At 34.3% G+C, this 72,089-nt stretch overlaps 3 protein-coding genes across 3 annotated transcripts; 1 reads left to right on the top strand and 2 right to left on the bottom strand.

Annotated features, from left to right (window-relative positions):
- Window positions 1-49,420: 49,420 nt before the first annotated feature.
- LOC141692684 (laccase-7) lies at window positions 49,421-52,875 on the bottom strand. Its single transcript, XM_074497598.1, has 6 exons — window positions 52,664-52,875; window positions 52,145-52,296; window positions 51,792-52,036; window positions 51,575-51,703; window positions 50,038-50,988; window positions 49,421-49,733 (listed from the first exon to the last, which is right to left on the bottom strand). The coding sequence occupies exons 1-6, from the start codon at window positions 52,751-52,753 to the stop codon at window positions 49,603-49,605; spliced, it is 1,698 nt and encodes a 565-aa protein (XP_074353699.1). The 5' UTR covers window positions 52,754-52,875; the 3' UTR covers window positions 49,421-49,602.
- A 7,436-nt stretch (window positions 52,876-60,311) lies between these two features.
- LOC141691518 (uncharacterized) lies at window positions 60,312-61,380 on the bottom strand. Its single transcript, XM_074496252.1, has 4 exons — window positions 61,139-61,380; window positions 60,942-61,049; window positions 60,639-60,831; window positions 60,312-60,533 (listed from the first exon to the last, which is right to left on the bottom strand). The coding sequence occupies exons 1-4, from the start codon at window positions 61,378-61,380 to the stop codon at window positions 60,312-60,314; spliced, it is 765 nt and encodes a 254-aa protein (XP_074352353.1).
- Window positions 61,381-66,433: 5,053 nt separating this feature from the next.
- On the top strand, window positions 66,434-68,424 carry LOC141692698 (uncharacterized). The gene is made up of 2 exons (XM_074497612.1): window positions 66,434-67,031; window positions 67,947-68,424. Exons 1-2 carry the CDS (start codon window positions 66,589-66,591, stop codon window positions 68,221-68,223), a joined length of 720 nt encoding a protein of 239 aa, XP_074353713.1. The 5' UTR covers window positions 66,434-66,588; the 3' UTR covers window positions 68,224-68,424.
- Window positions 68,425-72,089: the final 3,665 nt, after the last annotated feature.

Genomic DNA, 72,089 nt, shown 5'->3' with positions numbered 1-72,089 from the left:
ATTCATATGGAGTGAAAGTGTGTGTACATTCAGTAAAATATCAGATAAAGATTAAAGTCTGATAAACTTCAGTACATCTTAGAAGTAAGGCATTACTAAGAAAAATGCTTAAAATCTGTCATCAGTCATGATGTCTACTATAGAACAAATTTATGCAAGAGTCCACCTCAACTGTTTTTGCTCATTTTATGCATCTTTTGAAATTCCTTTTTACAGTGGCTTCTCAGTGTAAGTGAGTCACGAATGTTTATCAGAATTTATGCTGTTATTAGAGTATTTCTCCAGTAATCATAGAGTGTGAAAAGTCACCAAGAATTTTTTTGCTTTTCTAATGCATATTACTTAATACCAGCAATGCACTTGGGTCTTCCCTTCCACATTTTTACTCTAGATCTCAAAGGAGTATCTGACTTTTATTCTTTTCTTTTTCTTTTCTTTTGATAAGTGAGGCTTATTAGCACTTAGTTCATTTTTAAGATTTACTGACATCAGAATTTGACAGATAAGAAACAAGAATCTAGTTTGTGACTTAGTAATAAGATACACAAATTAAACTTGACTAAGGTCAATATCAGAATCTGCTTGTGTTAATGAGTTTCCACATAAACAACTAATTCAAACATGGGATTTCTAGTATGATAAAGACTACTAGGTCAACATCTAGCACATTTATCCTCATTGGATTGAATAGTCACAGAACATTCAAAACACTTATCAGAGTATATAAATCCATATCAGATAACAATCAGTATTTAATGAATTTTTAAATTAAGCACATATGACATATAGATAATACAATCTGTAAACACTGATCATAAAGTCTGATGCATGAGAATAAAAACTAAGCAGATTTAGAGAAAGAACCTGAAACCATTCCAAATTCATTTACCAATCTTATAAAAGTAGCTTCACATAATGGTTTTGTGAAGATATCTGCTAGCTGTTGATCTGTTGGAACAAATTGCAATTCCACTGTACCTTCTGTTAGTGTAGGTGCCCTAAAGGCAATACATTATTCTTTTATAATCTTTATGTCAGTTGATCATTCAATAAATGTATTTATTATGACCTTAATTACTGCGATATTTTGTTAGCATAATAATTGTCCTTAGAATCATGATACAAATTGTATAGTTTAAGTACATGACTTGAACTTGAGATTATATAATATATCATATTCTTAAAGGTCCCTAGTCGAGTATTATTATATAGGACAATAATAATACATAGATAGACTAGTATGTTGTTTGACAAGATAACCACATCTCATTGGTTATAAGTATGGGGATACTAAAGTCAATACATAGGTACATGTGAGAGTACATGGTACTGGACAGACCCACAGTGAGATTCTTCATGTTTAATAAAGTCATAAGAAAGACTCACAGTGATAATGGTGTAACGATCCTTTGACTTGAAATCATTATATTTCTATACGAGGATTAATATACTTTGACTACATTAAAAGTTACTTTTGATCGGGTGATGATAAAAGTGGACATCGGGTATATCATGAGTCGTATGAGAAATATGAATGATAGATAAAGGATTTAACCCTCCTATAATTAGGAGAGATATTGTTGGCCTCTTGATTGAGTGAGATTATAAAAGCATGGCCATGCTCAAATAATGATTTGTCTCGATAATCTACTCATGGATCAAGTAAACCCGGATTAAATATTGAAGAGGATGACTAAATACATGTCTCGAGTTTAATCTATAATATGTATGGTTAAAGGGATTATATTACACGAAAAATATTAATCACGAAAGGTTTTATCTAATCACGATTTAATTATTATTTAATTGGGTAACAATGATGTATTACTAGATACCGCTCATTGTTTATAATTTTATTAGAGAATAAAATTATTGTCAATTAAATAATAGCCTATAGGGTCGCACAAATAGAGCACTTAATGGAATAGTTAATTTAAATTATAGATTTAAATTAATTGATGATTATTTGAATTTTATTATAATTAAGTAAGACTTAATTGAGATAATATAAATTCGAATTAAAAGGAATATTTTTGCCCATAATAATTAAGTATGACTTAGTTATTAATTAAATAATAGAAATTCGTTTTTATTATTTAATCCAATATCTACTAGGGTTGGGCTTTGCTATTATGGGCCTTTTTAATCAGCCATTATAAATAGATAATGATAGGTTAAAGAGGCTTGTACGTTTTTAAGAAAAAAACCCTAGCAGCAAAGAGAGGCAGAGGCAATTCAGATCGTCAAGAAGGAGGCTAGTACATCCATTCCGTAGTCAAGTTCGTGAGACGTTCTTGAAGGTGCTCGTGTGGATACCATAAAGGTGTTTCTCCGAGAGGTAGACACAAAGCGTGATAGCTAGGATCTCCGTTGAGTTCGTGAAAGTTAAGCTCTTGAAAGGTATGATTCGTTATCTCCATAATCTGCCCATAATTATACATGGATCCTGTTTTGGGTTTCGATTTTTTTTATTTACGTTTATCCGCTGCGTTTTATGCCTTCGGAACCCAAACACCTTCATCCACATGTTCCCTTATGAAATGGTACCTAATGCTGATGTGCTTTGTCATTGAGTGCTGAACTGGATTACCTGTCATAGCAATAGCACTTTGATTATCACAGTAAATAGGGATTTTAGAAAATTCTAACCCATAATCCAGTAACTGATTCTTCATTCAAAGAATCTATCCACAACAACTTCCTGCAGCAATATATTCTGCTTCTGCAGTTGATATGGAAATTGACTTTTGTTTCTTGCTAAACCAAGAAATCAATCTGCCTCCAAGAAATTGGCAGCTTCCACTAGTGCTTTTCCTATCTATTTTGCATCCTGCAAAATCTGTATATGAGTAACCAATTAGCTTAAAATATGATTCGCTAGGATACCACAATCCTAGATCGGCTGTACCCTTAAGGTACTTGAAAATTCTTTTCACAGTTAATAAGTGAGGTTCTCTTGGATCAGCCTGAAATCTTGCAAAAAGATAGGTAGCATACATGATATCAGGTCTACTTGCAGTTAGATAGAGTAAAGAGCCAATCATACCTCTGTAGTTAGTAATATCTACTGATTTACCAGTATCCTTATCTAACTTGGTTGCAGTGGCCATGGGAGTGGATGCAGTTGAATAATCTTGCATTCCAATTTTTTTCAGTAAATTTTTGGTGTACTTGGATTGACAGATAAAAGTGCCTTCTTCAGTTTGCTTGACTTGAAGGCCCAGAAAATAGCTGAGTTCTCCCATCATACTCATTTGATATCTTGACTGCATTAGCTTTGCAAACTTCTCACACAGTTTGGAATTAGTAGATCCAAATATGATATCATCAACATATATTTGTACCAAAAGTAAGTCCTTTCCATGGTTGAGGTAGAATAAAGTCTTGTCAATTGTGCCTCTGTGAAATCCACTTTCCAGAAGGAATTGAGCTAAAGTCTCATACCATGCTCTTGGAGCTTGCTTAAGGCCATAAAGTGCTTTGTCAAGCCTGTAGACATGATTGGGAAATTTAGGATCTACAAAGCCTGGAGGTTGTTCAACATATACCTCTTCTTCCAATTCTCCATTGAGAAAAGCACTTTTCACATCCATTTGAAAGACTTTAAACTTCTTGTGAGCAACATAAGCCAAAAAAATCCTTATGGCTTCTAATCTAGCAACTGATGCAAATGTTTCATCATAATCAATACCCTCCTGTTGAGAGTAGCCTTTAGCAACCAGTATTGCTTTATTCCTTGTAATTATGCCATCACTGTCAGTTTTTTTTCTGAAGACCCATTTTGTACCAACAACTGATCTGTTCTTTGGTCTTAGCACTAGGGTCCAGACTTTATTTCTTTCAAATTCATTTAACTCTTCCTGCATTGCTTGCACCCAATCAGCATCTTGAAGAGCTTCTTCCACTTTTTTGGATCAGTCTGAGATAGAAAGGAATGATAGAGACATTCATTTGAAGTTGCAGTTCTAGTTCTGACACCTGCTTCAGGATCTCCAATGATTAAATCAGATGTGTGTGCTTTAGTCCACTTCCTTGCAGATGGAAGTTGATCTCTAGAACTGGATCCTCCCCCATGATCCATGTTGTCTCCATCAGCATTTTCTGATGCTCCCCCTGTAGTTATGCTCTCTGAGACTTCAGAATTTGAGTTTGATTTTTCAGGAGTTGAAGAATCAGAGCTTCCAAAATTATCAGAATTTGGCTCATCAGAACTAGATGAATCAGAACTTGAAGAGCCAGTGACAGGTTCTGATGTTTCTCGAGAGTCTTGAGATGTGATAGAATATTCAGCTTGCTCCCCCTGGACAGGTACGTTTTCCTTTGGAGTTGTTACCACAGATTCAATGACATCAGAACTTAATTTATCAGAACTTACAGGTTCAGGATTTAAGTCATCAGAATTTCCAGAATCAGAATTTAAATCTTCATTCTCAAATCTCAGCTGATCATGATCATCGAAATCTTGAAGTCCAGTAATCTTCTTATCATCAAAAGAGATATTGATAGATTTCATGACAACTCTTATTCTTAAATTGTAGACTCTGAAGGCTTTTGTGGAAAGTGGATATCCAATAAAAATTCTTTCATCAGCTTTTAGATCAAATTTTGACAGCTGTTTAGGATGAGTCTTAAGAACAAAACACTTGCAACCAAATACATGAAAGTATTTCAAATTTGGCTTCTTTTTCTTCACCATCTCATATGGTGTTTTTCCATGCTGGTTTATAAGTGTAGCATTCTGTGTAAAACATGCAGTCTGCACAGCTTCAGCCCAAAAATAGGTTGGTAGCTTTGCTTCATCAAGCATTATTCGTGCAGCTTCAATGAGAGTCCTGTTCTTTCTTTCTACAACTCTATTTTGCTTTGGAGTTCCAGGTGCAGAAAATTCCTGTTTGATTCTATGATCTTTGCAGAACTCTTCCATGATTGAATTCTTGAACTCAGTTCCATTATCACTCCTTATTATTTTAACAGAATCTTTGATCAATTTATCCAACTGTTTGACATGATCAGTTAGAGTAGATGTTATTTCAGTCTTCTTATGCAAGAAATACACCCAAGTGTATCTTGTGAACTCATCCATTATAACCATAGCATATTTCTTCTTTGAAATAGACATGACATTGACTGGACCAAATAGATCAACATGCAGTAGGTGATAAGGCTCAAGAATTGATGACTCAGTTTTGCTCTTGAAAGAAGATTTTCTTTATTTTGCCTTCTGACATGAATCACAAAGGCCATCAGGAGCAAATACTATTTTTGGCATTCCTCTCACAATATCTTTCTTTACAAGTTCATTTATATTATTAAAATTTAAATGAGAGAGTTTCTTGTGCCAGTTCCAGCTTTCTTCAATTGATGATCCACTCAAAAGACAGATTGCGGAACCATCAGTACTTGTTGAAAGTCTGGCTTCATAAATGTTATCATGCATGTAACCTTTCAGAACCACTTTGCCTGTAGAATTACTTATAACTTCACAGTGTTCTTCAAAGAAATCCACATGATAACCTCTGTCATAGATTTGACTTATACTCAACAGATTGTGTTTAAGTCCTGAGACAAGAGCTACTGTTTCAGTGATGACATTCCCAAGATTGATCTTGCCATATCCCAGAGTTTTTCCAATGTTGCCATCTCCATAAGAAACTCCTGGGCCAGCTTTCTCCACAAAATCTGATAGTAGGGCTTTATTTCCAGTCATATGTCCTGAACATCCACTATCCATAACTAGGATGTTCTTCATGTTGCCCAGCAATCACAAAGACCACTAATGGTTAGTTTTAAGGACCCATACTTGCTTGGATCCTTTGGCCTTTTTAAGTTTGTTAACATTTGCAGCGGATTTAACATCAGATTTTATGCTATCATTTTTCTTATCAGTATTAACAGTATCAGACTTTGCATCATACTTTACACTAGAAGGAATTAAAGCAACTTTCTTCAAAGAAGGTTTTATCTGATAATAATCATAGTACAAAATATGATATTCCTTACAAGTATAAATGGAATGCCATATACTACCACAATGGAAACAAGGATTTTGTGGCTTAAACCTAACAGACTGACTCGTAACTCCTGACTTAGAAGGTAAGGAGTTTATATTCTTATTCTTCCTGCAAAAAGAAGCCAGATGGTTAGAGTTTCCATAATTATAGCATTTCTTTCTAGGAACAGGCATATAATTGTTGCTTTAATTCACACCTTCCTTTCCATTCCTATTTTTCCTAGCTACCTCTACCTTGTTTACACTGGTAATCTCTTTCAGCTTATGTTTAAGCTGCTTCTTAGTCATTAAGCCTATGTTAACTTCAGTTGGTTTATCATGTTCTAATTTGTCAGAAGTTGACTCTGCTATCACTTCTGTCTCAATATCTTTCATCTTTTCAGAATCAGATTTTACAATTTTAGCTAAAAATTTAACAGGATTTACCTTTGGCTTAGTAGTCTGTTTAACAATAATTGGCTTAACTTGTTCAGTTCCTTTTTCACTTTTCTCATCTCCATAACCTGAGCCCTCTTTTCAGTTTCCACTACTTAGTATATCCTGAGTTGCTCTTCCAGAATTAGTCCAAGTCCTGATAATCTCTCTCTCCTTTTCTAACTCAGTTTTTAGAGATTTATTCATTTTTAGCACTTCATCTCTAACATAAAAGGCATCATCTCTTTCTTTCTGAGTTTGTTAGAACATGACTAACACTTTTTCTAAATAACCATTCCTCTTTTTAAAAGCAAGATTTTCAGAAGTTAATCTCTCATATGTTGAAGTTTGATCTCTGTAACTAATAAACATGGTTTTAAGATATAATCTCAACTCAGTAATATCATCAGTATGAAAGGCATAAGTTGTTTGAGGTACCTTTAACTCAGCAGCATCAGAACTGCTATCAGTATTTGCCATCAAGGCATAGTTCTCCTCATCTTCAGAATCTGAGGTGTCTGACCATTTTTTCTTCTTTGTGACAAGAGCCTTGCCTTTGTCACTCTTTCCTTTCTCGCAGTCAGGAGATATGTGGCCTTTCTCACCACAGTTGTAGCATTTAACATTTGAATAATCTCCTCTGTCAGACTTTCCTCCTTTGTTTTCAGATTTTCTGAAGCCCTTCTTATCAGAACTTCTTCCTTTCCTGGAAAACTTCTTTCCCTTTCTGAATTTCCTGTAGGCTATCTTTGTGATACCCTTCACCATAAGAGCACACAGCTTCATCATCTCTTCATCAGCATCTACTTCAGGTAGACTTTCAGTTTCTGAATCATCATCATCAGAACTTGATGATTCGGAATCAGACTTTATGATGAGAGCTTTTCCTTTTCCTTTCTTTGAGACAACCACTTTGGGGGATTCCTCCTCAGCATTAAGAGCAACTGTCCTTTAATTTCTCCCATGTCTCTTGCTTCTTTGATCCATCTCAAGGTTCATAAGTCTTGAGCATTCCATAAATTTCATCGAGAGTAGTTTCATCAAGAGCATAGTTGTCTCTTATAAAAGTAGCTTTCAAATCCCAACTTTCAGGAAGAGCTAAAAGGAATTTCAGATTTGAATCTTTAATGTCATATTCCTTGTCCACCAGTGACAGATCATTCAAGAGTTTGACAAACCTGTCATATAAGTCAGTTAATGACTCATCACTTTTTGATTCAAAGTGCTCATACTCTTGAGTGAGTATAGTCCTCTTGTTTTTCTTGATTGCATCAGTTCCCTGACACCTAATTTCCAAAGCATCCCATATCTCCTTTGCAGTATTGCATTGAATTACCCTATTTGACATGACATTATCAATGGCACTATGCAGCAAATGCCTAACCTTTGCATCCTTGGAAATAGATGAGATATCTTCAGCTGTGTATTCACTTTTCTCCTTTGGTATGGTCTTTGTTGGATAATCTGCAACTACAACAGAGAGCTTGGTTGGCTTATGCGGTCCTTCATAAATTCTGTCAAGGTATTCTGGATCTGTAGATTCCAGAAACATAGCCATCTTCACTTTCCATATGGGATACTCAGAAGGTCTCAGTATGGGAACCCTGATAGTCTCATATCGACTGTGGGTTTAAGTTTTTAGAGTTTCTTCAGTTTTGGCAGGCTTCGTTGGATTTTCTGCTTCTTCAGACATGATTGTTTTGGATCTTTACTGTATGTGTGTTAACAGATAGGCTCTGATTCCACTTGTTAGGTCACACAACACTGTAGAAGGGGGTTGAATATAGTGTAGAATACAATCAAATCGATTTAGAATACAAGTAACAGAAAACAGATGTATTCGATATAATAAACTCTGTTACAATGGAACTGTTCTCTCTCAGTGATGAACAAATATCACGAGAGCTGCTAGGTTACAATGTATGATCTTCTCGATGATCGTAACACTTACAGTATAGAGTAAACCTATGTATGTGTTTATATAGACACACAGTTACAAGATAACATCTAATTGATATGGAATATAATTCTGTCTCCTAAAATATATCAATCAGATATCTTATATAATTCTTCTAGTCTTCTAACTCTTTCCATGCATATCTTCTTTTTGTATCGATCTTCTTTCCTGTAAATCAGCTTCCTTCCTTAACTGTTAGTCCTCCAGTACTTAAGTTCTGATATCCATCTTCTGATATTTGTTAGTCCCTTAACAATATGACAAGAATTACAGAAGGGGGTTGAATGGAATTCTTGAAACTTTTTCTTAAAATAAAAGTGTTTTAACTCGAATATATATATATAAGTGTGAGTTGATTAGCACAATGCGGAATAGTTACTTAAATGAATCAAATCACAAGTAATTAAAAACAAGAATCTTCAAAAAACTTTGTGGTGGATTTGAATGATTCCACCAGAGATATATATTATATATCGAGAGAACCCTGTGTGGAAAATGCTTACAGCTGCTTAAAACAATTGAACAACTAAGAGTACAGAGAAATGCTAAGAGTTCTGCTTACAAATGTTTCTCTGCTTGTTTCTTAGATCCATTAGTTTCTTAGTTGCTACTTCTTGGTTTATATATCACCAAGATTATAAAGTAATGAGGCATGATAATAAAACAAAAACTATCTAGTCTGTTACAATGCTACTTCATTACTCTATTCCAGCATCTTTGAATATCTTCATAATAGCATGGAAATGGCAATGCTTCTTTGTTCTCGAAAACCTAGTTGAATAGGCTACCACATTCCATTTGCATCCACTCGATGCATGTGACTGTGTTGTCACTGTCAATAGATATTTGAATTCTTTATCCGTCGGGTTCATGATCATCCGTTGAGTTATTGATCATCCGTCGGGTTGTCTAGTTGATCATCCGTCGACTTCATTGTAGTTTATCCGTCGGGTAGCAATCTGGCACTTGACTTCATTTCATTTATGCAGAATTACAAGACATCATCTATATACAATTAATCAACCTATTCTGCATATCTAGTTAAAGTCAACATGACTTAGGTACTACTACAGATTCTAAACAATGTGTATGCAGAAATGTGCTATAGACTTATTGTTACATAAGCTACTCACTCGATGGATAATAAATCATCATCTGTCGGGACTATATTGAGTCATCCGTCGGGACTATAATCCTTATCCGTCGAGTGCTACAAAATTCACTAAGTAAAATCTACCATGGTGTTTTGTTAATGAAATCATCAAGTTCACAACATATACACAACAATCTCCCCCAATTTATGTCTACTGGAATTGTAGCCATAAATTAAGAGAAACTTGATGATAACAAAACACCCTAAAAGTACAACTTTGAAAGAAAGTAGATAATACTGTAAAGTGCTTCAATTAACAAAATGTACAAAGTTTAGCTCACAGTCATTTTCAAGGTGCTCCTCTAGCCTGAGCAGATTTATCTAGTTCCTTTAAGGTCTGGATCTCTTTCCAAGCTTTCTGTTGTTTTCTTCAATCTGATTTTGGAGCCATCTGTGGAATTTCAGTTCATCAGATTCTGAGAGATTTAGCTTTTCTTGCATTTCCAAGAGAGTCTCATTGCTAGAGATGCTCAATTGGTCTTCTAATCTGAAAAATCTTCTCACTTCTTTGTCATCCATGAACTCCATCAGCCAGTAGGGCCTTAGATGCACTCTTCTCCCTGTGTAACGGATAATTAGAGTCTTTGGGAGTGCATCTTTAGCTCTAACACTCCTTAGTTCTTCAATCTTCTTTACAACCAATCTTCTTGCAGTAACATTGAACCCAAAGTTCTTCTTGAAAGATGAATAAACCTTAATCAGTACATGTTGGCTTTCTTGAAGGATCCTGCGAAGTGGCCACTGAATCTCCTTTCCTCCCTTGTACTTGAACACTAACCTTTCAGGTAGGTTTCTGTATGCATCAATTCCTCTCACTTCATCTAGTTCATCCAGATAGAGGTTTAAATCAGAAAATTCCTTGATGTCATATAAGTACAGGTAATCTCCTTTATTTGCTTTAGATTGAGCTTTGACTAGAGATTTGCATTTGAGAGGTGACAACTTCACTTTCTTGACTGCTCTTGACTTTTTTCTTTTTGGCTTGCTAAGGATTGGCAAATTGAAGTCAGGAATTGGTATGTTCTCTCATTCTATTGGCTCATCCTTAGGCATAATAGGTTCACCATGAATGTTCCTGTAGGGATCCACCACCTTGATATCTTCAAATATCACAGAGGGCTTTGATGCTTGAGTTGTAGTTGGAGTGGATTTCTTAGAAAACTGATTCTCCAATTCCTTATCAACAATGTCCAGTTTCCTTTTGGTTCTTTTAGCCAATTCCTTGATTCTTGGAGCTTTCTTCTGTTGTTCAACTTGCTTCTTTGGATCTTGAGATTCAATGATTTCAGATGGCTGAGCAGAAATTTGTTGTGATGAATTTACAGCATGTAACTTGGCCAAGATAGAATTTGCTCTTTCTTTTGTTTAGCCTTTTTAGAATCTAGAGTAGCTTGCTTCTTTTCCTGCTTTAATCTAGCATTTTCTTCTCTCTTTGCTTGAGCAAATTGAGGATGTCCAGCCACCACACAAATTTCTTTCCCATTCCTGAAAACTTTCATAATTCTCTTTTTCAAAGCTGAATCAGCTGGATCTTTGTAGAAAGCATTTGACCTTGACAGAAGCTTCTTTTCATCACGCTTAGGTGTCTCATACACAGTATCCAAAGGGTTCTTCAATGATGATTTTGGATAGTTCACCCTTGGTTTCAGAATTATTTTAGCCTTTGGAGATTTGATGCAGGATGACTGTCCCCTTTCCAGATAGTTCATGCTCATCTCATTCACAAAAATTTGCTTGACTTGAGAGTGATGGATGGCTGACTTTACTGGCTCCTTGACTAGTTCAAACTTCTTTTTTATATCCTCATCAATCTTCTCCCAGTTGATTGGACTCAACTTCTTCTTTTCAGCTGCTCTAAAGTTGGCTGCTGCTGCATTTATCAGATCTATACTGTTTGTAACTGATGGCTTTGAGATAGTAATTGAAGGCACAATTACTTTACTGATTTGAATTTGAAGCCTCTCCCCCTCACTTGGTCCTTTCTCCCCCTTTTTGTTATCATCAAGTTGAGTAAAGGAGGAGGTTTGAGCAGCCACCGGTTTTTGAAGTAAATCTGTCTGTTGGGCTTGATGAAGATGAATGGCTGTTAAAGATGCTTCCATGGCTGACTTTCTTGTATCCAAGGCATCTATCTTGGTTGCAAGATCAGAATTTTTCCTTAATTGCCTCTTGATGTGAAGCATTGTAGTTTCTGGAAGCTTAGAATCCATCTTTTCTGAAATGGCCTTCTTCATCTCCTCAATATCACCCTTGATGGTGTTTACATCCCTAGCATGTTGGAAGCCTTAAATTTGTTGAAGTTGCAGTGAGGCTAGATGTGCCTGAAGGAGCTTCTTGGTGCTGGCATTTGTAGTGGTTTGAAGAGCAGTATTTGTCTGATTGATTAGTTAGATCAGGGTTGTCTTGAAGTAGTGCTCATCACAGTGCTTTGAAAATGCCCATGATGGCATACCTGATCTTGAACTGGAACCTACTTCTCCCCCTATGTCCATTGCTTCATCTTTACTATTTCCACTTCTATTACCAAAGAAATCAGCTGAACCACCAGTCTCATAATCCACATCACCAGCTGTAGAGGGTAAAGCTGTGATGGCATCCTTAGCTCTTAGCATAGACTGTGTAGTATGCACCAGATTGAGCATCCTTTCTGCATTTTCATTGCCCTGTTCAGCTAGAAGTTGATAAGCTGGAACAGGGTGAGTAAATGCCTTAGCATCAAGGGAGGTGGAATCTATGACAGCTTGAGGTTGCTGAGATAGTCCCTCCCTGCATGTATCCTGGATATTCATTGACTCACTAGCAATGACATCCATCCTTATAGCTCCAGTACCTGTATTTATGTCATTTTCTCTCTTTTGTTGCATCAGGATCTCACCCTGGCTCCCCACCCTCACACCCTCACCTTCACCATCTAAGGTGGGACTCCTCTCACTCTCTTTTCCCAATCCTGAAGAAATGGATTGCATAATTTCACTCATTTCCTCTCCTTTTTCCTGGGAGCAACCCAGAATCTCACTCATAACACTCTTCTCTCTCAATCCTAATAGTGACTGTACAACCACTAATTCTTCTGCACTAGAAATAAATGAAGTTTGAAGTGGTGCGGTGACACTTGACGGATGAGTGATATCCATCGGGTGAGTGGTTTTGCTATTCGACGGATAACTGCTGTTAAGCTTATCCGTTAGGATACAATCACTACTCGACGGATGAGCAATATCCGTCGAGAGAGTAGAAATGAATGAACTAGGAATACAAACTATTGTGGACTCTGTGCTGATTGAAGATATTTTGGGCACAGATAATTCAACCGTTCCTGAAAGAATTGGCAAGTGAGCCAACAAATCATCTAAAAGATGATGCTCACTTGCACTAGATTTTGGCTTCCCCAACAAAGTTAAAGAAGGGGAATCAGGAATTGATGTGTTTATCATATCCACATCCAGAGAGTTTGTAGGTGAGTTTGGTGTTTGCGGTGCTTCTATTACTAGAGATTTTGGCTGTGACTCCACATTTATTGGAGCCACATCAAACTGAATTTGTGAAGGTGCAGTGACTGTGTCTTTAGCACCAGTTTACACAGTGTGTGTACCCTGTGCATCCCCAAGGGTTCTAGATTTCTTCTTTCTGGCATAAGTTTGGGGTGAGCTTGTGTCCCTAACCCTCTTGGCATGTGCTCTTGGTTGAGAGCTATGTTCAATAGATACATCCTTTTGGAAGGATGTAGCTAGAAATGAGCTTTTATCCTTTTTAAGCACTGCAGTTTGTTGGGAAACTGCAGTGTGGCTAGGCTGGGAACCACTTAACTCTCCATCCTTATCCTTAGGGTTTCTTTTATGTTCAACCCTTCCCTCACCTGTCTTACCCACCTGCACACTCCCCTATTTGGTTTTGGTGGATTTTGCAATTGTCATCTTTTGAGAGATACCAGAGGGGGCTTTCTTTGATTTAGATTTAGAAATTTTTGCTGGTTTGGTAGCTTGGGTAGGCAACTGTTGGGTCATTGACACAGTTGCCATAGCTACACTGGAACTCAAAGAAAGTTGTGAGGTTGGAATAGCAGGGATAAATGAACTTACCTCACTTACCTGAGGTGCTTCCATTGCAGGAAAATAGAACAGTGGCACCTCCTTATGATGATTGGCCCTGTTCAAATCTACAATGATTCTTCTCTCTTTAATGGTGAGTGTGATTGTTTTATCTGTTGAGTGGTATGTAGCAGTTGTCCACATCTCTTCAACAACTTCACAAAAGATTGTGGGTGATTCCAGCATGGCATAGCTAAGCTTGCAATTCTTCACAAAGTCCATCATCTTGTGATAGTCACCAGATTGCTGAATACCCTTGTTTACTAGTGCAGTGAAATTGTTCTTCTCATAAATAAACCCAGTTTGAGACATAATCCTGACAACGGGCGCCATTGTTAGAGAATAAGAGCTTGAAGAGAGAGGGTAAGTGCTTTGAAAGAGAAAGAAATTGAAGCAGTTGATTTGAGAAAGATAAAAGAAAAGCAATGGAAATGAAATAAGCTTTTATACTATCTCAAAAATAACTGTTAAAAATAATAAAGTAAAATAAAGTAACCAATGAAAATTGCCTAAAATAGCCGTTTAAAAAATAAATTGTAAAAATTCCACCCATTATCCGTCGTGTTATGCTTACAAACTGTAAGTATACTCGATGGATAATGTTCAGGGAATTAACGGCTAAGATTAAGACAATTCGACGGATGAGGATAAACTGTTATCCGCCGAGTCATAAAATATTCCAGAAAAATAATTGATTTTTATTGGCAAATTGTATACCGACGGATGATCAAACTCGATGGATAAAGATCATCCGTCGAGATGTAAATTTTGACTTAGCCAAAATTTCATCCAAGACTGAAAAATCAATTAAATTTCTGGCTGCATTACAACTTGCAAATTATCTCATAAAGATTTAATAATAATTAAGCATACCTAACTAACTTACCAACCTTGAAAAGGTGGATTCATCCAGTGGCTTCGTAAAAATATCTGCAAGCTGCTTCTCACTTGGAACAAAATGTAGTTCCACAGTACCATTCATTACATGTTCCCTTATGAAGTGGTACTTGATATCTATGTGCTTTGTCCTTGAATGTTGTACTGGATTTTTAGTGATGGCAATGGCACTTGTGTTATCACAGAAAATAGGAATCCTTTCAACTTGCAAACCATAGTCTAGCAATTGATTTTTCATCCATAAAATCTGTGCACAGCAACTGCCAGCAGCAATATATTCAGCTTCAGCTGTAGAAGTAGAAACTGAATTTTGCTTTTTACTGAACCAGGACACAAGCTTGTTTCCTAAAAATTGACAGGTTCCTGTTGTACTTTTTCTATCAATTCTATAACCTGCATAATCTGCATCTGAATAACCAGTTAGATCAAAACTAGAATCTCTAGGGTACCAAATGCCAAGTTTTGGTGTTCTCTTGAGATATCTGAAAATTCTCTTAATAGCTATTAAGCGAGATTCTCTAGGATTAGCCTGAAATCTGGCACATAAACATGTAGGAAACATTATATCTGACCTACTAGCTATTAAGTACAGAAGTGAGCCAACCATGTCCCTATAACTTGAAATATGCACAGACTTTTCAGTAGTGTTTAATTCAAGTTTAGTTGCAGTGGCCATGGGATTTTTTGCAGATGTGCAATTCATTAGATCAAACTTCTTTAAAAGATCAAAAATATATTTAATTTGACTAATGAATATACCATCACTAACTTGCTTAACTTGCAAACCAAGAAAGTAAGTTAGTTTTCCCATCATACTCATTTCATACTTACTTTGCATCAATTTGGCAAACTTTTTGCAAAGTTTCTCATCTGTAGAGCCAAAAATAATATCATCTACATAAATTTAAACAAGTATACTAGAGCCATTAACATTTCTAAATAATAAAATTTTATCTACAGTACCTCTTGTGAAATGATTTTCCAATAAAAACTTTGATAAAGTGTCATACCAGGCTCTAGGTGCTTGCTTCAGTCCATAAAGTGCTTTCAAAAGATAATAGACATGTTCTGGAAATTTGGATCTTCAAAAGCAGGAGGTTGACTGACATAGACTTTCTCCTCCATATCTCCATTCAGAAAGGCACTTTTGACATCCATTTGATAGACCTTGAAATTAGCATGGGCTGCATAGGCTAAGAAGATTCTGATGGCTTCAAGTCTTGCAACAGAAACAAATGTTTCATCAAAATCTATTCCTTCTTGTTGACAATAGCCTTTAGCAACCAATCTAGCTTTGTTCCTGACCACTATGCCATTTTTATCCATCTTATTTCTGAATACACATTTGGTGTCTATTAGATTCTTTCCTTTAGGCTTGGGCACCAGCTTTCATACATTATTCCTTTCAAATTGGTTTAGCTCCTCCTGCATAGCTAAAATCCAATCAGGATCCAACAAAACTTCTTCTACCTTCTTTGGTTCTTCCTTGGAAAGAAAGCTGCTGTATAGACATTCTTCTTGAGTTGCTCTCCTGGTTTGAACTCTAGAAGAAACATCTCCAATTATTAGCTCAAAGGGGTGATCTTTTGTCCATTTTCTTTGTTGAGGTAGATTAGCTCTAGATGAAGAGGCCTCATTGTTGTCTTGATGTTTGATTGAGTTTTGATTGTTAAAATCTCCCCCGAGTTTGTGGATCTTTGATTTGAGAATGGGGAACTTTCTATAGGTGATCTATCCTGACTTCCTGCTCCTTTTGATAACCCGACAGATGGTGAATTTTGAGTACCGAAAGATGAAGTAGGTTGCCTTCCGACGGATAGGGCAGATTGTCTCCCGACGGATGAAGCATTATGCAATTCTACAGATGTTGAATTTTGTGCTTCATGGGTAGTAGATTTTTCTGCATTATCCTTTGATACTGTTTCTTGATCACTTTCATCATCACTGTCATCACTAACCATCTCCACATTGTCGAATTTGAGGCTCTCATGGTAATCTCCATCTTGAAGTCCTTTAATCTTTTTATCATCAAACACAACATGTATTGATTCCACAACAATGTTGGTTCTTAGATTGTAGACTCTATATGCTTTACCAACAACATATCCAACAAAAATTCCTTCATCTGCTTTAGCATCAAACTTCCCATTGTGATCAGTTTGATTTCTCAGAATATAGCATTTGCAGCCAAAGACATGAAGAAAATTTAGAGTTGGCTTCTTGTTCTTGAACAATTGATAGGGAGTCATGCATCTTGCTTGATTAACCAGGGAAATATTCTGAGTGTAGCATGCAGTATTTACAGCTTCAGCCCAGAAATATATTGGCAGTTTAGATTCTTCAAGCATTGTCCATGCAACTTCAATAAGTGATATATTCTTCCTTTCCACTACTCCATTCTGTTATGGAGTTCTTGCTGCTGAAAACTCATGAAGAATCCCATTTTCCTCACAAAATGCTCTCATGACAGAATTTTTGAACTCAGCTCTATTGTCACTCCTGATTCTTCTAACCTTGAAATCAGGATGATTATTGACTTGCCTTATGTGATTGATGATGATTTCACTAGCCTCATCTTTAGACTTTAGGAAATATGTCCAAGAGAACTTTGAGAAATCATCTACAATTACTAGGAAAAATCGTTTCCTTGAGATGGACAACACATTGACTAGTCCAAACAAATCCATGTGTAGCAGTTGCAAAGGTTCTTCAATTGTTGAATCAATTTTCTTCTGGAATGATGCTTTAATTTGCTTCCCTTTTTGGCAGGAATCACACAATCCATCCTTAGAAAACTCCACTAGAGGAATGCCTCTAACCAGTTCTTTCTTTACTAGCTCATTCATGGTCTTGAAGTTTAAATGGGATAGCTTCTTGTGCCATAACCAACTTTTACCCTGACTTGCTTTGCTGAGAAGACAAGTAACAGATTCTGTATTAGATGAGTTGAAGTCAGCTAGGTACACATTTCCTTTTCTCACACCAGTGAGAACCATTTTGTTGCTTCTTTTGTTAGTCACAACACAGGCTTCTTAGTTGAAGGTTACTGAATTGCCTTTATCACAAAGTTGGCTAATACTCAAAAAATTGTGTTTTAGACCATCCACTAAGGCAACCTCCTCAATGATGACATTGTCCTTTGAAATCAAGCCATATCCCATAGTATAACCCTTGCTGTCATCTCCAAAAGTAATAATTGGGCCAGCTCTCTTCTTGAACTCTGTGAGCAGGGTAGAATTACCAGTCATGTGTCTTGAACAACCACTATCCAAGTACCAAAGATTCTTTATGTTTTCCTGCACACATCAAAATCAAATCAAGTTGATTTTGGTACCAAGTTTCCTTGGGTCCTGCCTTGTTAGCTTTTTGTTCCTGTTTCTTAGGCTTTATCTCATTTGACTTGGGGATATCAGATTCATCCTTAGTCATTTGAGTTGGGCCTTTGAAACCATTCATTGCAACAGAATTATCATGCATATTATAATCAACAGGGAATGGCATGCTATTAGTGAACATGTTACTCCAGTAAGGCATGCTAAATGGCATTTGTGGCATACTAAATCCAGCATAATAGGGATTAGGTGCAAATGGCATATTAGCAAACTGTGCATTCATATTCTGTCTAGACATAGCATTCATAGGCATGGGAGGCATGGCATTCATGTTGGGAAAGTGAGGTGGCACAGACATGGAAGTAGTCATGGCAGATTTGCAATTAACAGACAAATGATTTACACTACCACACTTGACACAGATTTTTCTAGGAGCATATTTATCAGGTGTGTAGTTATTGTGTTTGTTAATCCCTACTTTACCATTTCTATTATTTTTCATTTTAGCCTCTGTTTTCACCTCAATCTTTTCAAGTCTGTCACTTAACTGTTTGACAGTCATGTGACCAACATTAGCCTTTTTCCCTTTCTTAACTTGACTCGATTATCCTGAAACAAAGTTCTTGGAAACAGATCCATACTTTTCATTCAACTTAACAAGTTTGGCTTTACTGATAGGCTTGCTAACAACCGACGGATGAGGATTTTCATCAGTCGACGGATAACCCTTTTGGTTATCCGACGGATGACCCTCATCATCCGTCGAGTCTACATCTATTAGCACACCATCCACCAAATTTGGTTCTAGTTTCTCCTAGTTCTTTTTCCAGGATGCATCACAGAAGGACTCGATTCCTTGAACTTTGGTGATTTGAGCATGGACATCTCTAGATGTTTTCCATGCCTTAATCACCTCCTGTTCACGCTCGAGCTGCTTCTTCAAAATTTCTTCTTTCTTCAAGGACTCAGTTAATTCCTTCTTGGCAATCTTACACTCAATTCTTAATTTAGCACATTATTTCTCTCACTCAAAAATAAATTGTTTTCTTTGATTTTAGCATTTTCTTTAGTAAGAGACTTAAGTGTAACACGCAAATGATATAACTCTATAGACATGTCATTTATAGCATCATTACACTCAACTTTAGATAAATGTGCAAGGTTTGTAGTAATTACCTGATTACTTGAAGAACTTGTTTCTGTTTGATCAGGCTTGGCCATTAGGGCTAGATTGACATAGCTGACATCTTCATCCAGACCATCTGCTGCCCAGTCATTTTCTTGTGTAATGAAAGCCCTTTCCTTTTATTTGAGCAGCTCAAAGTATTTTTGCTCATAATCCATAGGCTCAAACTTTTTCTTGCTTGAATCTGACTTTCTACACTCACTGGCAAGGTGCCCTGCCAAGCCACATTTGAAACATTTGAATTTTGATTTATCCACCATGTTTCTATTTGGCTTGGTTGCTCCAAAGTTCTTTTTAACTTGAGCTTGGAAAATCTTCTGGAAAGAAATGCTAAATGTTCGTCAATGTCTTCCATGTCATCTTCGCTCAAAGAATCTTCACTTTCTACTGCAAGCCCCTTGCCCTTGTTTTCACAGACCCTTGAAGTTGATTCAACAACTTCCATCTTCATCTCCTTCTCCTTCTCTAACTTAGCAACTAGTGCAATGGACCCTCCTTTCTTCTTTCCTCTCTCCATCCTCTCATCTTACTCTATTTCAAGCTCATATGTTTTCAGGATGCCATACAGTCTCTCCAAAGTAAACTCCTTATAATCTTGTGAGTTTCTCAATGAGACTGTCATTGGTTTCCATTCCTTTGGAAGAGATCTAAGGAATTTCAGATTGGAGTCTTTTGTCTGATAGACCCTTCCATGCAACTTTAGAGCATTTAGCAGTTTTTGAAATCTACTAAAAATGTCAGTGAGTGACTCACTTTCTTCATTATAAAAATGCTCATATTGCTGAATCAGTAGCAGCATCTTTATTTCTCTAACTTGCTCAGTGCCATCACAGATGATATGTATTGTATCCCAAACATCCTTGGCAGTTTTGCAGTTGATAATATTGTCAAACATATCACCATCAACTCCATTTAACAGGATATTCATGGCCTTTTTATCCTTCCTGACTTGTTCAATGTCAGGATCAGACCATTCATGCCTTGGCTTGGGGACAGAGGGCTCATTTTCAGTTGCAGCTCTTATTGGTACATTATGGTCTCTTTCTATGCAGTCCACATATGCCTTATCTTGAGAAAGTAAATGAAGATGCATCTTTACCTTCCAATGATGATAATTATCTTTATCCAGAAAAGGAATCTTGACTCCAACATCCTTCTTGTTCATCTTGCTGTATTGTTTTGATCTTTAAACTCTTTGTTCTTCAAGAGCTTGCTCTGATACCAATTGTTAGTCCCTTAACAATGTAACAAAAATTACAGAAGGGGGGTTGAATGGAATTCTTGAAACTTTTTCTTGAATAAAAATTATTCTTACTCAATTATATTTATCAGTGTGAATTGATTAGCAGAATGCGAAATAGTTACTTGAAATGAATCAAAACACATGTAATTAAAAACAAGAGTCTTTAAAAAGTTTCTGGTGGATTTGAATGATTCCACCAGATATATATATATATATATATATATATATATATATATATATCGAGAGAACTCTGTGTGCAAAAAGCTCACAGCTGCTTACAAAATGATAACAACTAAGAATGAGAGAAATACTAAGAATGTAGCTTATAAATGTTTCTTTCTTTGTTTCTTAGTTCCTTAGTTACAATTCTATTTACTGCTTCTTGGTTTATATATCACCAATATTATAAAGTAATAAGACATGATAATAAAATAAAAACTATCAAGTTTAATACAATGCTACTTCATTACTCTATTCCAGCATCTTTGATTATCTTCATAATAGCATAGAAATGGCAATGCTTCTTTGTTCTCGAAAACCCAGTTGAATAGGCTACCACATTCCATTTGCATACACTTGATGCATGTGACTGTGTTGTCACTGTCAACAGATATTTTAATTCTTTATCCATCGGGTTCATTATAACACCCCCAGATCCGAGGTCAGGGATCCGGGTCGTCACGGTCTTTCTTTCCACAATTATCACTTAACTTAATTAATAATAAACAACCTCAAGCTGTGACCCCACACTAACACACACCACCACACGTCATAGTCTCAGAGATGAAATTGAAATAAGTACAAGTCCTTGAATCCATAATTAAAAGTTATTACAACCCAAAATGATTACTTGATAAATTTACAGCTAATTGCCATTATCTGCCACAAGTTATAATTATACAATATTTGGTTCCCAAAAGTAGAATGTCTGATCTAAAGGTAGATCTACCTCTGCAGCTATAGCAGCTACGATCTCAACGGGAAGGCGCGGGGCGCTTCCCACGCGCTTGCGCTGGGTCTGCTGGAGCCTGGCCATCTTTTCTAACTGTTGTTGTGTGATGAAGAAATGAAGCAAGAGTGAGCATTACAGCTCGCAAGAAAATATATAGTGATAACAATAATACAAGTATCTAAAAGGATACTTACTAGAATCCTTTATCATGTGTAAGGTAATTACTTACTGGATATAAGTTTAAAAGAAGATGAAGTTACCAATTACTTCACTATACTTATACCATTTTTAGAAATCTACTTGAACTACTACTGTTCAAAGTATAATAAGATTCAAGAGGTCATCCCATAGATGAGACCATAAATTAAAACTTGAATATATTCAACCTTTGAAATATTTTTAAATGAAATGAAGTTACGAGATACTTCATTCAATGGAAACACCAATAAAACTGTTTGACCCTGTCAATGCTTCGGCAACCACCCATTCATAGCCTTTCGATCGAAATGCTACGGGTAGTATTGCAGAATTATCCAACTGGATGATGAATTCATTACGGGAGTTTGCCGCGCCAGGAAGACCACTTACGATGATCAGTCGTAGTAGTACAACCCCACCATTTTCTACATGTAGAGGAGAACCTGTCGGATTTACTTGTCAACCGAACACTGGACTCCTAAGGAATGGACCGTCTTAGCGGAACTTCCAGGCCATTTAGGCCAATATAATAAGGTTGGGCCGGCACTACTCGACCACTTACGCCACTCCTAGTTTAGATGAAATCCATGACTCTGAAACGTAAAGCTCGTCCCCACTTTCCCCAAGTAGAAACTTGTTGATACGGCTCCACTAAGAAGTCGTATCTAGTTGGAAAGGAAAACTCACCGATATTTCCCAGGCGATGCCTGTTAATGGATTAACTTGTTCCAAGAATTTTACTTCCCGAGTGTTGGGTAAGTAATCAAAATTCTTTTATCAAGACAGCAACCTTGTTGCGAATATAAAACACACCACAGAGCCGGATCCCTCAGGTTTTGAGCGAGTATTTAAATCCCCTTCGAAAGGAGGACCTTAAATATAAAAATGAGTTTTGGGATCCGCTCTAAGTTTTAAAAATCATTTTGAAAACTCGCAAAACATTTTTAAGAATGTTCGGAGTGATGCTGATTTAATAAAATAAATCAGTCCCAATATATAAAAATATCTGAATATTATTATTTAAATAATATTCCAATAAAGAATAATCTTTATAAAAATAATTGAAGTAGATGTTGTAAAACTTATACTTGAAATGACTCTTAAATAACCAAAGATATACTTATACGAAAGTAATATCTTTATTTGAATAATCAAAAGTAAGTTTGATTATCGACACATTATTCTGTAATAAAATAAAGAATATTATTAAATAATAAGCGGAGTCATAATACCTCGAATGAATATTATAAATAATATTCATTAAATAAAATAACGGAGTCATACATCCTCAAATGAATATTTAAATAATATTCATCAAATAATATAAACTGAGTCATAAGCCCTCGAATGAATATTCAAATAATATTCAATAAATAATATAAAGTTATCGAATAAACCTTATTCGATTAATAGTTTTGAAAACTATTCATATATATATAAATATATATATATATAAAATCTACTCGGGATCCTCGACTCCCGGTTTTAGAAAATGTTTTCACCTTTGGGTCCCTATACTAAGGGTATATGCAAATTACCGCTATTCTCTAGCATAGGTATTATCAACTGAATCAACAGATATATGTCAAGATTACGAAACAGACATGCATATATATACCATATCAGCATGCTTCAATATATCGCAAAATTTGCTAATTAACCAACATGCATCTATCACAAGATAATGCATATACATATATACATCACAACAACAGTATAACGGGTAGAAAACTTGCCTGAGCGACTGAGGGTGATTAATGGCTTGGGACGAGTCTAGTAACCTATAAACAACATGTGAGTTGGAATTAAACCAAAGTCACTTGTAAATCTATACTTTAACCAAATTAGACTCTAACGCTCGCTTTGCGCTTACTGATTCTCTTAAGTCACTCGAGTACCCTCGGCTCCACCATTTTTAATAATTTAACCATTACGAGTTTTAAGGCGATTCCTTCGCGAGTGTCTTACCAACTGCCTAACACACTTAACATAATTGTTTCATACATTAATTAATAACCTATGTTTCAAAGTAAGGCGAGGGGTAATGGTTCGTTCGCGAAACGTCGTTACTTAAAACGGCCGTTTCTCCTAAACCGTACATCGGAATCAAACGAACCACATATCAAAACGAAGCTCGTAACACGAACTATCTAAACATGGTAATGGTAAAAACCTAGAAGGGAGTTCTCGGGTCCTAATGTTATGTACAAAAGCAGTCTAAAGTAAATCAGACATTACGACGGCTATGTTTACGCGATTTCCCAATTTTATACCATTCCAATTCAATCATCAAACAACCCCAATCCATTCATACAATCAAAGTCCATCCATATCACATTACAACAGCCCCAATCAACTCATTATTAACACTTATACTTGTTCCTAAAACTTGAATTTAAACTATACTAAATCCTTTAACCAAACCATAAGATTTCAACATCTCATTCGCCACCATTCCAACCCAACTCTAAACCAACCATCATTTAGCTACTATATTATCATAACAACCAAAATCATCCTAATATACCAAGTAAAGCTAGGGTTTGGAGATGATATACCTTCCTTGAAGTGGTGTGAGTAGCTAGGAAGCCTTAAGAAGCCTTGAGGAGTCTTAGGGATGCTTGGATCTTAAAGGAAAAACAAGAAAAATCAAGTTAAAAACCTTGAAATCACTATTCATTATCTTCTTCATTAATTTCTTGGAGAAGATTGAGAATGAATTAGAGGCTTAAACTCATAAGATAGCCATAACTATGCATAAGGAATACTAGAGAATTATCTTACCAATTTAGGAAGCTTGGATCTTGGATTTTGAAATTCTTCTCTTTGAAAACTAGGAAAAGCCGAGAGCAAACCCTTGGTGAAGAGAAATAGAATTTTCTTTTGTTTTGATGAAATGATTTGTTTGGCTTGGTGGATGTAGTTTTATTTTTGTTTTAGTTAATTACCTTATTAACCTTAAACTTTGTGTGGTTTTAATTTAACCACATCTCCTTCCCTTATGTCATGCTTATGTCATGCTCATGATGTCATCCTCCCCTCTTTGTCCTCTTCTCATTGGTTGGGTGACATCATCCTCTCTAATCCCTTTGATTAACTTCCTAATTGTTTGCCTAATGACCGCTGATCTGTTATACGGTTCGCTTAACTTTCGTTTTCGTTTATCGTTTGAGGGATCATACCCGGGATCTTATTACTTAGGTTCCCTTAACCTTTCTCAATATATTATATTCCTTTTATGATCCTCTCTTATAATCCTTTAATTTAAATCTTTTTTATCCTGTTACCTTATACTCAATTCTTTCCGTATCTAGTGGATTTCCGGGAAAAATCAAAGTGTTCGGAATTGGATTCTGACGATCTTTACATACACTTATATACCATATAGAGTACTAATAAAATCTCAGAATATCCATAACAGAACCCCTACATAGTGTGGCATGAAAAGTTTTCTCATTCAGCAAAAACACTATTCACAAGGGTTATAAAAAGTTCAAAATTTTGGGGGTTATTACAGTCTCCCCTCCTTAAAAGGATTCCGTCCCAGAATCAAATAGAAAACAAATGGGGGTACTTTTCTAGCATTGCGCTCTCTAGTTCCCAAGTTGATTCTTCCATATTATGATTCTGCCATAGCACTCTGACTAGCTTGATCACTTTGTTCCGAAGCACCTGCTCCTTCTTATCTATAATCCTTACTGGCTTCTCCACGTACGTCAGATCTGGTTGCATATCCACCTGCTCGTACTCCACTATGTGCCTGGCATCCTGATGATACTTCCTTAGCATTGACACATGGAACACATTATAAACTTGTTGCAAGTTAGGGGGTAAGGCTAGCTCGTAAGCTAACTTTCCAATCCGTCTTAATATCTCAAAAGGTCCAATGTATCTTGGGCTTAGTTTTCCTTTCTTTCCAAATCTCATTAACCCTTTCCAAGGGGATACCTTCAGCAGTACTAAGTCCCCTACTTCATATTCCTTGTCCTTTCGGGCTAGGTATGCATATTTCTTCTGTCTGTCTTGGGCTGCTACAAGCCTCCCTCTGATAAGATCCACTATGTCTTTGGTCCTTTGGACCACTTCGGGTCCGAGCATCTTCTGCTCCCCTACTTCATCCCAGTATAAGGGAGATCGACACCTTCTTCCGTACAGGGCCTCATAAGGCGGCATTCCGATGCTAGTATGAAAGCTATTGTTATAAGAAAACTCGATCAACGGCAAGTGATCATCCCAACTTCCTTTAAAGTCTATTGCACAGACTCTCAACATATCCTCTAGTGTCTGGATGGTCCTTTCACTCTGCCCATCCATCTGGGATGGTACGCGGTACTCATATTTAACTTGGTCCCCGCACATTCTTGAAAGCTCCTCCAAAACCTGGAGTTGAATCTGGGGTCTCGGTCTGAGACAATGGACGCTGGGACTCCATGTCGCGTCACTATTTCCTTAAGGTAAATGTCCACCAGTCTATCGACTGTGTATCTCTCATTGATAGGGATGAAATGAGCTGACTTTGTCAGTCGGTCTATAATTACCCATATGGCGTCATGGTTGGCTTTCGTCCTTGGCAAGCCTACAACAAAATCCATCGCTATCTGTTCCCATTTCCATTCGGGAATCTCCAGGGGTCGTAAAAGTCCACCGGGTCTCTGGTGCTCTGCCTTTACTCTTTGGCAAGTCAAACATTTGCTCACCCATTCTGCTACATCCCTTTTCATGTTGGGCCACCAGTAATACTCCTTCAAATCCCTATACATCTTGGTGCTTCCCGGGTGAATGGAATACCTTGAACTATGGCTTTCATCCAAAATCTCATCTTTAAGCTCTTGAACGTTTGGAACCCAAATCCGGTAAGAGTACCTCATTATCCCTTTATCATCTTTCTCCGTATGGATCTCTTCTCCAGTCATTGACTCTCTGCCCTCATTCATTATTTTCTCTTGGCACAATCTGATCTTTTCCAATAATTCTAGCTGCATTGAGATCTCAAAAAGCTTTTCAGTTTCGGTTCCGGTTACCTTTACTTCTATTTCCATTCTCTCAAAATCCCTTATCAATTCTTCCGAAGTCGTTATCATTATGAGTCTTTCCTTTCTACTAAGGGCGTCAGCCACCACATTGGCTTTCCCCGAATGATAGAGAATCTCACAATCATAGTCCTTGATTAGTTCTAACCATCTCCTCTGGCGCATGTTGAGCTCTTTCTGCGTAAATATGTACTTGAGGCTCTTATGGTCTGTGAAAATCTCGCACTTCTCTCCATACAAGTAGTGCCTCCAAATTTTTAAGGCAAATACTATTGCCGCGAGCTCAAGGTCATGAGTAGGATATCTAATCTCGTATTCCTTCAGTTGTCTCGACGCATATGCAATCACTTTACCGTGCTGCATAAGCACACACCCTAATCCTTTGTGCGACGCGTCACTATATATCACAAAATCTCCTTTTCCGTCCGGCAATGCCAACACCGGGGCCGTTACCAACCTTTTCTTTAATTCCTGAAAACTGTTCTCGCATTTCTCCGTCCATTCAAACTTCTCTGTCTTATGGGTAAGTCGTGTCAAAGGGGCTGCGATCTTCACAAAGTCCTGCACAAATCTACGATAGTAGCCGGCCAATCCTATGAAACTCCTTACCTCTGTGGGTGTGGTTGGCCTTTCCCAATTTGAGACCGCCTCTATCTTGGAGGGGTCGACCAATACTCCTTCTTTATTGATCACATGTCCTAAAAACTATACTTCATTCCGCCAGAATTCACACTTCGAGAATTTGGCATACAATTGTTCCTCTCTGAGTATTCCTAGAGCTATCCTCAAATGCTCTGCATCTTCTGCCTCAGTCCTTGAGTAGATCAAAATATCATCGATAAAAACTATCACACACTTGTCCAAGTACTTCTTAAATACTCTATTCATTAAATCCATGAAAGCCGCTGTGGCGTTGGTTAATCCAAAGGACATTACCAAGAACTCATAATGCCCATACCTGGTACGGAACGCTGTCTTGGAAATATCTTCGGGTTTAATCTTTAGTTGGTGATATCCAGTTCTCAGGTCAATTTTGGAAAAATAAACAGCATCCTTTAGCTGGTCGAACAGATCGTCTATTCTAGGTAATGGGTACCTGTTCTTTATGGTTAGCTTGTTAAACTCTCGATAGTCGATGCACAGCCTCATGCTCCCATCTTTCTTCTTAACAAATAAAACTGGTGCTCCCCACGGAGACACATTGGGTCTTATCATACCCTTATCCAAGAGTTCCTGCAATTGGATAGCTAATTCCTTCATTTCTAACTGGGCTAACCGGTATGGTGCTTTTGAAACTGGCGTCGTCCCTGGGGCCAATTCAATAGCAAATTCAATCACTCTATCGGGTGGTAATCCCGGAAGGTCTTGTGGGAATACGTCTTCAAATTCGTTGACTACCGGAATATCTTGTAAGTTGGGCACCTCTTTCTGCGTGTCCACCACATAGGCTAGGTAAGCCTCGTTTCCTTTTCGTAGCATCCTTCTGGCCTGGGCCATAGTCAAAAATTTCTGCGTCTGCCTTTTTCCTCTAAATATAACTTCTTTCTTCCCTGGGATATTTAACTTAACTTTCTTCCCTTTACAGTCTATCTGAGCATCATTGCTAGATAGCCAGTCCATTTCCAAAATTACATCAAACTCCCCTAATTTAAAAGGAATCAGATCAACACTAAAAGATTGCTCCCCTATGCCTATCTCACAGGTGGGGTGAATCTGGTTAACAGGAATAATCTCATGATTGGCTATTTCTACTTGTAAGGGCTCTATCAAGGGTTCAGCCTTAAGTCTTAACTTACGCGCAAGGTCCTTTGATATAAAAGATTTAGTTGCTCCCGAATCAAATAAAACGTTTGCACTGACTGAATTTAGAGAAAGGGTACCTGCTATCACATCTAAATCTTTCATAGCATCCTGGACTGTCATGTTGAAAGTCCTTGCAGTAGGTGGCTTATTGGAGGCAGCCCTGCTGGCTCCTGAAGCTGCTAGTTTGTTCATTGGACATTCCCTCTTTCAATGACCCAGGCGTCCACACTGATGACAAGTGGTGGTTGGAATGACGACAGGGGATGACGAAGGGCATTTGTGACAATAGTGGCCCACTTGCCCACACTTAAAGCAGGTTACTGGCTTTCCTTTACATTCCCCAGAATGCATTCTTCCACAAGTGTTACAGGCTGGAAATGGGGGTCGAGACTGGTTGGAATAGGACATTCTTGACTTCTGGCCGCTCTGGCTCACATTCATGCTCATTGGCCGCTTAAACCCAGTGTTCTTTCCCGGTAGGGACACTGCTCCTCGATTAAATCTAGTTGGGAAGCTCCTTCCTGCTGAACCCCCACCCATGCTCATACTTTTCCTCTTTATTCCCTTCTTCTCTCTTTCCTTCTGCATCTATTCACTTCCGGCTTCTACAATCGTTGCCTTTTGCACCAGAGTGGCATAATCCGTAAGCTCAGGGATTGCCAACCTATTCTGAATCCACGGTTTCAGTCCCTGCTGAAACCTCCTAGCTTTCTTTTCCTCGGTGCTCACAAACTCCGGCACAAACCTTGATAACTCAGTAAATTTCACTTCGTACTCTGCTACAGACAAGTTATTCTGCTTTAGCTCCAAGAACTTGAGCTCCATCTGGTTTTCCATAAACCTCAGGAAATACTTTCCCAGAAATAACTGACTGAATCTCTCCTAGGTTATAATAGCATATGTCTCCATGTTTTTCTTGGCCTCCCACCAGTAGTTAGCCTCTCCTTTCAGATGGTAGGTAGCAAATACAGTCTTTTGTGCCTCATCGGTACTCAAAATCTCAAAGGATTTCTCCATTTCCTTTAACCATTCCCTTGCCTCAACTGGGTTGGCTGATCCGTGGAACTCAGGGGGCTTAAGGGACTTAAAAGCCCTGAAATAGTTTGCCACAACATTGTTATTTCCTTGAGGGGGTGGGTTGGGTTGACGTTCCAAGTTCTGCCTTAGTAGTTGCATGAACTGGCCCATGGGATCCATGCCGGGGTTTGGTACTGGTTGCTCAACCTCAGTTTCTCCTTCTTCAGCCTCTATCTCAAATCCCTCAACATCATATGTTTCCTCTTCCTCTTCATACAGGGAGTCATCCTGTTCCACATAATCCTCATCTTCCTCTTCACTGTGTTCCTGGTTCCTATCGTCCTGGTTATGGCTTCCCTGGTCCTCAGATCCAGGGTTCGCCCTAGTTCCAATCTTTCTTGGCGGCATGATACTGATAATAAAAAAATTATTGGGAAATTCAACGTTAGGTCATAATCATACTCAACATTGTGCCTTGCACAACTCTTATAATTGGGAGAACGTATCTCGCAATTCTATTACATTATGACAGTTCTAATAAGAAGTGCAGTACTAATAATGATAAAAACAGTGATCTCGTCACTAAGGAACTGAACTGAAAGGAAACAAATATATACATAATGCGAGAAATACATAGTTTGATCTGGTCAAAAGTACAACAGTGCTACAGCCATCTGTCCCAAAAGTGATACACAAGAGTCTATCTGTCTAGTCAGAAAAAGGGATGTTATATACAAGTCAACTATCCCGGAAAATTGGCTCTTACTAAGGCCTCGACTAACTAGACAACTAGACTATTCCATCGTCAATCCTGAATCACACACCGGAGCGTGTCAGCTCCCATACCCTTTCCATTGCACGACGAAAGATAAAGTCGGCCTGCCGCCTGGAGATCCTACCATGCATGTCCCCCTGGAGCGATCTGAGCCTCGCTCGGGACATGAGCTCTATCCCTGTAAGCTCCCTCCTCAAGGATCGGGGTATAGCAGCCCTAATCTCATAAGCTCGGGTACGCCTACCCGCCCTCTCCGCATCCAACTCCCTCCTGGCCTCATCCAGCCGGGCCTCAGCAACAGCCAATCGGGTCCTCAGTACATCCTGAATATAGCCGTGGGCTAACAAAGACTGCCTATGGGCAGGGTCGAGAGGTGGTGAATCCGGAGCCGCTGGGGGTGCCTCATCGGTCTGCCTAGGCTCGGGAGTATGGGTCTCTGAGCTGTCATCATAGGTGCTCCAGGATGGTAGTGGAGGGGTAGGAGCTCTGATCACCGGAAGTGTGGGTAAAGGGGTACCAGTGTACACTACCATAGCTCCGACATGCTCCTCAGCCACTGGGACCTCATCCGGGTCCTCCTCATCTGAAATAGCAATGACCTCTGTCTCTGACTCCTCTGAGGGGTCCTCCTCATCCTCCTCCATCTCAGGCTCCTCCTGATCCTCGTCATCTAGCAGTGCCTCATCATGCTCACGCTCGAACATCTCAGGGTCCTCTATCTTATGCGCCTACACATTAAACGAGCTAAGTTACTATCATGATACTTATAAGGGTTCCCGTAAGGGTTTTAACTGTCAGCGCTACTTTAAGTAGTCCGACCATGAACTTGGCAAGAGTTCTTATTATCTTTGTGAGTTTGTTATTATATCGTCGCATCATTTCTGAGGTTTATAACGCTTGGCTCTGATACCATTTCTGTAACACCCCCAGATCCGGGGTCAGGGATCCGGGTCGTCACGGTCTTTCTTTCCACAATTATCACTTAACTTAATTAATAATAAACAACCTCAAGCTGTGACCCCACACTAACACACACCACCACACGTCATAGTCTCAGAGATGAAATTGAAATAAGTACAAGTCCTTGAATCCACAATTAAAAGTTATTACAACCCAAAATGATTACTTGATAAATTTACAGTTAATTGCCATTATCTGCCACAAGTTATAATTATACAATATTTGGTTCCCAAAAGTAGAATGTCTGATCTAAGGGTAGATCTACCTCTGCAGCTATAGCAGCTACGATCTCAACGGGAAGGCGCGGGGCGCTTCCCACGCGCTTGCGCTGGGTCTGCTGGAGCCTGGCCATCTTTCCTAACTGTTGTTGTGTGATGAAGAAATGAAGCAAGAGTGAGCATTACAGCTCGCAAGATAATATATAGTGATAACAATAATACAAGTATCTAAAAGGATACTTACTAGAATCCTTTATCATGTGTAAGGTAATTACTTACTGGATATAAGTTTAAAAGAAGATGAAGTTACCAATTACTTCACTATACTTATACCATTTTTAGAAATCTACTTGAACTACTACTGTTCAAAGTATAATAAGATTCAAGAGGTCATCCCATAGATGAGATCATAAATTAAAACTTGAATATATTCAATCTTTGAAATATTTTTAAAAGAAATAAAGTTACGAGATACTTCATTCAATGGAAACACCAATAAAACTGTTTGACCCTGTCAATGCTTCGGCAACCACCCATTCGTAGCCTTTCGATCGAAATGTTACGGGTAGTGTTGCAGAATTATCCAACTGGATGATGAACTCATTACGGGAGTTTGCCGCGCCAGGAAGACCACTTACGATGATCAGTCGTAGTAGTACAACCCCACCATTTTCTACATGTAGAGGAGAACCTGTCGGATTTACTTGTCAACCGAACACTGGACTCCTAAGGAATGGACCGCCTTAGCGGAACTTCCAGGCCATTTGGGCCAATATAATAAGGTTGGGCCGGCGCTACTCGACCACTTACGCCACTCCTAGTTCAGATGAAATCCATAACTCTGAAACGTAAAGCTCGTCCCCACTTTCCCCAAGTAGAAACTTGTTGATACGGCTCCACTAAGAAGTCGTATCTAGTTGGAAAGGAAAACTCACCGATATTTCCCAGGCGATGCCTGTTAATGGATTAACTTGTTCCAAGAATTTTACTTCCCGAGTGTTGGGTAAGTAATCAAAATTCTTTTATCAAGACAGCAACCTTGTTGCGAATATAAAACACACCACAGAGCCTGATCCCTCAGGTTTTGAGCGAGTATTTAAATCCCCTTCGAAAGGAGGACCTTAAATATAAAAATGAGTTTTGGGATCCGCTCAAAGTTTTAAAAATCATTTTGAAGACTCGCAAAACATTTTTAAGAATGTTCGGAGTGATGCTGATTTAATAAAATAAATCAGTCCCAATATATAAAAATATCTGAATATTATTATTTAAATAATATTCCCATAAAGAATAATCTTTATAAAAATAATTGAAGTATATGTTGTAAAACTTATACTTGAAATGACTCTTAAATAACCAAAGATATACTTATACGAAAGTAATATCTTTATTTGAATAATCAAAAGTAAGTTTGATTATCGACACATTATTCTTTAATAAAATAAAGAATATTATTAAATAATAAGCGGATTCATAATACCTCGAATGAATATTATAAATAATATTCATTAAATAAAATAACGGAGTCATACATCCTCAAATGAATATTTAAATAATATTCATCAAATAATATAAACTGAGTCATAAGCCCTCGAATGAATATTCAAATAATATTCAATAAATAATATAAAGTTATCGAATAAACCTTATTCGATTAATAGTTTTGAAAACTATTCATATATATATAAATATATATATATATATAAAATCTACTCGGGATCCTCGACTCCCGGTTTTAGAAAATGTTTTCACCTTTGGGACCCTATACTAAGGGTATATGCAAATTACCGTTATTCTCTAGCATAGGTATTATCAACTGAATCAACAGATATATGTCAAGATTACGAAACAGACATGCATATATATACCATATCAACATGCTTCAATATATCGCAAAATTTGCTAATTAACAAACATGCATCTATCACAAGATAATGCATATACATATATACATCACAACAACAGTATAACGGGTAGAAAACTTGCCTGAGCGAATGAGGGTGATTAATGGCTTGGGACGAGTCTGGTAACCTATAAACAACATGTGAGTTTGAATTAAACCAAAGTCACTTGTAAATCTATACTTTAACCAAATTAGACTCTAACGCTCGCTTTGCGCTTACTGATTCTCTTAAGTCACTCGAGTACCCTCGACTCCACCATTTTTAATAATTTAACCATTACAAGTTTTAAGGCGATTCCTTCGCGAGTGTCTTACCAACTGCCTAACACACTTAAAATAATTGTTTCATACATTAATTAACCCTTTAAGGTCTTTAACCTATGTTTCAAAGTAAGGCGAGGGGTAATGGTTCGTTCACGAAACGTCGTTACTTAAAACGACCGTTTCTCCTAAACCGTACATCGGAATCAAACGAACCACATATCAAAACGAAGCTCGTAACACGAACTATCTAAACATGGCAATGATAAAAACCTAGAAGGGAGTTCTTGGGTCCTAATGTTATATACAAAAGCAGTCTAAAGTAAATCGGACTTTACGACGGCTATGTTTACGCGATTTCCCAATTTTATACCATTCCAATTCAATCATCAAACAACCCCAATCCATTCATACAATCAAAGTCCATCCATATCACATTAAAACAGCCCCAATCAACTCATTATTAACACTTATACTTGTTCCTAAAACTTGAATTTAAACTATACTAAATCCTTTAACCAAACCATAAGATTTCAACATCTCATTCACCACCATTCCAACCCAACTCTAAACCAACCATCATTTAGCTACTATATTATCATAACAACCAAAATCATCCTAATATACCAAGTAAAGATAGGGTTTGGAGATGATATACCTTCCTTGAAGTGGTGTGAGTAGCTAGGAAGCCTTAAGAAGCCTTGAGGAGTCTTAGGGATGCTTGGATCTTAAAGGAAAAACAAGAAAAATCAAGTTAAAAACTTTGAAATCCCTATTCATTATCTTCTTCATTAATTTCTTGGAGAAGATTGAAATGAATTAGAGGCTTAAACTCATAAGATAGCCATAACTATGCATAAGGAATACTAGAGAATTATTTTACCAATTTAGGAAGCTTGGATCTTGGATTTTGAAATTCTTCTCTTTGAAAACTAGGAAAAGCCGAGAGCAAACCCTTGGTGAAGAGAAATAGAATTTTCTTTTGTTTTGATGAAATGATTTGTTTGGCTTGGTGGATGTAGTTTTGTTTTTGTTTTAGTTAATTACCTTATTAACCTTAAACTTTATGTGGTTTTAATTCAACCACATCTCCTTCCCTTATGTCATGCTCATGATGTCATCCTCCCCTCTTTGTCCTCTTCTCATTGGTTGGGTGACATCATCCTCTCTAATCCCTTTGATTAACTTCCTAATTGTTTGCCTAATGACCGATGATCTGTTATACGGTTCGCTTAACTTTCGTTTTCATTTATCGTTTGAGGGATCATACCCGGGATCTTATTACTTAGGTTCCCTTAACCTTTCTCAATATATTATATTCCTTTTATGATCCTCTCTTATAATCCTTTAATTTAAATCATTTTTATCATGTTACCTTATACTCAATTCTTTTCGTATCTAGTGGATTTCCGGGAAAAATCAAAGTGTTCGGAATTGGATTCTGACGATCTTTACATAAACTTATATACCATATAGAGTACTAATAAAATCTCAGAATATCCATAACAGAACCCCTACATAGTGTGGCATGAAAAGTTTTCTCATTCAGCAAAATCACTATTCACAAGGGTTACAAAAAGTTCAAAATTTTGGGGGTTATTACATTCATGATCATCCATTGAGTTATTGATCATCCGTCGGGTTATTGATCATCCGTCGAATTCATTGTTGTTTATCCGTCGGGTAGCAATCAGGCACTTGACTTCATTTCATTTATGCATAATTACAAGACATCATCTATGTACAATTAATTAACCTATTCTGCATATCTAGTTAAAGTCAACATGACTTAGGTACTACTACAGATTGTAAACAATGTGTATGCAGAAATGTTCTACAGACTTATTGTTACATAAGCTACTCACTCGATGGATAATAAATCATCATCCGTAGGGACTATATTGAGTCAGCCGTTGGGACTATAATCCTTATTCGTCGAGTGCTACAGAATTCACTAAGTAAAATCTACCAAGGTGTTTTGTTAATGAAATCATCAAGTTCACAACATATACACAACAAGACTTCTCGATAAGCCATTCTGGAGTTCTCGAATGACTTCTCTATATGACTTGATCTGTGACTTGTAAATATCTTGACTTAGAATATTTTTCCTAAAAGAGATTTATTCAACTCCAAGCTTCTTCACAATTTCTCTGAGGCATGATCTTCTTGATCTTCTTCCAGAGTTTATTCTTAAGCTTGAGACTGTTTATAGAAAAATACTCCGGTCTAATCTTTGACATTTTTACAGACTCAAGTAATACAATACAAAATATAAATTTATATTATCATACAACTAATTCTTAGGGTTGTCAATTTGACTTAGTCTTGTTATAATACATGCATGTCTTGCACAACACTATTTATAGGCTTCCATAGAACCTACTAGAATATTATTTAATATGCAACTCCCTAGGTACATGAAAAGCTAAAGGTCATGAACTCAAAAGATCATGAACTCAAAAATCTTAAACCTCAAAGGTCTATTCTAGGTGCTTCCAAGAACATTCTATATTATTAAAATAATGATCAAAGTTTAGCTTATAATTATTTTAACATCCCCCATTAAGCTAAACTTTTCTCATGCCGAGTTTATTCTTCAACTCCTTAAAAATGCCGGGCCTCAAAGGTTTCGCAAAGATATCACCAATTTGGTCTTGTTACTTGCAATGTTGAATCACAACTTCTCCTTTATTCACCAAGTCTCAGATAAAATGATATTTGATTCTTATGCGGTTGCTCTTTTCATGAAACACCGGATTTTCCGTGAGTGCTATAGCTGACTTGATATCACAATAAGTAATTGGAATTTCTTTAGCGGCATGCTTGAGGTCCTCCAATACCTATGTGATCCATAATGCTTGACAACTAGCTAATGATAAAGAAATATATTCCGCCTCCGCCATTGAGAGATCCACAACTTGTTGTTTCTTTGACATCCATGTGATTTCACTAGATCCAACAAAGAAAAAATTTCCCAAAGTACTTTTGCTATCATCAACTCTTCCGACCCAATCACCATCACAATATCCAAGCACCTTAGAGTCATTTTCCTTTTGATAATAAAGTCCATCTCCAAGTGTTCCACGAACATACCTCAAGATACTTTTTCCGGACTCCCAATGTGTCTTCTTTGGTTGCTCCATAAATTTACTAATCAAACTAACACCATATGTGATATCTGGCCGAGTGGCGGTCAAGTACAGACTCCCAAGAAGACTTATATATAATATAGGATGAACAAATTTATAATTATCATCCTTTCTTAGTTTCAAGCCAACTTCAATGAGAGTGCTACATGGTTTCGTCTCTTCCATTCAAATTTTCTTCATAAAATCCTTTGCATACTTTTCTTAAGATAAAAATTCCTTTTTTATCTTGCTTTACCTCAATACCAAGAGAGTAGTGAAGTAAACCCAAATTGGTCATCTCAAATTCTTGCATCATATTGATCTTGAATTTTTCAATATCATAATGATTATTGTTAGGATTTATGTTTACACGGAAGCGTGGATTACAATTAAAATGCATAAAACCCATATAATCGCATACAAATCGTGAATAAATCGAGGGATCGATTACTAACCTTTAAAAGCGATCCAAGAATGATGTCCGGAGATCCCTAGCAGTTGCTCCTAAAGTGTGAAGCACTCCACCGATATCCACCAAGAGATCGAAGTAATGGAGGGAGGAAGAGGTTGAGAGAATTAGGGTTGCCTCCTTTTCTTTTCTTCTTGAAAATTAGGGTTTGTTTTTTGTTTAAGCAAATAGGATTCATAATAGTATATTTATAGGCAAAAATTTCAGCTAAAAATTTTCCCATAAAATATTATTATTAATAACCCTTTAATTGACTACTAATAATTAAAACATCTTTTAATCATTAATCCTTTTTCTAAACACTTTAGAAAATAATTCTCTCACTTGATTTAATTTCCAAAAGTTAAATTCTTAATTAATAATAATAAGAATTTTTTCTTAATTAATTTATAATTAATTAAATCTCATTTAATCAATTATTAAATTTGCTAATTAATTATTTATTTCACAAATAAATAATTACCAACCATTATTAATTAATTCCTCCACTATTAAATCATTCTCTTTTATGGTGTGACCCTGTAGGTTCAATATTAAGCCGATAGTATAAATAAATAATAATAAAACTATTTTATCATTATTTATATAAATTCTCTAATTCATTAAATATGATTAATTAATAAATTAATCATATTTATTCTACATCGTGAGGGATACTTCTCAGCATATCGCGACTATCCGGATAATATGAATTCACTGCTTAGAATACCAAGAACCTATTCATTGAATAGTTATCGTACAATCAATTCCTTCTACTCTGCAATGTCCCGATTAAATACAAGGCATGGAACTCGTGTCAATTCTATCTAATTTAATCATATGCTTTCCCATTCACTATGCTTAGTTCTAATTAATGTGAACTAGAAACTCCTTTCTAATTCCATTCACTCTGGCCATAGATTCCTGAACTAGCATAAGTGGATCATCATAGAACATTCTCTTCCTTCAGTGGAAGGGGTAGATCCTTTATTGATCATTCACTATCTTCGTGTACAAATTCCTACACCCAGAAGATTCCTTATTATTATCCCTAGAGACTAAGAACTAAACCAAAGTATAGTTCGGTGTACACAAGATGACTATGATGACCTCAAGTCTAAGGACACTTGTACAACTATCACTATGTGAACAACTGCTGACACATGAGTGAACTCCATCAGTTGTTCAGCTGTGCGAGTCATGTTTAGTGAACTTATTCTATAATAAGCACTTACATACTAGTTATACTGTCACCATACAATTGTCTATGAGAACATACATCCTTCATAATGAAGCAAACATAGTATGTACCGATCTTTGCAGATTATTAATTACCAATTAGTAATCCTACGACCAGGAACTATTTAAGTTCAGAGTTATCATCTTTTAGGTCTCATTATTATGATCTCATCATAATCCATAAAAAGCTTTACTCTAAACTATAGTATATCTTATTTAAACACTTAAATAGATAAAGCCCATAATAAAAACAAAACAAGTCTTTTATTAATATAATTGAAATCAAATAAATTACATAAAAGTTATTCCTAAATCATCATACATGATTGGACTTAGGACACATCTCTTTCAATCTCCCACTTGTACTAAAGCCAATCACTCTGGTATCTAATACCCATCTTATCTTTATGACGATCAAAGTGACTTTAAAAAAGTGGCTTTGTTAAAGGGTCTGCTATGTTGTTATGTGTGTCAACTCTCTTAACGTTGACATCTCCTCTTTCAACAATCTCCCTAATTAGATGAAAGTGCCGCATGACATGCTTGGAATTCTTATGAGATATTGGTTCCTTAGCTTGTGCTATTGCCGCATTGTTGTCACAATACAACACTATTGGCTCTTCTATGCTAGGAACAACTCCCAACTCAGAAATAAATTTCTTTATCCAAATATCTTCTTTTGAAGCTTCACTTGCAGCTATATACTATGTTTCCGCTGTGGAGTCAGCCGTCGTTGACTGTTTGGAACTCTTCCAACTAACTGCCCCACCATTTAGGGTAAACACATACCCTGACATGGATTTACTATCATCTATTTATGACTGAAAACTAGAGTATGTATACCCCTCTATTTTCAACTCAGAACCACCATAAACAAGAAAAATTTCCTTAGTCCTTCTCAAGTACTTCATGATGTTTTTCACCGCTTTCCAATGTTCTTTACTTGGATCGGACTGAAATCTGCTTGTCACACTAAGTGAGTGAGCAACATCAGGATAAGTACATAACATCACGTACATGATAGATCCTATTGCAGAAGCATAAGGAATCCTACTCATACGCTCTCTCTCCTCAGATGTCTTTGGAGACATTTTCTTGGAAAGAGAAACTCCATGGCTCATGGGAATGAGTCATCTCTTGGAGTTTTCCATGCTATATCTCTTTAGCACTTTTTCGATGTATGTACTTTGGGTCAAGCCTAACATTCTCTTTGATCTATCTCTATAGATCTTCATTCCAAGAATATAAGATGTCTCTCCCAAGTCGTTCATCGTGAAGTTCTTAGATAGCCACACTTTGACTGATTGAAGCATTGGTATATCATTCCCAATGAGAAGTATGTCATCCACATACAGTATTACGAATGTTACTGCACTCCCACTAACCTTCTTGTAGATGCATGGTTCATCCATATTTTTGATGAAATCAAAATCTTTGATTGTCTCATCAAAACGGGCGTTCCATGTGCGAGAAGCTTGCCTCCGTCCGTATATGGATCGATTCAGCTTACAAACTAGATGTTCATTTCCTTTAGAAACAAATCCTTCTGGTTGTGTCATATACACATCCTCTTCAAGTTTCCCATTGAGGAAGACCGTTTTCACGTCCATTTTCCAGATCTCATAGTCATAGTAAGACGCAATCGCAAGCAAAATCTGAATGGATTTAAGCAAGGCTACCGGCGAATAGGTTTCATCAAAGTCAATCCCTTGTCTTTATTTAAATCCTTTTGCCACTAGCCTAGCCTTATAGGTCTACACCTGGCCATCTGCTCCAATCTTTCTCTTATATACCCACTTGCACCCAATAGTCTTAACACCTTTAGGCGCCTCAACCAGAGTCCACACTTGGTTGGCATATATGGAGTCCATTTCGGATTTCAGGGCACTCTGCCATTTTTCTGAGTCATCACAACTCATAGCCTCATCATAGGTCATAGGGTCTTCTCCATCAATAAGTGACAAGTCATTGTCATTCTCAATGACAAGGCCATAATACCTCTCAGGTTGACGAGACACCCTATTTAACCTATGTACAGGCTGTTCTACAGAAGGTTGTACTTTATGAATAGGTACTTCCTCTTGAACCGTTGTAGGTTGTGCTTCTTGAACTTCATTAAGTTCAACTTTGCTCTCACTGTTCCCTTCAAGGATAAACTGTTTCTCCAAGAAGGTCGCGTTTCTGGAAATAAACACCCTTTGTTCGGTGTAAAAATAATATCCTAAAGTCTCTTTTGGATATCCCACAAACCTACATTTTACGGATCTTGATTCCAGCTTTTCAGGTTCAACTTTCTTGACAAAAGCTGGACATCCCCAAATCTTAATGTGCTTAAGACTTGGCTTCCTTCTTTTCCATATCTCATATGGAGTTTTCAGAACAGATTTAGAAGGTACCTTGTTTAGTAAATATGCTGAAGTTTCTAAGGCATAATCCCAAAGGGATACTGGAAGATCTGTATAGCTCATCATGGACCGAACCATGTGCAACAAAGTCCGGTTCCTCCTTTCAGAAACTCCGTTCAATTGTGGAGTTGCAGGAGGTGTCCATTGTGATAGTATACCGTTTTCTTTGAGATGATTTAGAAACTCCCCACTTAAGTATTCACCTCCTCGATCTGATCGAAGAACTTTAATACTCATTTTGGTTTATTTCTCTGCTTCATATATGTACTCTTTGAACTTTTTGAAAGCTTTATACTTGTGTTTCATTAAATACACATATCCAAACCTGGATTTATCATTCGTAAAAGTAATGAAGTATGAAAATCCTCCTATAGCTTATGTTGACATTGGTCCACATACATCTGTGTGTACCAAGCCTAACACGTCTGCAGCTCTCTCTCCATGTCCAGTAAATGGAGATTTGGTCATCTTACCCATGAGACAAGATTCACATGCCGGATATGATTTAAAATCAAATGGTTCAAGTAACCCATCCTGGTGTAATGAGCATAATCTTTTCTCACTAATATGACCAAGCCTACAGTGCCATAAATAGGTCAAATTTTCATCATCTCGTTTTCTTTTATTAGTTTGTTCAATCTGAAGTAAATCATTTCCTAAGTCGCATAAATACAAACCATTATTTAAAGTACCACATCCATAAATAACATTATCTCTAAGAATAGAACATTCATTATTCTTAATAATAAATGAAAAACCATCCAAATCCAACATAGGAATAGAAACAATACTCCTCACAATAGAGGGAACATAATAACAATTATTCAAAATAATAGTCTTGCGCGTAGGCATATGTAAACTAAATGATCCTACAGATATGGCGGCAACCCTTGCTCCATTTCTCATACGTAGAATCACCTCATCTTCTTCAAGAGTCCTACTTCCCTTTAGTCCCTACAACGAATTGCAAATATGAGAACCACAGGCGGTATCTAATACCCAAGTAGAAATTTGACTTATTGACATATTAATTTTGATCATGAACATACCTGAATCAGAAGGGGTAGTCTCACTAGCCTTCTTCTTTTTCAACTCTGCAAGATAAGCCTTGCAGTTTCTCTTCCAGTGACCCACCTTGTTACAGTGGAAGCAAACAACATTGCTTTTGGGGTCTACTTTAGCCTTTGCTGGAGTAGGCTTACTCTCACCAATATTCTTCTTTTTCTTGGGAAAGGTCCTATTCCTTTTCTTGGAAGTTGAGCCTTCTCTAATAAGAAGAACACAACTCTTCTTCAAAGGAAAATTCGACTCAGCAGTTTTCAACATGTTATGAAGTTCAAGCAAGCTGACATCCATCTTATTCATGTGAAAGTTCACAACAAACTGAGAGAATGAATCTGGAAGTGATTGCAAGACCAAGTCTTGGCTCAGCTCCCCATCCATGGCAAAACCAAGTTGCCCCAAACTTTCAATCCAATTGATCATTTTGAGCACATGGTCATTCACAGATGTCCCCTCTGCCATTGTACTGCGGAATAGCTCTTTTGATATCTCATATGGAGCTGTCCTCCCCTATACATCATACAACTCTTGTAGATGCACTAGGATAGTGTATGCATCCATGTGCTCATGTTGCTTCTGAAGCTCAGGGTCCATAGATGCCAACATAATACATTGGGCAACATTTGCCTCATCTATCCAATTATGATATTCTTGATGCTCTTGACAAGTTGCATCATCATCGGGGACTTTAGGCAATGGTGAGTTTAGCACATAGCCCATCTTCTCAGACTTAAGAACAATTCTCAAGTTTCGAAGCCAATCAGCAAAGTTGGGACCAGTCAACTTGTTAGCATCAAGTATGCTACGAAGTGATAGTGCAGAAGACATGATATCTGTAAAACTTGAAAATAAAAACACATAACAATATAAGCACATAAAAAATCAATTATTAGTCCACCATATGAATCGGGTCTTTATCCATTGGTGGCTCCCACTATTTAATTTATGTTATACAACCCTCTAAATGTATAACTAAGCATTCATAACACTAGTGAGAATAAGGATCCTATTTTCCATTACATCACCTCGGCTGTAGCACAAAACGCGATGTGAAGTTCTATAGGTAGACAACTCTTGTCAATTACATCTCATGTTATTCCCTATAATATTTTAGCCTCTTGAATCATTGAGTCTCGGCTGTAGCACGACTCACTCAATATTTTAAGTTAACTCAAACCCAACATCTTGTATAATTAAATTAGACTTCAATAGCCCACGGCTGTGGCATGTAACAACCATTGGAACCCAATTTATCATACACATCTCATGTGATAAAAAAGCATCTCTTAATCTCAAAACAAAGCCCTCGGCTGTAGCACGAAACGACAATGTCTCAAAATAAGAACTCTACTTTCTATTATACTGGAAGGCTATGACCGACACAATCCCGTTATGTCATTGGCCAATTTACTATTTGATATTATTTTATGAGGGATTATATTATGTTACAACCATAATCATATTATAAAGAGATTCTTCCTTTTAAATTAAATATTTCAAATAAATAATCAATAATTGGATGACTCCCAGATCGGGGGGAACATTGTCAAGAGGTGTCACTTAATACCCCTTTCTTACAGATCGAAATCCGCTTTTGACAGAATCATCCTTTCTCTCAAAATTGAAAATTCATATTTTATTAGTGTTTCACAAACACAAGAATCTCATGATTGTATTCATAATATTTATATTAAAATTATGGAACACTTCCACTAAGCCTAGATTGTCTAACATACGCCTTATGTCAATTAAATTCACCCAAATCTATCATCGTATGATAACTCAAGCATATATCACATATATCTAGGCTTGACATAATATGTAGCGCAATTATTTACTAATGTACGAATTAATCATGCATTTAATATTATCAAATAATGTATTAAATACACTTTAAGGGATATAATCAGTTTCAAATAAATTTATTAAAAATATTAAATAATCCCATCAGGTGCGTCTCGAAAAAAAGAATTTAACGATATATTACACGTCTCAATCGGAGTTCGTATGTGTCCAAACGAGTCCAAACAAAATCCAGACAACTGCTGCTACGCGTCAGAATAATAGCGCGTGCAGCACACGCGTCGGACACTCCGGCAGACAACACCTGCAATAGCCTGACACCTGAAGCGCTGACTTTACTTCTGAATTTTCTTTGCACGGAACACCGTGCAATCATTGACCAATGATTACAGTAATCATTTTTCCATTTATATCCAGATTATAATTTCTGTTTTAAAAACACTTTTTAAACACTTTCATAAATCAAAATTAAATAATCTGCATATCAAAAAAATCAGAAAAAATATCCAATCGATCTACAACCATCGCAGAATAATATTCTGGGATCAAAAATATTTTTATAATTTATTTATATTTAATTCATAATTAAATTGATTATAGCCCCAAACACGAATAAATCGATAAAAAAATTAATACAACATAATAAAATTCTGAAATTTTTATCACGAATCTAGATGCATACGACCTATGCTCTGATACCATTGTTAGGATTTATGCAACACAAAAGCGTGGATTACAATTAAAATGCATAAAACCCATATAATCGCATACAAATCGTGAATAAATCGGGGGATCGATTACTGACCTTTAAAAGCGATCCAAGAATGATGTGCGGAGATCCCTAGCAGCTGCTCTTCAAGTGTGAAGCACTCCACCGGTATCCACCAAGAGATCGAAGTAATAGAGGGAGGAAGAGGTTGAGAGAATTAGGGTTGCCTCCTTTTCTTTTCTTCTTAAAAATTAGGGTTTGTTTTTTGTTTAGGCAAATAGGGTTTATAATAGTATATTTATAGGCAAAAAATTCAGCTAAAAATTTTCCCATAAAATATTATTATTAATAACCCTTTAATTGATTACTAATAATTAAAATACCTTTTAATCATTAATCCCTTTTCTAAACACTTTAAAAAATAATTCTCTCACTTGATTTAATTTCCAAAAGTTAAATTCTTAATTAATAATATTAAGAATTTTTTCTTAATTAATTTATAATTAATTAAATCTCATTTAATCAATTATTAAATTTGGTAATTAATTATTTATTTCACAAAAAAATAATTACCAGCCATTATTAATTAATTCCTCCACAATTAAATCATTCTCTTTTATGGTGTGACCCTGTAGGTTCACTATTAAGCCGGTAGTAGAAATAAATAATAATAAAACTATTTTATCATTATTTATATAAATTCTCTAATTCATTAAGTATGATTAATTAATAAATTAAATATATTTATTCTACATAGTGAGGGATATTTCTCAGCATATCGCGACTATCCGGATAATACGAATTCACTGCTTAGAATACCAAGAACCTATTCAGTGAATAGTTACCGTACAATCAATTTCTTTTATCCTGCAATTTCCCGATTAAATACAAGGCATGGAACTCGGGTCAATTCTATCTAATTTAATCATATGCTTTCCCATTCACTATGCTTAGTTCTAATTAATGTGAACTAGAAACTCCTTTCTAATTCCATTCACTCTGGCCAGAGATTCCTGAACTAGCATAAGTGGATCATCATAGAACATTCTCTTCCTTCACTGAAAGGGGTAGATCCTTTATTGATCATTCACTATCTTCGTGTACAAATTCCTACACCCAGAAGAGCCCTTATTATTGTCCCTGGAGACTAAGAACTAAACCAAAGTATAGTTCGGTATACACAAGATGACTATGATGATGACCTCAAGTCTAAGAACACTTGTACAACTATCATTATGTGAACAACTGCTGACACGTGAGTGAACTCCATCAGTTGTTCAACTGTGCGAGTCATATTCAGTGAACTTATTCTATAATAAACACCTACATACTAGCTATAGTGTCACCACACAAATGTCTATGAGAACAGACATCCTTCATAATGAAGCAAACATAGTATGTACCGATCTTTGCGGATTACTAATTACCAGTTAGTAATCCTACGACCAGGAACTATTTAAGTTCAGAGTTATCATCTTTTAGGTCTCATTATTATGATCTCATCATAATCCATAAAAAGCTTTACTCTAAATTATGGTATATCTTATTTAAGCACTTAAATAGATAAAGCCCGTAATAAAAATAAAACAAGTCTTTTATTAATATAATTGAAATCAAACAAATTACATAAAAGTTATTCCTAAATCATCATACATGATTGGACTTAGGACACATCTCTTTCAATTATTTCACGTAAAGATCAAGTTATCCACATATAAGCCAATGATTAGAATTTTTTCTTGGTTCTCCTTGATGTAAAATGTATGCTCAAATGGACACCTCTTGAATCCCATCTTTATAAAATACTCATCTATGCAGTTATACCATGCAAGCGGGGCTTGTTTTATGCCGTATAAAGCCTTCTTCAACCGGCATACTTTATTTTCTTCATTATTCTTCACATAGCTCGGTGATTGATCAATATACACCCCTTCTTACAATTCGCCATTTAAAAAAGCGGATTTAACATTCATTTGGTGAACTTGCCACATATTTTACGCATCCAAAGAAAGTATCAAACAAATTATTTCAAGGCGTGCCACAGGAGCAAAAAATTCTTTATAATCAACACCATACTTTTGTTTGTAACCTTTAACCACTAATCATGCCTTATATTTCTCAACTTCACCTTGTGCATTCATCTTTTTTCTTGTAAACCCACTTGACTCCAATAAGTTTCTTTCCTTCAGGAGCTTCAACTAACTCTCATGTTTGATTTCTTTCGATTGTATCAAATTTTTGATCCATGGGATGCCTTCAGTTATTTTCTTTAGAAGTGTCTTAAAAAGAGACCGGATCTGTATTTGCATATAAGGCAAAATCAACAAACCCATCTTCCAAAATTCTTCTTGTTTTTCCATAGAGATTCTCCATAGTTCTTGTTTTTCTAAGTAGTGATTCGGAACTTGAGGATGATGATGAGTTTGGCGGAGAATTAGATGGTGGAGTAGGTGGAGTGGAACCTTCTTCTTCAACGAGATCAAATGCATCATCATCAAGAAAAATACTTGAACTTTCTTTCTCATTCTTCCATTCCCACGAAACTTCCTCATTGAAGATCACATCATGACTAATTACAACCTTTCTCTTGATAGGATTGTATAATTTGTATGCCTTGGAAGCTTCACTATAACCAACAAAGATACATTTTTCAGATTTGTCATCAAGTTTGCCTCTCTTTTCTTCGGGCACATGAGAGTAACAAATGCTTCCAAAAATTCAGAAGTGAGAGACACATGGCTTCTTGTGGAGTCTTTCCTTGTACACTTTTAGTAGGTGCGCGATTAAGAACATAACAAGCACATGCCACCGCTTCGGCCCAAAACATCTTAGACAATCTTTTTATTTTCAACATACATCGAACAAGCTCTATAATTATTTGGTTCTTCCTCTCGGCTACCCCATTTTGTTGAGGGGTTGAACGAACCGTTAGTTGATGGCGAATTCCATGCTTCTTAAAAGAATTTTCAAATTCTTCGGACATATATTTACCACCACGATCGGATCGTAGTGTCTTTAAAGAACGACCACTTTCTTTCTCCACATATGCTTTAAAATCTTTAAAAACTTCAAATACTTGAGATTTTTCTTTGAGAAAATAAATCCACATCTTGCGACTATAATAATCAATAAAAGTGAGGAAATAATGGCTACCTCCAACAGAGTTTGTGTGCATGGGTCCACACAAATCCGAATGTACTAATACCAATAGTTTTTAGCTCCCCATGCCTTGTTTTTTGGAAAGGGATCTCGATGATACTTTCCAAAAATACAATCTTCACAAACTTGATCTTATCTTTGAATATTTGGGATGCCTCTCACCATATAACCTTTACAAATCTTGGATAAAGTGCTAAAACTCAAGTGATTATATCGAAGATGTCGAAGCCAAGACTTGTCATTCACAATATTAGAAAAGCATGAAAGAGACTCATTTTGGATTTTCAATTAAAATATTTTAGTTAATGTCGTATTGACTCTTACAACAAGAAGGCCATTTTTGTCTTTCATCTCACAAAAATCATCTTTAAAATTCACATGATGTCCCTTTCTTAAAAGTTGCCCAATACTTAAAAGATTATGCTTAAGACCGGGAACATAATAAATACTAGATATATAGTTTTTACCTTACTTTATTTGGATTGGAACATCTCCACACCCTTTGACGACGAGCATATTGTTGTTAACCGTCTTGACTTCACGTTGGACACTTTCATCAAAATTCACAAATCAATTTTTATTTCCGGTCATGTGGTTGCTACAACCACTATCGATATAGCAAATTTCATCAAGTGACTCTTCTTGAACATTGCTAACAAGAAGCATAATTTCATCTTTCTCATCAACATCCTCATATAGAAAATTAGAATTTTTTTCATCATTAATTCTTGTATAAAAATCTTTTTTCATATGCCCAATTTTATGACAATAATGGCATTGAAAATTAAAACCATTGAAACCTCCACGAGCTCTTCCTCTTCCTCTTTGATAAGATTTAAAATTTTCACTTTGCACCTTTCTTCTTCCTTGTCCTCGACCACGAAATGATCCTCTTCCACATCTTCCACTAAAACCACTACAACTAGTGTCTTTAACTTGAGAAACTTGCTCGGGAGGAGAGGAGTCAAATTACTTGATGCGGAGTTCGTGAGATTGTAGTGAGCCCAATAATTTTTCAAGAGAGAAAGTATTCAAATCTTTTGATTCTTCTATGGCCACAACAACATGCTCATATTTTCGAGTCATACTACGATTTTTTTCCATGACTCCTTTATTCGAAATATCTTCTCCATTAACACGAAGTTGATTAACAATTAAAATTGTTCGATTATAAAATTCCTCCATCGTTTCACTTTCTTTCATCTTTAGTAAATCAAACTCACCTCTTAGAGCTTGAAATCTCACCATTTTTACTTTTTTCTTCACCTTTGTAGGCCTTGTTGAGGATGTCCCATGCCGCCTTTAATATTGATGCCGTTGAAATTCTCTCAAAAATTACTTTATCCACCGCTTAAATAAAGTAGAGGGCCTTCTTGTCCTTCTTTCGGTTCTCCTTTAAAGTGTTCAGTTGTTGCGGTGAGAGAATGACTTGATTCACCGATTCTTCATAACCATTTTCAACTATCTCCCAAAGATCTTGAGATCCATATAAGACCTTCATTTGGATACTCCATTAATTGTAATTCTTTTCCGTCAAAGGTGAAAGTTGAGGTTACAACATATTGTTGTTGGAAGACATCACTTAACCTTGCTCTTCATACCACTTTGTAGGAACTTAAGTATAAAAGAGTCGGAGATTAAAAAGAAAAAAAAATTGTTCTCAATAATCCACACAACTAACTCACACAAAAGATATATAAATTCACACTTGTATTTACTCAAAATGATTATATAAAACTTGATGATTACAAAGCTCGAAAAAATGTCATATTTATAGGTTTTCATAGAACCTACTAAAATATTATTTAATATGTAACTCCCTAGTTACATGAAAAGTTAAAAGTCATGAACTCAAAATACCATAAACTCAAAAGTCTTGAAACTCGAAGGTTTATTCTTGTTACTTCTGAAAACATTTTATATTATTAAAATAATAATCAAAATTTAGCTTATAATTATTTTAACCCTCTTTACTGGAGCTACATATGTATTTACATGAATCAAATCCATGATATACATAAATTCCATTCAAAATAATATATATATATATATATATATTGTAGCTGGTACAACAACAAAATGAAAGAATACAAAACATTATTGTATGGTTATTGATTAAGTATACTTGGCAATTACATATCTTTACAACGAACAAAAAATTTACAATGGTTTCGGGACGGCAACAAATCTGAGAAGACAAACAATTGGTGCACCACACAGTGCCTTGGAGTAGAAGCAATTAATTAAATCTAACATTTTGGTAGATCAGCTGGCGGCGGAGGTAACGTCGATGACGGTGTTGGACCGTTCTCAACCACGAAAGCTGTCGCAAACCCCCACGGCATGTGGACATCTAAGTGACAATGCATCAACCATACTCCTGTATTTTGCAATTAGGATTAAAATACAGAGTTAAGTAAAAAATTATCGAAGTAACTAGCTAGTTTTGGAATCACATGTGCGTACGTACTTCCTAACAGTGTAGTCTAGTGGATAAGATCTGGAGTGTTTGAAATTGAATCATGTGCGTGCATACTTCCTAACACTATAGTTGAGTCTGAGATTAGTGGGTCGTGTTTGTTCGAGAAATTTGTAGAATATGTAATAGGTAGTAATAACTAATTTTGACTAAGGCTCCCTAAAGCCGGCCCTGTGCATGTTTAAAACAAAAATATTACACGCACCTGGATTATTAGCACGGAATCGGATAACAGCCCAGCCACCAACGGGTACTGCAATGGTGTTTCGTTCTTGAGGATTCACCAAGTTAAATTTTTTAGAGTCATTGACAGAATCATAGTTGCCAAAACCTTGAGCCAACACGTAGAAGTTGAATCCATGCAAATGAATAGGGTGATTTTCGATACTAATCAAAGCTGTGTTCTGCAACACAATCTCAACCGTCGAATTAAACTTCAATTTCGTCACCTTAGTTGACTTCGTCGTGATTAGAAGGTTCGGGTTGAAACTGTTGCTTGCATTCGTGTAATCGAATACGAAAGGTGGTTGACTGGGGAAATCAGTAGTGTAGATTCCATCAACATTGTTGAAGAAAGCTTCTAACATTGACAACTTAGTAGGGAACTCGAAAGATTCATTGTTCATACTAGCTGCAAATCTTAGTCCATTTGGGCCTCCACAAGTTGTATTCGAGCCGCACGGAACCAAGCCCAAACCGAAAGTAACAAACATTTTGTAATCAACTTCAAGTGGTGGAGGTAGCCAGAAAGGGCCACTAACAAGCCCAGTTAAATTGGTATAGAACTTATGGACTGTATTCGTGTCGTTGAAGGCCGGTAAGACGGGCATTATGGGCTTTGATGATGTAGCTCCCTCGTAGGAAATTATTCCAGTGGCTGTTGTATTGTCAAATGGCACACCTGCAACAGTTACATAGGGGTGTGCTGCCATGTAATAAAGTGAAGGTGACTGATCGGCCGTTAACAAGACATCCACGGTTTGGCCGGGGCCGAGGACGACTACATCGGTGACATAGGGGTCTGTGTAAGCTGCATCCACTGCAACGACTTTCATTTGGTGATTGGCTATCTTGAAAAAGTGTTGGTTGTTGAGTGCAGCGTTGATAATTCTTAGAAGATAGGTTTTTCCTTGTATGACTTCGAGTTTAAATGTTTCTGCACAAGGAAATCAAATATAAATCAGCATGTAATATTTTCAAAGTAACTAAGCAAGCAATGTTCTAAAAATCGGTTCACTCAGAGTTTACTCGAAAACGGAAGGTGAATTGATTCAAATTTAAACGAATATTTGGCCCGGTGATAGGGGCATTCTAAAATCTACTAAATTACTCGGATCTTGGAGACACGACCTAGTACAACCCATTTCCCAAATTTATAACCTTGAGCAAAATTAAGGTAATGATTGAACAAATTAAAAGAAGCATTTTATTGCATTTTTCTTGAGGAGTAGTGCTAGGTGCACAAAATTTTGTACAAAAAATTGCACAAAATGACGTGATATTTGATGTGTGATCTTTCAATTGGAGTTGTTAATATGGATAGGGGGTCATTCCAATTAGAAGCTAACATATGTTATTTTGTACAAATTTTTGTATCTAATTTTGTGCAGTACCAAACATTTTCCTTGACTTTAACCTACTATATATGTTGAAGTTGACGGATGAGGCCTGACTTAAGTATTTAAATTTCTATAATCGATGTTACGAGGAAACCAATATATTTGAATGCAAGTACGACGTACTATTTGAAGAGCATGGATAGAGATCGCCAGGGCGGCCATTAATGGTATAAGCATCAGAATTATTAGGTGCAGCACCGCTGGCTAAACCTTCATTCTCCACATCAACCACATTTCCATTCCACCATTCTCCTGCAAATTTGTACCTCCTTAGTACTTGGATTTTCGTATAAAAACATTTATAAAATGAAGAAAATTGTACATGTGTTGACTCCATTACCTATCATAATGGGAACTTCTCGGTAAGGTTTAGGGAAAGGATAAGTTGTTCCTTTTCGAGGGCGGATGACGAGAGCACCGTAAACAGTGGCACGGTGCCATTGAACATGAGAATGCCACCACAAGGTACCTTCCTGGCCAGTCACGTTAAATCTATAAGTATAGCTATGCCCTGGACGAACCGGACATTGAGTTGCTTGTTCAGGTCCATCAGCCCACCCACTTAACAACTGGAAAATTCCATGCCTGCATTATTTTCATGTAATCGAAAATTACAAAATATCACTTATGAACATATAGTTAAACTTCGATAAATGAATAACCTCGTTACAGATTCGTTATTTAAAATTGTACCAGTGAATTGTCATATTGTAAGGAGATTCATTGAGGAGATGAACAACAAGGGTGTCGCCTTCGTTAACTCGGATTGTGGGACCCGGAAGGCTTCCGTTCACGGCCGTGATAACTTGCCTTTTGCATAATTGCTCTACTGTCAGATTCTTTACCTGGATAATAATACAAATAAATAATTTAGCAACATAAATAACTCATGTAACATACCACTCATCACATAATAGTTTTAATTAATTAAAATAGATTTGTTTGAAAGGAATTAATTTAAATAGTTTAAAGTTTATCTTAAGTGACATTCAGTATATGGAAATGTTACAAGTAATCTAGTTTGATCAAAATTGATAGTTAGAAATGTGCAATTTTGTGAGTAGTGATTAAAGCCGAAGTAACAAATAGAAAAAAAATTCACGTACCAAGAGAAATGATAATAACCACAAAAAATAAGTAAATACTGTATATAAAATTTGGATATTATGACACGGAAGGATTATATGCATAGTGCATGTGTATAAAACTTACTTGGAATGTATGCTCCACAATTTCAGCTGAGGCAACAGAGGAAGCCAAAAGAACACAAATGATTGCTAACAAGAACACAAAACGTGCCATTTTATAAGAAGTTGTAGAAGAGATTGGACTATGATATGATGGAATGGAAGGCCAAGAGAACCCTATTTATATATTGTAAATCTGTGAGATTTGAGTATACATGTTTTGATATGGTCAAAGGAAAAAGCTCTACTAATTTTCAAACACATATCTAATTAACTTGCTTGTATAGACTTTCATATATACTAGATAATTTCATTATTATAAGTGGTTGAAGCGTAGCCTCTACCCCTCAATTGCGTGATTAATTTTATAATGATGCCCACTAATTATATTTATTTATTTTAACGGAAAAACGGAGACTTAGTTCGCAATTGTGTCTCTTCAGAAATTAATAAGAAGTTTCGGATACATATTTGACTTGGATATTACTACCGGCTTAACTAAACACAACCTTATGTATGTATTTACCGCGTGGAGAAAAGTAAAAATGATGCATTTTCTTGTTTTAGTGTTTTTGTTATCTTTGACCTTGGTATTATACACATATTTAACCAACTTTAGGAACATAATCACCTTTTTCTAAGGGTTCAAAAAATAGATTCTCCGTGTTTGAGCAGTTATACAGATAAGTAGGCTGAAATAATTTTGAAAAAATGTCCAAAATTAAATATACAACTTTTAAATTGTCCAAAATATTGATGTGCAGTACGTTTAGTTCAAAAGTTTTATCGAATGCATATTCTAGACATACATATTTTATTTTTAAAATTTTTATAAAAAAATATAATTTTATAATATATTTTATTCACTGTCAATCATAACCCGAATATATATATATTGGAGATATGCATTGAATATATATATATACACACATGTGATGAATATTTTAAATGAAGGGCGAGTATTTGGGCGCAATTGGCCCCATTTTGACAGGTATTCTAATGAACCCACCTTAAAACTCTGAGAGAAGATGGACATATATTTACGGACACAGAAAAAAAATTTAGGGGGGTCCGAAATTTTTTTCGTGAAAAATGTTTTACTGTAAAATTTTGTATTTTTGTTAAATTTTAGGAAAGTTGGAAAAATAAGGTTCTAAAAGTAACCGGCATGCATCCCTAGTTCACCATAATTTTTATATTTTGATAGTTTCTAACTGCAGTTATTGAAAAAAAAGAATAAAAAAAATATAGAAGATCACAGAGAGAAAGAAATAGGGATTTGGTTTCTAACTGAACTCATAATTGAAGAAAAAAAAGGAATAAAGGAAATCAGGAAGACCACAAAGAAAGAAATAAAGGTTCTCTTTTGCAACACACAATTAGAAAACCCCGGTCTCCAACCAACTCTACAACACTATTAAGGCTTATATTCAACATACTACTCGGATTATATTTTAAAATTCAGGGGCCAGGACCCCTTTAAACCCGCCTCTGTATGTATGTGATTATTTCCTCCAAATATTAGTCCTTTTTCATCTTTTAATTTTCAAATTAATAAAATTTAAATAAAACAATACATTTGAAAGTGATTTTGTTACGTTATCTAATTATGTTATTTGTGTAAGCATTCTTTATTATAAAATTTACATAATTTTTGATCGAAATTTGATCTTTATTATAACAAAATAAAAGTGAAACAACAATATACTTCTAGAAAAATGACCTAAAAGTATAAAGTTAATATAATTTTCCTAATATTTATGCAGGGAAAATTAGTTCAATGACGTATTTCTGTACAAAACTTTAAAAATAAAAATAATATATATAATATTGTATTTTTTTTTTAATTTTGCATTACATGCATGTTTATGTTTCTTTTTCTCTTCCCTAAAAAGAAAATATATTCTTCTTTTCTTTGTCATTTACTTTTCAAAATTCCAATTCTTTCCCGAGCATGTGTGCTTATGTTTTCTTCTTTTCTTAATTTCTATATGAGTCTGTGGGCCGCCCCCGTACAAGATTTATTCATGTTACTTACCAATTACAACACGTACGTACATTGAACAAAATTGGTCTAGGTAACATATATGATGCAATGTAATGAATAATATATACTACTCTATATATATATTTAGTGCCCTAATTGCAGTCTAATGACATGATAGAATGTTACTTATTCATGGAGCCTGCCAGCCTGGAGGTCCAAATTGTTCAAACGCATATCCCGTTATAATTATTAATCATGCATGTTCCTGTAATATTTCTGTTAACGTGTAATAATAATAATACTACCAAGTAAATGTGTTCAAGTGATCATATATATCCATTTGGCAGCTCATCCCCGAAATGATGATACCGCTTTTAATACACTTAGAAAGTCAATGAGCAGCCTCTGTTTTGAAGATCACGGAAGTGATCAATTGTCTAAACACTGTACCCAACTTTTAACTTCATAACCTAAGCTTTTACCGGTACAAACTTTAGTTATGTGCTTTTTAATTAGTTGCAAGCACATCTGAGTACAATAATTAATTAATTAAATAATACAGGCTTATGTCCCCAACCAATGGGCACCTTTAGGATTTTTTAAAAAACGTAAGTGATATAAATATAGTTACTTATAAATTATTTAGGTATTTGGATAATTTTAATTATATGCTATTTACAGTAATCATAACTTATAAGTTATAATTATTTTTAAAAAATTCAAAATTTTAATATAACAATTAAATACATGAATAAAAAATTCATAGCATAAATTTTAAATTATAAATTACTGAAAATAGTATTTTATGAAAGTATATTATACAAAAATATTATAAAATTTATTATAATAATAGTTTGTATAATTGTATTTTGGGTTAGTTGAAATGTCGATAGTATTTTGGGCCATACTTATTGACTAAAATAAATAAGAAAATAGTATCCAAACATAACTATTTTAATACATTAATATAATAGAATAAAATTAAAAAAAATTGTAAAAATTGGAATCGTCGGTGGAGCTACGTCCAACGATTAATTGAGTAATCGGGAATTAATCAAAATTATTAATTGGGCCATTAATCAAAATTAATTTCATATTATATATATTTATATTAATATTAATATATATAACTATTTTATTGGTATAATTATACATATACAATTATTATTATATATATACAAATAAATTTAAAAATATAATATTATTAAAGTAAATATAAATTTTAAGATATAATTTATGAATTGAGTTCAATTTGAGATGAAAAATTAAGAAAGTTCACCATTTAACCATTTAAAATAGTAATTATGTATACTAGAATAATATTTTTCTTAAAAATTTTTACAAATATATACTTTTCAAGTTTATTTATTTATATATATATATATTAATTTTTTTATAAATGAGCCCGATTTTTGACCCATTAATTAACCCGATTTTTTACCTATTAATATAATTTTTTTTGATTTCACACAAATTTTTGTAAAAATCAAATTTTAATCCGATTTTCTCTCCATCTATTTGTTTTCCTGCCTAACAGTGATTAATGAGGACGACAGAGGATATTTGTAAGAACACTTGTTATAATACAACATATTAAATGTTGAGGATATCACCAACAACGAGCCTTCCTCATAGCTCAGGTGTTTGCCTATCACATCTGGAGGGAACGGAATGCTAGCTCGGTTGCACAACAAGACCATCATGCAGCCTGCCCAGATTTTTGATAACATTTTAGTGGATATTTGTACTAAATTGCATCATTCTCCTTGGTATCAGTCCACTTGTATATATCATGCTTAGAGTTAGAGAAGATTGATTGTTGTTTTTCTTTTGTTACTTTCTATTTACAATCTGTTTAATTCAGATTGTTCATAGTCCCCTCTAGGACCTGTCCGGTCAATCCCTATATATTCTTTCTTTCTCCAAATTTGCACGCGTTTTAAAATGTTGATGTTTAACTTTATTTTTATAATAAGATTGTTAATGTTAAAAAAGTACAATACTGTAGTTTTAATAACCTTGAAAAATGAGTATTATAAAAAGAAGATCCATTCTTTTTTGCCCAAGAAAAAAGTGGTTTACATGAAATAAAACGGAGTGAATAATTTGTTATGGATTATGAATTATATTTAAATGATTGTCAAAAAAGATCACATCTTGCCTTAGGTACACACTATTATTGAATTAGGTATAGGCAATGTTTTTCGAAATGGCAAGCTAACACATTGATACATTAGTCAAGGTGTCGATACGTACAAGGGAGTAATGATAATAACAATGTACTGTACCAAATTGTTTAAGGTGTCAAAATAAATTAGAGATAGAGTGGAGCGGGCAAAATGCTAAACGTAAGGGAGAGATGAAAAGGTTTTGCTCGACTCTTTCTCATTATGACTTTTTAATTGAGATAGATATCTGCTTTGCGTTTGTTAATTATATATAAACGATTTCGTTCGATAGAGATTGTCAAATTGATTCTTTCTTCAATGTCACGTTCCCCCCATTATAATACTAATACCTGTATCTACCACTATAATGCCTTTAATTAATGACATTATATCTTTTGTTTTTGTTTGTTATTCTGCAAACTACTTGCTATTATATAATATAGATAATGTTTAAACATTGTAAAATATATATTATATTACTTGGGTATGACAAGTGTACTAAGAGATCATTAATTTTCGACTAAATGGATGTGTGATTGGAATTTTCAGCCATACGAAGACTCGTTCGTATTAGCTTAATTAAGCTGGTACGAACATATGATTATAAATAAAAAGGACTATTTGATTTGTTTTTTTTTATCATGCCAAGACGATTAGTTGTTCCAATTTGCTTATCTGGGTCTGATAAAAAATCCCACTAAAATCTTGAATAGTAGAGAGATATATAGTCCTATATATAACACATATAGTTGGGACAGTACACATGATCTTTAATTTGCAGCAGAGATAATATATTAATATATTTGATTATGATAAGATTTTAACTAAAAAGTGGACTTCTTACAAAGAGAAAGAGTATAATATTGACACATGGAAAGTGATGCGTATTAAAAATGTTCCTACAAATGCATTTTTATGCATTTACAAATTACAATGTTATTGAGCTATAATATTTTATAATGAGGAAATTGAGAAGTTTAAGACTAATCGTGCAGCCTGCAGGTGTAGTTCTGTTAGAGAAGGGCTTACCGACTCAACAATACCAACATAAACAACGAAGTGTCATATCGATCGATCGATTCATAAACGTGACGAACCTATATTACTTTTGTCGAGTTGAATTTTGTGAATTTTCGATTGAACCGTAGTACTCGACACATGGTTGTGAAGAAAACATGTTTTTTACTTGCATTGTATTATATGCAATACAATCGAGATGTGTACTCGGTCACCTAACTAAAACTTTTATAATCCAAACTGATGAGATGAGCTAATCTGATGTGTGGGTAGCTAAGCTCGGCAAATAAGTTAGGTAAATTGGGAAGTTTGAATAGCTCAAACTAATTTAATTACTAAAAAAATCTAGTTTCGATTATAGATCAGGTTATTGCGTGTTGAGCTCACGTATGTGTAGACCTAGTATTAATTGACTTGTAAGTACGTCCTGCCCGGGGCTCCCGCAAGTGTACGTATGTTTTGTATGTGTGAAATCTTTAGGAAAACTTTTTTTTTGTTAATTTTTGTTGAATATTTAAAATAATACTCCTTCCGTCCCGTGTTATGTTTACGTTCACGTATTTTGAGATTTTTATAAAGTATAGTTTCATAATATGTTTTTAAATTTAAATTTTTTAATAAAAATTTAAATATTAAATTTTTATTCAGAAAAAAATTAAAAAATATACATGAAATTATACTTCAAACGAGTATTAAAAAGCGTGCCGAAAAGTAACGTAAATAATAATATTTTTTTTACTATGAACGACACATTGATGTACTCTATTACATTGATGCAGTATTTACTTAATTAATAAATAATGGTTTTACTTTTACTTGGTATGAGCAATATTATAAAAATCGGGAATGGAAATATATTGGTCAATATGTCGATTTAAGGTTAATCGGAGATTAGTGATTAATCGAAGAAAAAGTGAATGTATTTTAATATTTATTTTAATATCCTTGTAACATTTATAATTTATAAATAAAATCGGATGTATTATAATATTTATTTTAATATCCTTATAAGAATCATAATTTATAAATTAATATATATATATATATATCAAATTATATAATTTATTGTTATTTAAATTTAATTGAAATTCAATTTTACATATAATAATTTATTTATAATATACTGATTAGGAACAACGCATAGAAATTATTTGAATTTAAAATCGGGACCAATCACGTAATTTTCGAAGAGTAATTGATAAAATCGGAAATTTGTATGATGTAGTAATACATAAGAATCAGGATTTCAAAATATATAGCTAAAACTTAAATAAAAGATCATCAATATTTTAATAATACTTGTGACTTAACAAAAAAATTCTTGATGTAAGGCAGTTAATGTGTCATTATATCACATATATATAATTAGAGTATATATAATTAGATTAACCGAGTTTTGATGGTACAGTTTGATCGTCATGAATAAATAAGTAATTTACTTCAAGAAAAGATTAACATATGAGTGGACCATGATTTTAGCAAGTATATGTCGTATACTTTACGTCAGTGTTCCAGAAATCGCTAGGCGTGCCAGAACGGCGAGGGTACCTTCGAGAGATTAATCGGCAAATTGAAGATTAATCGGAACATTAATCGGAAGAATTTAAATATTATTTTTAATTTTTATGATTATATAATAATCAATATGATAAATATTTGTTTCAGTATAGAAATTAGAATGGTATTAAACAATATCTACACATTTGACATTCTTTATGTACTAATTATTGAGTTTCCAATATTAAATATATTTTAATTTACACTTTTAAACTAATTACAATATGTCATTTTCATATTTTAAATGAGAAAATAAATATATTAGATTACTTGTTACTTCTTACCAATAATTTATACTAGAAATTGACATGATATTGTGTGAAATTATGAAATTAAAATAATAAAAACATAATTTTTTTTCCTTTAATTATTTTTCGCCTAGGACCGATTTTTGACCGCCTAGACTGCCTAATCCCGATTTTAAAAAAAAAACGCCTAAATCACCGTTTAGGTCCAAATCAGGGCGTTTAACCACCGCCTATTGTTTATATGCCGCCTAGGATTAGGACATTTGTTATCGGTAAACTAAGTTTGTTAATTTCTTTTTAAGACATTTTAATGGTAAACTAAATATATGCTATTTATTTTAGTTTCATGGCCGTGGATGCAAAAAAAACAAGCAAGTCGTTGACTTTATGTTTTTAATTTCTTTTGAACGTAGAACAATTTCTAGTTTGTTGTACACAAGAACATTTTCACTTGTTTCATGTTTTTTTATTAGGAACTTTTGTTGTTCACTATTCAAGACCATTTAATTATCTACAGTATTTTTTTACAATTATTTTTTTTGGTATATAATCCGTATACTTTAGTGTACTAAAGCGGATAAACAGGAATATATTAGTTCGGGATTAGTGTCACCAAATTGGTACACGAATCAAATTCCGGATCGAGTTCAGGTTTAAAGTTTAGTACATGAAAATACATAAAAATACACGGAACGTTTATACACGACACGAAATATTGCCGGGTATAATTTGCACGGTATAAGCAGTTAATGTGATATAGTCATCATGATTAACAATATTATTTGAGAAATGATAAATGATGGAGCTTGTCAGGAAGAGCCGTCTCCAGGATTTCGGAGGCCCTAGTATTTTGGAACCAAAATCTAAAATTGAACTAAAATCACATGAAAAATTTGCAGTAGTAAAAATAATTCTTAACTAATAAATAAAGTATAAAAATAGTTCAAGTTAAAGCTAAGAAGTTGTTATTCTTCTTACTTAAAATAGTTCAAGTTAAAGCTAAGAAGTTATTATTCTTCTTACTTTTGAATGTGCAAAATCTCTAATTAAATCACCAATATCCAATTTAGCCAACATTTGCTTCTCAACAGACAACATAGCTAAGCCGTTCAATCTCTCTTGTGACATAGTTGATCGAAGATAATTCTTTATCAACTTCAGCTTAGAGAAACTTCTTTCTGCAGTAACTACTGTAACCGGTATAGTCAGTATGATCCTGTAAGCAACCCATGTATTAGGAAAAGCAACATGATTTGCTTGATATAGTCCAGCACTTCAATCGGTTTAGTTAAGTTCCCTGGTAATGATTTTCTCAGCAGCTGCAACTCTGAAAATAATTTAACTCCATCTATATTTGAGTCGTCCCCATCTTTCAAATAAGTCTCAAGTGCAACACAAGCATTCTTGATGCTCTCATCCTCCATTTTTCTCAACCTGCTCAAGTTAAATAAATACCCAAAAATATCATCATATTTTTTAAATTGCTCAAATCTTGTGTTGAGCGAAGATAGAGCGGTATCAACAATGTGTAAAAGTAATTCACATGAAAAAAATCTTCAGCAACTTGAATTGGTTCATCACTTGTACTCTCATTAATGAACCTCTTTTTTCTGCAAACACGAGTTTCACGAAAAGTTGGTTCCACCCCCATTTCTAGAGCAATCTTTACAGCTTCATCTTTTGTATTTTCGAAACCATTGTTCCTGTACTCTTCAAAAAAGTGTATGAGACCTTGTAATACAGTAATACATGCATCAATATCCATATCCTTACTTTGGAGAATTTTACTAACTTTATTCACTTTCTGTAGAATCTCAAACCAAATAACCATGCCCACAAGAAAATCAAAGTTTTGAAGATCAAAATTAACTAAAGAACTTGCATCACTTGTGGTGGTGGCATCATCACTATGTTCAACTAGATGGAATAATGCATCTCTTATTTGTGGAACTTGGAATCTTATTGCCTTGACGCTAGAAATATGACTTTCCCATCATGTATCAGACCATGACTTTTTTCTTTCTGTTAAAACATCCTGAATCATACTTCCTTTTACCCGTCATTATGCTAACACCTGTAATATACTACAAAGAATCAAAAATATGTAGTATCTAGTATAGTAAATTAGTTTTGAATTTAAAATACCAAAGTATAAAAGAATTGAAGAGGTCACTATATATTACCTTTGCTGCTCTTGTTGGTTCTATATTTGCTCAATTGAGCGTATTAGGTTTTCTACCTTTTTGGTTATATTAAAGACTTAAAGTGATTTAAAATATTGTAAACATTATACTAATTTATTGGGCTATAATCTTTCTTATTGTATTGAATGGGCCTAAAGTTAAAGTACTGTCCAGATTTCTAAACTGGTGTATACGGGAGAAGAATAGATATTATTTTAATAATTTTATTGAATATAATTAATAATTAATAATTATAAATATTAATACTACTTGTATGTATATATATTGGAGGCCCCTATATTATTGGAGTCCCTAGGCAAATAACTGGGAAACTCCCCGTAATGCCGACTCTGTTGTCAGGTTACATCAGCAACTATGTTAAACACAAGCAAGATACTAGAAGTAATATTTCACATTAAGTTATTCTATTCATTCCCTGTAATATTTTCTTAACATGCAAATAATGTAAGAATTAGTAAAAAGTGAATTACTTAAAATATTTTTTTTTTGAGAAAGTACTTAAAATATTATTAATATATGTTCTATTTAAAACGAATTAAAAGGAAAATAAATTTATTAAAAATACTTAACAATTATATTAATAATACTAAAATGTGATAAATCTATACTATACTATAATAACCGAATAAGATATAATTTGGTAACAGTTATCCCCTAATTTTGGTTATTAAAATAATAATTAAATAGTGTTATGTATTCGTTCAATTACTAAATTGTTAAACTACTAGACATAGTCTACTTATCCTAATAAACTACGACCACAATTTATCATATTATTAAAAAATTAATAAATAATGTTATATATCCGCTAAACTACTAAATTGTTAAACTACTAGATTTAGTCTACTTATTCTACTAAATTACGACCACATATTATCCTATTACTTTTATTATAAATTTGTAATCATTAAATAATCATTAAATAACTTCAAAATAATTTGAATGATGATATTTGTACAAATTTATCTTCAGATTCTTGAAAGAAAAAACTTCTAAATATCAGTAGTTAGTCTTTACGATATATAAATTATATTTATGTCACATCCATGACTGATGCTCTATTGAGTAAAAATATATATTGTTTGATTGTGAGTGCTATTTCGACTACGAATACGACATATAAATAATTGTAATTTATTTATTAGATAATTATAATTGTTGAATAGTCATAAATACATGTGATTTGAGTAATTTATTGAATAACAATTAGATATATACATGACCAAGATATCTAGCATATAAATAAACGAGACCAACATAATTTACTCGAAAAATATAATAAATAATAATTTACATACATACACATGTGACTTTATCTTTAACCAATATTAAAAGATATCAATTTTAATGGTGTATTTCAGATACATATATATATATATATATATATAAGAAGAAAATAACAAAAATCTTTTATGTTCTGAAAATAAAAATGATCAATTAAATTAAGTTTTTTTTCAATATGTTAAAAACTAAATAGATTATGTCAATTTTAATTTATGAATTGACAATTATCTCACATCTTATAAAATTAATTTTGTATAATAGAGAAGATTAAAAGCTAAGTACACGGCCGAGATCAATTTTAGTTAATGAATTAAGACATTGGCAATGATATTAAATCAACATAAACGTTGAATTAAAAAAATAATATTTTCTTAAAAAATAAACTTATATTAATTGTAGTGTAATTTCTACTTTGTTGAATATTACGATTGCACATCTTGACCACTTTAATTATGCATTACTAATACTTTTAAATTAAGCAAGGTAATTGTAAATTAGTAATAACTTTAATAATAAAATATCTCATTACTAGGGGTTTATTTGACCAAAACTCAAAAAATTTATTCGACTCTGCAATATACAGATATGTTAATTTTTAGTTTCTTTTTATAAACATATTGACAATATTTGATAGATTAACTTCAATTTTTTCCTTTTACACGTACAGTCAAGCTTGTATTCATTTAGTAATTACACATTAAAAACGTTATGAACGTTATTAATGTTTTACATAAAATCATACACATTAATAGATACTTAACTTGTATTTGATATGTTTTAGATGTTATATAATATTTAGTAATAAGAAAATGATGAATAATTTTATTAATATAATTGTACGGTGTAAAAAAAATCTAGGATTAGTAGGCTAGTTTATGGGTTGAAGAGTAAATTACGAGTGCACGTGACATTAATTTACCTTTTTGCCATTATAAATTATAAAAATATTGGATTAACATGTACTCGAATTTGAGTACTCTCCTATCTAAACTGTTATACCAATTTAGGGAGTTGCTCAAATGAGAATCCACATTATTGGTGAGAACTGAGATCTAATCTCAGCCACAAATTTTCATTCCCAAATTAAATCACAACCACACACTTTAAATTTTTATCTTATACTTCATCTTTCATCCACCTCCCTACCCATCCCTACCACCACCCACCCACTTCCACCACCAACCCATCACCATCACTGCACCACCGCCACCCGCCACCGCCACCGCGCAATAGCCGCCAATACCGGAAAATACCAGATATGTTGCTCTCTCTCTCACACATTCTCTCTCTCTCTCTCTCTCTCTCTCAATCTCCCCCAGAAGCCTCTTATCAGATTCACCTCGACGGATCATATTCATCGTTATCCTCTCCGCTTTTCTGGATTCAAAACTTTTCCGGTTGAATAACCGTCTGCCTCCGACTAAGCAACTGGAGCTCATCGTTTTTCCGGCGATTGAGCTTCCCTGATTAGAATAGTTTTGATTTCATACCAGGTAGTGATTATTCATTTTTGCTTATTTCCGTGGATTTTGTTTTGTAATTAGTGATTTTTAGATTTGGTGTGTCTGTAGATGGTGGTGGTCAGGTTGTGGTGGTCATAATTTGGCGGTGGTTAGTAATCATTGTTAAGATTTATAATTAAATCGAGTGATTATTATTATGATGTTGATGATCGGAGTTGATAAATTGAGCTGGTGGTTGGATATTGTAGGTAAAAAAAGTGTCTGGATGTGGTAAATTTTATTTTTCGGTAGTGATTTTTTTTACTGGTGGCTATGTGGTGATTTTTGTGTTTCTGGTGGTGATTTTTTATTTTCCGGTTGTGTTTTTTTAATTTGCCGGTGGTGATTTTATGTTTGCCGGTAGTGATTTTCCGGTGATTGCCGAAGATAGTGGTGGTCACCGACCGTGGTGGTTGTCAGTGGTTGGAGGTAATGGTGAATGGTATGTAGAAAGAAGATGGAAGAGATAATGATTGGAGAAGATGATGAGATTTAAAATGAATGGTGTAGATTAAAAATATATTTAAATTTTTATGGCTGATATTAGATCTCAAATTTCACCAAAAAAAAGTTCTTAATGGAGTAAAACCCTACCAATTTAAGTGTCTATCACATTAATCTTTTGTCTGTTATTTAAGAGTTTTTCTAATATGTTTTACTTTTAGTGAGTTGACTATTTTTATTGATAAGAATTTTTATGTACACGGCCATCATCATTGAGGAAACAAAAATCCATTAGAAAAGGCCATTTAAGAATTTATTGTGCCACAGAAAACAAATTTCTCTCATTGAGGTGAAAATTAATACTAACACTAATGAGAAACGGTGTGAATGGACATGAGAGAGGACTACCAAGATGCTAGGGGTGAGCATTCGATTCGGTTAACCGAATACCGAATCGAAATAACTGAAATAATTCGGTTCGGTACCGAACCGAAATAATTCAGTTTTTAATTCGGTTATGATTTTTTATGTTATTCGGTATTTCGATTTTTTCAGTTTTTTTTACTGAAATACCCGGATTACCGAAATTACCGAAATATAATTAATAATATATATTAATATATACATAAATATATTTATTTATATATTACTTATTTTTACCTGACTCCTTTCTTTTTTTCACTTGAATTATTAATTCCTCGTTCCCAACTTCACTTTTCCACTCTTTTTATTTGTTATATTTTAATTGCTATTTGCCTAATTTAGATTTTAATGTATTTAATTTACATGATCTTCAATTTAGTTGCTAAAATAAAAACTAAACTAACTAGTAATAATTACTTTTATTATAATCAGGACACCACACCATAATATTCAGGTGCATGGAAGTGCAGCTAAGAGTATAAGTTTAACTGTTGTACCATCATTAATCTTTGTTAGAATTTATTAAATATATTATTATAAAAATTTTAATTTTTTTACTAATTCAGCTTTTTAATTCGGTTTTCGATTTTAACCGAAGTATTTATTTCGGTTCGGTAAATAACCGAAATTATTTCGGTTCGGTAAATAACCGAAATTATTTCGGTTCACTATTTGGTTCTGATTTTTACCCTTATTCGGTATTCGATATTCGGTAACCGAATTATATTTCGGTTCGGTTACCTAATAACCGAATACTCGGCCCTACAAGATGCTACTAATTTCTTGGAAGTTAAGTAAAGTTTAATTTGATGTTAGTGTCATGGCTTTTTAGATCATATTGACGACATCAAAGCCTTGACGGTGACTTTACTTTATTGGAAAAATGTAATTTTACACACTTTATGAGTGTAATTACATTACACACACTCACTCCTCAATACTGATGAATAGGTGCAAGATTAATAAAGCCAGTTTACAGAATCTTTATAAAGTTATAAACGCGGAGAATAAATAAATTTAATTTTATGCACATAGAAGAAATGTAAAGCTTGAAGTACTTCACTTCTCTGCATGCTATTGAAGTAGCTACCAGATATTTTGCTCTGGAAATCATTAATGGGTAGTTCTGAGATGATCTGTATTGATTTAGAGCGCGGTGGTGGCCCCGATTCCTCTGTTTTGAACGATGAAGATGAAGAAAGTATATGTTTTTCGGAAGTTGATGAGGGTTCTTGTTATTCTCAGTTCTATTCAACAGCTGATGGTTCTATTGATGGCTTTTATTTAGATTCTGAAATTGATGAAGTTTTGGATTCTAGAAGAGTGTCCTCCGTGGCTGGTTCGGATTGTTCTGTTGATATTGAAAATGGAGTTCATGAGTTAAGATTTTTTTTGGAGAGAATGGAAGGAGATTGTAGAATCTGTCATTTGAGTCTTCGAGCTGACGAGAGTGATGTAGAATCTGGAGTTGCTATTGAGTTAGGGTGTTCTTGTAAGAATGATTTAGCTGTAGCCCATCAACATTGTGCCGAGGCATGGTTTAAAATCAAAGGAAACAAGTGAGTTCTATATTCACCCTTATTTTTATCCTCCTTCAGTATGTTACATAGTGTATATACTAAAATTGTGTTCATTTTGGTAGTTTTGATTTCACTAATATGCATGACTTGACCTCGTTATGATCTTCACCGACACTCCCGCTCTAATACCATATTAAATTAAGAGTTCTCTTAAAAACGTAAGAGATTTTAAAACTTACCTTTTCTTAAAATCTTTTACTAATTTGAATGGCATAATCACTTTTTTGTGCTTTGCAGTTTGTAATGTTAAAGCATTTAAGAGATTAGAGTATAGCATAAAAGTCATGCATTATGTACATGTATATCAAGTAACGTTATTTATAGAAAAATTGCATTATGTCTAAGAAATGAAGAGTTTTATTGTGCCGATTCAAGAAATAATTGAAAAAATAAAGCAAAAGTTGTAAAAAGCAATTGGATCGAGTAATAACTAATAATATTCCTACTTATAGCGACTATTCTTTTTCTCTCATTGTACTTTCCCTTTAAGGTCCTTTATATCCCTTTTATGTTCCTTTACCTTTAAATTTGTATGCTTAACGCAGTCATATGACAAGGCAGGATTCGATTCAGATCTTTACCAGAAACAAATGTCAAAAAAAATAGAAAGAGCTGAAGTTTGTTTTTGAACCTTGCAATCTAATCTATCTGTCATCAGCTTCAGTATTGTGAATATGTGGTAATGATACCAGAATACTCATTTGTGCTTTAGTTTGGTCAGGTTATTTTAAAAAGGAATATTAATATTCGGACAAACAAATGGCTTTGGACACAATGTAATGTTTATTGCTTGATAGTGCAGCTGCCTTCTGCTCTATTTGTAAAGCAGGCAATTGTTTTTTTCCCCTAAATCCGACATAATTTTTAACTTCTGTTACGTTTCATCAAACTCAGGATCTGCGAAATTTGCAATTCAGTTGCACAAAATGTTGTTGGTCCCCGTGACATTGAAGCGATGCAGCAGATTTGTGAAGTAAATGCTATTCCAACGATTGCAGTCCCAGTCCCAGTTGCATCGACTTCAGAATCGCGTGCAGTCCCAGTCCCATTTGCATCGACTTTAGACAGTCGGGTATTCTTAATAGGTCATCGGCTGGTCAATATTTTGCTTCCATGTATTGTTTGTGCATTCTTTCTGTCATGGCTATTCCACTTTCACATGCCTTTCTGAAATGCTACCAAAAAATTCTGATTTGTTGAGAAAGAAATTGCGGAGGTCAGCAATATTTCAAATTTTACACACTACATCGAGCAAATTAGTAGCATTTTGGTAGATGTAGAGGCGCCAAAATTTTGTATAGAGTAATTTGCTTAAATCAAAAGTATTATTCAAAATTTAGGACTTCATAAATGTTGATAGCCAGGCAAAGTGTCAAATAAAATCAGACTTGCAGAGCATACAAAACGACGAAAACTCTACGATGATAATACGTTTCCTTATTCCAATATCATTCACTAGTTAATAGTTATGGATTTAAATCAGATGCTGGTATGTTAGATTCAGAAAGTAAGTAATGCTCCAAGTGAAGAGATCGAGGTAGTAGCCATAGTTTTGTGGGGAATCTGGTATTTCAGAAATAGGAAGGTAGGTCTGGAAAATTAAGGTAGTAACTAATGTAGTGGCTATGGACTGGAGTAGTAAAACCATATCGGACTGGCAGGAGAAAAATTTAAGATGCGACTCCTTGACAATAGCTCTTGCACTGTAGTGAAAACAACACAAAGGTGGAAACCACCCCAAGAGGGCAGCTATAAGTTGAATGTGGATGCTTCAGTTAAACTGGGAACATCGACTTTCTCTGTAGGCCTTGTTTTACGTAACCATATTTAGGGGCTGTTCCTTACAGGCAAGACCGTATGTTTTCACATGGTGTCTGCGGTTTTCGAGGCAGAGGCGGTTGCTATTGGGGAAGGCATTAGATGGTTACCAGTTGATAACCCACGGGCCGAATTAATATATTTAAATAATTTTTGAAAAACCATAATAATATGAGTGTAATGTCAAAATTTCTAATTTTTACTCGGAAAACTCCACCTAAAAAACCCAACCTAAACTATATATTGGTTGAAAGAATTGTCCAAGATACCCACTAAATACGAATTTGGCTAATATATCACGAAAATGTATATTTTGTATATATCCAGGCATAAACATGTCGAAAATGCATGTTTTTATAATTTCATTTTAATATATGATACGCATGTTGAACATTCGTATTCAACAAATTCAAAACTTTAATTGCAATGATCACGTATAAAGAAACATGTGTATAGTTCAAATAAAATATTAATACCTATAAGTTGATCGGTATTTTAACCACTATTTCACGCTAATATGTACTTTCGGACATCCCGTATTAAAAGTGGGAGTAATCTGTGCATTTTCTTATTATACATCATTATTATTAACTAAATATTATCTATTATTGTATAATTGATTATTAAAAAAATTACAATTACAATATAATTCTAATAATCATATTAATTTATTGAAAATCAATTTAGAACCGTACAAAATATATGAATCTAGAGGTGAAATAAATGTGAGAATAAATCGGGAATTTAAAGTTATTGTTAATTTTATTTTTTTATTTACAAATATTTTAAGAAAAATAAAAAAAATTGTAATATACATGTGATAAATACATTATTTGCAGTAGAATTATAATAAAAAAGAATTATAATAATATAATTTCAATAATTTTATTATTTCATTAAAAATACTATAGAGTTATATGGATTCATTTCAGAAATAGGATCATCGAGCTGAAATAAAATAGAAATAATTATAATACGATTTCAACAATTTAGTTATTTCACTAAAAATAAAATAATATAGAGTTGTATCATTAATATGATGATTGAAGTGAAATCAAAATATGGGCTGAACAAAAATAAGGTGATATAAAATTTGAGACTATTTAAAAAAGGGGTTTCGCATATTAATAAAGGTACGATATTTGTGTTATGATCATAATAAAAAGATTATAGTTATTATACGATTTCAAAAAAATTATTATTTCATTAAAATATACAATTGAGTCATATGGGAAATATGATTACTCAGTTGAAATCAATATAAGAAATGTAATTAAAAACCGGCTGGTAAAATAATACATATAATATTATAAGTAATATAGAAGTAAAATAAGAATAAAAATTATACATTTAGAGTTATAATAAAATTTAAAAAGGGATTAACCAAAAGTTGATGAAACAAAAGTATCACTTAAAAGTGTGTTTCACTTATTAATAAAGGTTATTACTTATAATAAATAAAAAGATTATAATTATAATACGATTTTAAAAGTTTTATTATTTCATTGAAATATACTATTGAGTCATATTAGAAATATGATTAGTGAGTTGAAATCAATATAAGAACTACAATTAAAAAATGGGTAAAATAATACATATAATATTATAAGTCATATATACATTAAAGAAGAATAAATGGGTGATGATACTTAGAAATCAACAAGTATAATAAAAATAGAATTTTACTAATTATACTAAATCAAAACGGCTTAAAATAATATATTTTCAAATAGGAGTCTGTTACAGTATCTATATTTATATATACATTATGATGGTCTGGGTGTTACTTAGAAATCAATAAGATAATTATAATAGAATTCTAATAATTATATTAAAAAAATATATGATTCAAAAAGGCTAAAAATATAAAATTATCTTTATTATAGTAAGTATAATATATTGAATTAGCAATATAGAAATGAATTAGGATTACAAAGTTAAAGTCAAAAGGGTGAAGCAAAAATAAAACCAAATTTAATAGAATAATAAGACATGTAGAAGTATAAGATAATAAAAATAAAAATAATAAAACATGTAGAAGTATAAGATAACAAAAATAAAACCAAACTTAATAAAACACGTGTGTAACCAAAAGTGTAGTATAATTAAAAGACATACAAAAGTACAATTACAAAATATACATACATGAATAAGTGAAAAAGTTGGTGATACCAAAAATTGGTGATATCAAAATAACTTAATAGAATCGTAAGACATGTAAAAGTATAATATATACCGGAATAAATGTGTAACCAAAATTGTAGTAAAATTAAAAGACATACAAAAGTAGAATTACAAGATATACATAATGAATAAGTGAAACTAAAAGTTGGTGGTACCAAAATGGGTGAAACCGAAATTAATGGTACCACATAGTAGAATTAAAAGACATACAAAAGTAGAATTATACAATGCATAGTGAAACCAAAAGTTGGTGGTACCAAAAAAATCAAAAAAACTTAATGGAATCTTAAGACACCTAGAAGTATAATATATACAAGAATAAAGGTGTAACCAAAAAAGTGTAGTAAAATTAAAAGACATAAAAAGTAGAATTATAAGATATTTTGTAATACCAAAGTTGGTGACATCAATCATAATTAATGGTACGACTTAAAAAAGGTTTCCGCTTATTAATAAAGGTTATTAATTAGGAAAATTACCGAGTTACACACATCAACATTTGGAGATGGAATTCGGGATTTCTAACATATTTCTTGTATGAGTGAATTCTTGTATATTTCCTTTTAAAAAAATTCTTAAAAGTTTTTTATTATGTTTTAAACTAAAATATTCCGGATTATTTATTATAAAAGAGGTTCTTAAAAGTTTTCTTTTATTGTGGCCTAAATATTATATATTTTTAATCTTTTATCATAAGAGTATAATAGTATGTTTCCTAAGAGCATCTCCAATGTTACAAAACTCTTAGGTAAAAAAAACAATCATTTTTAGTTGGCTATATTTGGCCAACCAAGAAAACCATTAGGTATACATAATCATAATATAGATAATACCATTGAAGTGTATATCAAACCCCTTAGCTAAAATTTTACAAAATGGTGACAGCCAACCATTATAGCCAGTCATTTTGTATTTTATCATTGGAGATGCACTAATTAAAAAAGTAATTATAATTATATGTTAATATTATAAAATTTACTAAACATAATTCATATTAGTTTTTTAGTATATTTTTATAAATAAATGAATTGCAAT

This window comes from Apium graveolens, chromosome 10 (genome assembly GCF_009905375.1).
Source record: "Apium graveolens cultivar Ventura chromosome 10, ASM990537v1, whole genome shotgun sequence".
NCBI classification, from domain to species: domain Eukaryota; kingdom Viridiplantae; phylum Streptophyta; class Magnoliopsida; order Apiales; family Apiaceae; genus Apium; species Apium graveolens.
This window is presented reverse-complemented; position numbering and strand designations above follow the sequence as displayed.

Excerpts from the sequence above, each read along its gene's own strand:
- LOC141692684 (XM_074497598.1), bottom strand. The coding sequence starts at position 52,753 with ATGGCACGTTTTGTGTTCTTGTTAGCAATCATTTGTGTTCTTTTGGCT. Across the intron at positions 51,704-51,791 it reads AGAAGTTCCCATTATGATAG|GAGAATGGTGGAATGGAAAT; the intron begins GTAATGGAGTCA and ends ACAAATTTGCAG. Across the intron at positions 50,989-51,574 it reads CTATCCATGCTCTTCAAATA|AAACATTTAAACTCGAAGTC; the intron begins GTACGTCGTACT and ends TTCCTTGTGCAG.
- LOC141691518 (XM_074496252.1), bottom strand. The coding sequence starts at position 61,380 with ATGGATATTGATGCATGTATTACTGTATTACAAGGTCTCATACACTTT. Across the intron at positions 61,050-61,138 it reads GTGAATTACTTTTACACATT|GTTGAGAAAAATGGAGGATG; the intron begins GTTGATACCGCT and ends TAACTTGAGCAG. Across the intron at positions 60,534-60,638 it reads GAGATTTTGCACATTCAAAA|TTAAGAATTATTTTTACTAC; the intron begins GTAAGAAGAATA and ends TTTATTTATTAG.
- LOC141692698 (XM_074497612.1), top strand. The coding sequence starts at position 66,589 with ATGGGTAGTTCTGAGATGATCTGTATTGATTTAGAGCGCGGTGGTGGC. Across the intron at positions 67,032-67,946 it reads TTTAAAATCAAAGGAAACAA|GATCTGCGAAATTTGCAATT; the intron begins GTGAGTTCTATA and ends CATCAAACTCAG.